Source organism: Vigna umbellata, chromosome 5 (assembly GCF_029865625.1).
Source record: "Vigna umbellata cultivar VRB3 chromosome 5, Vumbellata_1.0, whole genome shotgun sequence".
NCBI lineage: Eukaryota > Viridiplantae > Streptophyta > Magnoliopsida > Fabales > Fabaceae > Vigna > Vigna umbellata.
The window spans coordinates 3,229,993-3,302,081 of NC_142169.1; the positions used below are offsets into that span (position 1 = coordinate 3,229,993).

The 72,089-nt window shown below is 34.5% G+C and overlaps 2 protein-coding genes and 1 long non-coding RNA gene across 3 annotated transcripts; 1 reads left to right on the forward strand and 2 right to left on the reverse strand.

The window, feature by feature from the left end:
* Nucleotides 1-15,188: 15,188 nt before the first annotated feature.
* LOC148197533 (uncharacterized) lies at nucleotides 15,189-20,139 on the forward strand. The gene is made up of 3 exons (XR_015786695.1): nucleotides 15,189-15,512; nucleotides 17,082-17,156; nucleotides 19,906-20,139. It is a non-coding gene; the product is annotated as an uncharacterized LOC148197533 (long non-coding RNA).
* Nucleotides 20,140-36,652: 16,513 nt separating this feature from the next.
* LOC148197534 (uncharacterized) lies at nucleotides 36,653-50,217 on the reverse strand. The gene is made up of 3 exons (XM_088114981.1): nucleotides 46,471-50,217; nucleotides 37,952-39,036; nucleotides 36,653-37,180 (listed from the first exon to the last, which is right to left on the reverse strand). Exons 1-3 carry the CDS (start codon nucleotides 47,009-47,011, stop codon nucleotides 36,653-36,655), a joined length of 2,154 nt encoding a protein of 717 aa, XP_087971107.1. The 5' UTR covers nucleotides 47,012-50,217.
* Nucleotides 50,218-67,738: 17,521 nt separating this feature from the next.
* Nucleotides 67,739-70,143, reverse strand: LOC124835231 (uncharacterized protein At5g01610-like). Its single transcript, XM_047310133.2, has 2 exons — nucleotides 69,489-70,143; nucleotides 67,739-68,234 (listed from the first exon to the last, which is right to left on the reverse strand). Exons 1-2 carry the CDS (start codon nucleotides 69,954-69,956, stop codon nucleotides 68,166-68,168), a joined length of 537 nt encoding a protein of 178 aa, XP_047166089.1. The 5' UTR covers nucleotides 69,957-70,143; the 3' UTR covers nucleotides 67,739-68,165.
* Between the last annotated feature and the right edge of the window lie 1,946 nt (nucleotides 70,144-72,089).

Consider the following 72,089-nt stretch of genomic DNA (forward strand, 5'->3'; position numbering starts at 1 on the left):
AAGCCAAAAGAGATTGAAATGATGAAGCTGAATAAGGTTATGTTGAGACTGAACAATGAAGATGCAGATGAGACTGAACAATGAAGATGCAGATGAGACTGAACAATGAAGATGCAGATGAGACTGAACGGTGATGACGCAGATGAGACCGAACGACAAAGACGCTTGTAAGACCGATCGTTAAGACTAAAAGGCAACAGGTTGAGACTGGAAGAGGTCAGTACTAAGGGTTGAGGCCAATTGATCAAGTTGTTGAAGCCAAAAGAGGCTGAGATGATGAAGTCGAATGAGGTTATGTTAAGGCCAAATGACCAAGTTGTCAAGACAAAGATGAGACTGATCGGTCGAGCTATCGACTAAAATGTTGACAGTTTGAGGTTGAAAGAGGCCAAGATGCATATGAGGCTGATCTATCGAGATGTGAAGACTGAAAAGTTGAAAAGTTGACTAGTTGAGGTCGAAAGAGGTCAAGACGAACGGTTGAGGTCCAACGACCAAACTATTGAAGTCTATAGGGGCTTAGATAATGATGTCGACTGAGACAGTACGGTAAAGGCTGAATAAAGGCAAGAGGTTGAGGCTGAAAGATGTCGTGCGATTGAGTCTGAATAGCCAAAAGGTTTAGGTCGAAGAAGGTCGTATGGTTAAGGTTGAACAACCAAGAGGTTGAGGTTGAACAACCAAGAGGTTGAGGTTGAACAACCAAGAGGTTGAGGTTGAACAACCAAGAGGTTGAGGCTAAACAACCAAGAGATTGAGGCCGAAGATATGCGGTTGAGGCTGAACAACCAAAAGGTTGAGGCCGAAGAAGGCCATGTGGTTGAGGCTTAGAGGTTATGGTCAAACGATCGGGCGGTTGAATGCTTCCACTATATTGCTCATCTAGTTCCCTATGGTTACAATGGGAGTAAGAGACACATACACTCAACGTCACGGGTGGTGCCAAAATGTTTTGTGATGTATATGTCGGGCTTGTGGTAGGTCTCCAACGCCAAGTACTGTCAATTCTCGAATTTCTTGTCCATGTCATTCAGGTGCTCATGTCGCATTTTGTAGACGAATGGTTGTTGGGTCTAGTCTTCTCATCCAATCGGATGATACTTGCAGAAGGCACTCCGATGCTAAAGTTAGTAGATGATCGATCAATATAATATTAGTGGAGTCATGCATGTATATGAAAGTCATACCTCAAGACTATATTTATAGTAATTGTTATGTGCTTTTACCTTTTTGTCGACCTAATCATAGTCCAAAAATACCTTAATTGACATTAACAAGTTGATTCGTTATTATTACTTTTAATATGACCATTATGCAACCAGTCAACCATGTCTTTCAGTTAGAATTGTCGACAATGAGTGGTATGTCAAAGATGTTAGCTTAGAGAACTCGGTCTAAAAGAACTTAACCTAAAAGAGCTTGAACTAAAGGAGCTTGACCTAGAAAAATCGGATTTAAGAAATACAATCCTAAGTAGTTGGTGAAGAGAAATTCGACTCAAAGTAGTTAACCAAAGATGTCACTTGTTTTGTAGTTTAGAGCCTATGACTTATGGTTAATCATACATATATGTGTACACACACATATATGTGTATATATATATATATATATATATACATATATAGATATATACATAAGTATATATACATATATAGATATATACATATGTATGTATGTATATATATATATATATATATATATATATATATATATATATATATATATATATATATATATATATATATATATATATATATATATATATATATATATATATATATATATATATATATATATATAAACTCTTTTTTCACTTGATACATTTTAGCAAAGTGTACCAGATTTTACTACAAAAAAATACTCTCATATATTATGGATTCTAAGTTTTAAGGTCAAGGGTATTTGAATATTTTTCGTTCTCAAAACTAAAAAAAAAAACAAGAAACCATCAAACCCTTACTCACTTGTCTCTCATCCCTCATTCCTCTAAACCATTTTTCTCTTTCATCTTTCTCACTCCAACCTTCTCTTTGTCATCCCTACAGTAGTCTGATGAGTGCATATTTATGCTCACATTTATGCTTTAAAATTCAAATTTTTGATGGGATAATTGTGCTTAAATGGTTGATTTTAAGTGAATTTGTGATGATTGGAATTGTTGGGTTTGGGAAATAAAGAGACGTAAAAAGTGAGTTTTAGCGCATAAATTATTCTTGGATGTTCTAATGTTTATTTGTGCAGTTGAGAATATAAGTTTTATTGGTCCAAATGGCAATTCAAGGCCCAAAATCATATTTTATTTGGAAAATTCAGAAAGGGCTAAAGTGCAGATAGAAGAAATTTCAGGGTATTTGTGCAATTTTGGAAAGTCAGAAAATCTAAAAGATAAAATTCAGTTGTTGAATTTAATTTGGGAATATCAACAGAAAATATCTTCCAAATAATTTTATCATTATCTAAATCTTTTAGTTATTTAGAAGATTTAGGATATAAGATAATTGAGTTAATATCTATCAAATATTCTTTAAAACTGATTTCATCTAATGAATATTTGGAAGATATAATATATCAACAGAAAATATCTTATCAACAAATTATTCAGAGTCCAAGCCCAATCAAGCCTATATAAAGAGACCCAAGGGAGGCAGAAAAAGGGGACTTCACTTCAATTCATTCTCTCATACTCCTCTCACTTTTCTTTCATCTTGTATTCAACTCCATTCATGGAGATCTAAGCATCTAGGGCTATTCTACTGTAATTCCATGACGGATTCTGAGGTTACGTTCAGTTAATGCAATTGTTTACTTTGATTATTGATTTATGTTGTTCTCTCTATGTCTTTCATCTCTCTATCTTGTTAAAAGTAAAGATTTTTGCATCATAATGTGTTTGAATCTACATGCATATTGATTATATGAGTTCTGGGGTTTCTAGGTTTAACTGAGAATTTACTTTGATTTAATTTAGGAACTTTCATATGATTAAATGGTTTTTACTATCAATTGAGAATGTACTTTGGTTGATTAGTAATAATTTCAACTATAATCAATTGAGAATTTACTTTGGTTGATTAACTTTTAACTTGGTTAGGAGATTTAAGAATAGACATGATTAAACACAATAGAATTTGATTGAGAATGTACTTTGGTAGAATTTATTGTGAATAATTGATGAGAGGGTCGCACCTCACACAAAAGTTGTTTGCAAAATTAATGCAGTATATTACTAGGAAGTGACTCCTAGGTCGTCTCTCAAGGACCAAATGTGGTTCAGGTAATAGGTCGAACACTTTGTGGGGGGTTGGTGAAAAGTTTGTGAATGCAAATGAACTACATTAAAACACGAATATAAACACAAATGTAAATACATAATTAAAACGATTGGTCACTAAAGTTAACATTACAACTAAATTAAATGAAAACACCAAAATAAAACATTCAATGTAAAAGTACGTGAACTAAGTGCAATGCAATAAATAAATAAGAAAATTCATCTACTTAAATTAAAACACAATGCATTAACACTAGAAACCCAATGCAGCGGAAATAAAATAAAAACAATGCTGAATGCAACTTAATATATAGAATAAAAAAAAACTAGGTATCTTAGTTCAAGCAAGAAGAAGAAAGAAAATCAGGGAATCTTCTGGAACAAACCGTGTGCACCTTCTCCTAAATTGAATAAGCATTTCCTAAATGAAAGAAAATAAAATGAAATGACTTCCTAAGGAGTAGCAGCTGCACTCCCCAATAACGAAGCACCGCTACTGCTCACAACGTGTTTCACGCTCAATTCCCGTGCACCACAAAAATACCAAACTCCTAAAAGCATTCACCGCAATTGCAAGTCACCGTGTGCTTCTCTCCATGCCGTGACAACACTTCTTTCTTTTCTCCCTCGCTACATTGCTTTTCCCAAATAAAAATCCCACACCTCTGCACCGTTTTCATTCAATGATTAACTCAAAAAAAATAAATAAAACTTTCTAGCCTTGACCGTGTTCCATCACCGTGTACACCCTTCCACCCTAATTGATTTCTCCTTTCTCAAATAAATAAAAGACTTGCATTGCTATGCTGCTCCCAAACGTCCCATCATCTAGACTTTATTCTCCAAGCATTAATCACGATGCTTTCTCCGTTCCAGTAAAGAAGCAATAAAAAGCTTTAATAAAAAGTTGGAATGTGCGCATCCTCCCAAGCCGTGACAGCGTTTTCTCCACTCCCTCTTGCTTCCAACCGTGATGTGGTGTGTGCTTCCAGCTACCATTCTCCCAAGCAAGCCATCATATCATCTCAACTCATTCCAGCAAAATCAAAAAGTTTGTGTGCTTCCAAACGAAAAATAGGATATGTGCTCTTCATTCAAAACCGTGTTTCCAGTCCAAAGAAGCAATGAAAGACTTCAATCAAAGTGCATAGAAAATAAACAAAATAAAAAGGTAAGAGTGTTCTTCTTTCATTCTACAAATCATAACAGCGTGAATACACTCCCCAGTTCTTACATTCCCAAAAACGTTCAAAGCAAAAGCCAAAAAACCAAAACCGAGAGATTGGAAGTGAGTGGCCAGTGGCGGTTCTTCCTCACATGAGCGTGCTTTCCTTAAAAATCCAGATGATCCCCTAAAATCAAAGATAAAAAAAAACCACACCCTCCTTCCACGTGTTGCTGCCCTAATGAATGAAGAAGTGAATCCCCTCTTCTGCTGCTGGGCCGTGGAGGCTGCTAATTAAACACAATTCCATGGTTTATTTAAGTGCAATAAACTAAATACAATTCAAGAAATAATGACTCATCAATAATCTAGAAAGGTTTTGCATTTGATTAAGAATTTACTTTGGTTAAATGCACGATCACCCTCAAATTAATTAAGAATGTACTTTAATTAATTTGAAACTTAAACGATAATTAATTGAACAATTATTCGTGGATAACCAATGATGAATCTATCTTGGAAAAGCAGTGGAATTAGCCTATTTAATCATAACCGTTTTTAAGTTTCTTATTTATTCTTTAAACATTCTTCAACCATTACTTTTATTCATAAGCATTGCATAACATTCATAAGAGTCAGATATTCGAAAGCAATTCTGTGTTCGTAGGGAGACGACTCAGGGTTACTGTAGCCCTATCTACTTTCTAGAATACTACTTGGCAATACTGAAGTTGCCTTGAAAAGTAGTATTAATTTGATAGCTTCAATGACAACGTATCAAATTTGGCGTCGTTGCTGGGGAATACGGTTACTATTTTGAATATTTTGATTCTTACTTTTATTTTTATTTTTTTTATTTTTATTTTTATTTTTATTTTTATCTTTATTTTTATTTAACGCACATACATTTAATGTAATTTGAGTTATTTTGTAGCCTTTAGTCATTCTTGTTTTAGCAAAAATCTTTGTTCTTGTTTTTATTAAGAATTTCTCTTGAGAAATACTTGAGGCTAGTTTGAATACATTCTGGCTAGGAAAGACTTGGTACTTAAGTTGTCCATTGTGACGCACCTCTCGTTCCTGGGAGTGCAACAAGTCTCTCTTATATCTTATTTGAAATCTTTATCTAAAGCAAGAACAAAAGAAAGAAAAAAGAAGTAATAGAGAAACAACTTCAAGCAGATTTCGTAGTGCATGACCAGAGCTAACCCCAGAGAATCTTATCAAATTAACCCGGAAGTTGAAAGGAATTTGCGTAAGTTGCGGAGAAGATTGAAATTTGGGTGTTCTACTGAGGGAACACTTCCTACATATGGCACAAAGAACCATACCACCTTCATTATCTCCAGTCACAAACATACCATCCAATCATTTACCTGATCCTAACCCAAACAATATGGCACAAAGAACCATAAGACAGTTAGCCACCTCCCACAATACAGTTATCTGAAGTAACATTGAATACCCTAATGAGGAGTGGGAGTTGAGACCTGACCTGTTAAATGTCTTACCAAAGTTCAATGGGTTATCAAGGGAGAATCCACACAAGCACTTGAGGCAATTTCACATGTTGTGTGAAAATTTTAGATCTCCCAGGATCACAATAGAGAGCCTTAAAATGAGAGCTTTTCCATTTACTCTTCAAGGAGCAGCTCAAGATTGGTGGTATTATCTCTCTGCACGTATTACAAATTGGGAAACTATTGAAAGACTCTTTCTTGAGAAGTATTTTCCTGCATCTATATTATCAGCTATCCGCATAGAAATTCAAGATATAAGACAAAGAGATAGAGAGAATCTTAGTGAATATGGGGAAAGATTCAAGAAACTATGTTCTTCATGCCCTCAACTCCAAATGGAAGATTTTATTCTAAGCTTTTATGAAGGCTTGAGTCCTACTGATAGGTCATGGGCAGATGCTGCAAGCGGAGGATCTTTCTTAGACAGGTCACCAAAAGATGGTATAGATCTAATAGAACGGAAGGCAATAGACAATCAACAGTATGGAACAAGAGAAAATTCAGTGACTTTGTTGAAGGGAGTGCATGAAATTAATAATGGTACAGTTGATGGAAAGAGGATAGATGAAAGACTGAATAAGCTAGAAAGCAAACTTGACGAGATTGCAAGTTTGTTTAAAACCTCAATTCCACAAATTGCTAAGAAGTGTGGAATTTGCATTTCAACTAACCATTATACTGATGAATGTCCTAGCTTGGTGGAAACCACTATGGAAAACCCATCTCAAGCTTTTGCTGCAAACATGATTGAAGGAAATAGACCATACCAGAATTATCATGATTCGTCCTCTAATAGATATCAGCCAAACAGACAACCTTATGTTCCACCTCAACGAAGATAGCAATCTGAGCCTGAAATGTCAATGCAAGATTTCATGAAGACAATACTTGAGAAAAATTCAGAAATCAAGAAATCAATTGTAGAGTTGACTCAGAGGGTCGAAAAATTACAGGCTAAGGAGTCAAATAAACTACCTGCACAAATAGTGATCAACCTACAAAATGTAAGTGCTATTACTTTGAGAACGGATAAGCAAGTAGAAGGCCCTGAAGGAGCCCAAGAGGATGAAGATAAGGAGAAAGAAGGAGCGCAAATTGATGACAATAGAGGATCAAGTGAACCATCACCTGAGACTACCACTGATAAATCCAGGTTAGTACCCTCTGACTCTTCTTCTAAAACTTCTTCTTCTTCTTATTCTCCACCTCCTCCATATCCAAATCGGTTGAAGCCGAGAAACAAAAAAATGGAGGAATTAGACCAAGAGATTTTAAATATTTTCTAAAAGGTGGAGATCAATATTCCTTTGCTAGATGTTGTTAAGCAAATTCCAAAATATGCCAAGTTTTTGAAAGAAATTTGCACAAATAGAAGGCGTTTTAGGGATAATGAGGTTGTGAATTTGGGAAGAAATGTGTCAAGTTTGATTAAGAAGCATACCATGAAAATGCAAGGATCTAGGTATGTTTTTTGTTCCATGTGTTATTGGAAATTCAAAGTTTGACAATGCCATGCTAGATTTAGGGGCTTCCATAAATGTAATGCCTTTATCAGTGTTTACTTCTCTATCTTTGGGACCTCTTAAGACTACTGGTGTGGTCATTCAACTGGCCAACCGTAGCACAGTTAACCCTGCAGGTGTGCTTGATGACGTCCTTGTCCGAGTAGACAAGTTAACTTTTCCTGCAGATTTCTATATCTTGGACATGAAGGATGATGAAGGAATCAGTCCAACAACTATTATCTTGGGAAGACCTTTCATGAAGACAACACGAACCAAGATAGATGTGCATGCAGGATCATTGACAATGGAGATAGGAGACGAGAAGGTGCAGTTCAACGTGTTGGAAGCTGGGAAGCACCAGATTAAAGATCATTCTTTGTTTTGTATTGATTTATCAAGTGATGTTGTAAACAATTTTTCTTTTTCAAATATGTCGTGCCTAATTTTGGACGAAAAAGGAATCTGTAAAGCAGGTAATATTGAGGACGCGGTATTAATAGATGATACCTCTGTGGCATCCGAGTGTGATGTTGAGGTGGCTGAGATTACCTTAGGCAGTAAAAGTTTGCCATCTGTGGTGCAGCCACCCATTTTGGAGTTGAAACTTTTACCGTCCCATTTGAAATATGCTTATCTTAAGAGGGATGGGAAACTCCCTTTTATTATATCTGCATTGCTTACTGATGAGCAGGAAAAACAGCTATTACAGGTTAGAGACCACAAGAGAGCAATAGGCTGGACTTTAGCAGATATTCCTGGTATTAGCCCTTCTTTTTGCATGCATAGAATACTTTTGGAGGAGGATGCTAAACCAGTGAGACAATCTCAAGGAAGACTGAATCCTCAACTGATGGGGGTTGTAAAGAAAAAGGACATAAAGTTGCTACAAACAGGTCTTATATATTCAAATTCTGACAGCACTTGGGTGGGCCCTATACATGTGGTTCCCGAGAAATATGGAATCACAATTGTCAAGAACGAGAAGGACAAGTTGACTCTTATTCAAGACAGAAGTGGGTCACATAATTTAGTAGTTGACCATCTTAGTAGGATTGAAAAGGGAAAAGATAACATTCCTATCCAGGATGACTTTTCCAATGAAGTCCTACTAGCATTCCTTCCACCATGAAGGAGGTAAGTTCCCTCATACTTTTTCTTGCATTTTATATATAAGGCATACATTGAGGACAATGCATAGTTTAAGTGTGGGGGTGTGGGGAAACAATTAATTTTGTTCCCTATTTTGTTTGTCTATTTTGTTTGTCTATTTTGTTTGTCTATTTTGTTTGTTTTTAATAAATATTTGCATTGGATTTGAGAGTTTGAATCAGTAACTAGAATGATCATGAATTCAAGAAGAAGAAAAAAATGAGTCATGTTGATATGAGTGGATTGCTTTTATGATTTGCTGATTGAGTTGACTTGAGAATTTCCTAATTAAATCTTTTGTGAAAGAAATTTGAAACCATGTGAGTTTTGGGCTTAATGTTAAGGATGGACCACCATGTGCCATACCTATTTTTTTTGTGTGATTTGCCCATGTTTTGTTGACACTCTAATAGTTAGCTTGATTATGTGTTGTGCAACTAAGGAGAATATGCATGATTTGATATGATTGAGGCATTTCTTGTTGTAGCTACTTGGCCAAATAAACTTGTCCTAACATTAATCCATTGGAACCCCCTTTGAGCCTTAAGCCTATTTTTCTTGTTTCCAGTCATTGTCAAATGAGAAAAGAAGAAAAATCATATGTTCCTTACCTTAGGAAAGAAGAAGGAGCAATGGATTCTGTTAAAAGTAAAGTGATGAATAAGTGTGTGGGTGAGTACCTCACCCACAAAACAATAAAAAGGGTAAAAAGGAAGATGAAAAGTTGAAGTTTTAAAAGAAAAGAAAAAAAAATCTTCCTTAAAAGAGCAAGAAATAGAGTTGTTTTTGAAATCAAGTGTCATTACTCTTTCTATATCAATTTCAAAAGCTCAGAAATTCCAAGAAAATTTCCTACCTTTTCCTTGGCCTCAATATAACCTTTAAAAAGCCCTCATGGTCAATAATTGCATGTTTTATGAAGTATGTGAATGATAGAGTCTTGTTAATATCAAGGGTGTCTACTTACATGTGTATTTTGAGTGTAAACACAAGCCAAAAACACTTGAGAGAGTTGGAGAGGAATAAATACATATTGACTTGAGTGTTATCTTTCATATTTTATTTTCTTGGGAATTCAAAAAGGTCAACTTATGTGTGAAGAATAGAGTGATTTCATTTGCATGTTCATGACAAAGTAATGTCAATAAATGCACGATCGCCCTCAAATTAATTAAGAATGTACTTTAATTAATTTGAAACGTAAACGATAATTAATTGAACAATTATTCGTGAATAACCGATGATGAATCTATCTTGGAAAAGCAGTGGAATTAGCCTATTTAATCATAACCGTTTTTAAGTTTCTTATTTATTCTTTAAACATTTTTCAACCATTACTTTTATTCATAAGCATTGCAGAACATTCATAAGAGTCAGATATTCGAAAGCAATTCTGTGTTCGTAGGGAGACGACTCGGGGTTACTTTAGCCCTATCTACTTTCTAGAATACTATTTGGCAATACTAAAGTTGCCTTGAAATGTTGTATTAATTTGATAGCTTCAACGACAGCGTATCATAGCCCTAACTGAAAAAAAAAATCAGAAATATCCACCTAACCCTAATCCACCTTCCTCACTTATCCAATTTGTTTCTCTCTTATCTCCATCATCTCTCACCCACACACAACAACCCGCGGCATCGCAATTTGTTGCTCTTGCTCTGTTTGTTCATTTGTTTTCCACTTTAATAACAAAATAATTGATGATGTTGATGTTGATTTTGGATTGGAGGGCTTTGTTATATTTTTCCCTTCTTATTGTTGTTAAATTTGTAAAAAACTAAAGTCTACAATAATTTCAAAACTAAAAAAAACAAGAAACCCCCACAAAAAGACGTTAAATTTATTAAGTTTAAATTCCAATTTGAAATTCAGTGCGTTTTGTTTTTCTTAATTTCTCTTTGCGAAAAATGATAAATTAGAAGGACAACATCATGTTTATATTGACCAAACAAGTTGGAGATGTTAATTGTTTAAAATAAACTTACATGATGTGATTTGCTTTGGAAAGTAATTTTCTGGTCCAACAGAGAGCTAACAGGTTCATTATGACTAGTTTACTAATTTCTGGTTGATTTTTAATTAGTTGGTATATCAATGCAGTTCTTCTTGGAAACTACTCAATATTCTGCAATCTGTTCAAATCTAGAAGATGTGTAATTTGTTAGAATATTTTTATTGTTTTTACAAAAATGAAATGAAAATATGCTTATCAATATGAAACATTTGAAAGGGAACGAGCAGTAGTCTCTTTTCTGAATAAGGAGACAAAGTCAATAATAACAATTTTCTCTGTTCATAACTCTCTTAAATAATTTGTTTCTGTTAAATCATTTAGTACGATCTGCAAGAGCTTCATTTTTTATTGTGTTTTGACGTTGGTTATATGCGTGAAAAGTATATTCTAAAATATTGTTTTTAAACGAAAATTATGTTTTTAGAATTATTTTTAAGAGCTGACTTCAGAAAAATCCATTTTCTGGACAATGAATTACCCCTTCCGGATCCCTTCTCTACATAACAGTTTTTTTTTCTTTTGGAAAATATATTCGAACAACTTAATAGTCAAAATATCAAATCTCCCTAAAGATAAACTACTAATTCTAAAATTTAAAAACAAAAATTAATAACAATCAGAACAAAAAGATATAACACAACCCTCCAATCAAAAATCAACATCAACATAATCAATTATTTTGTTATTAAAGTGGAAAACAGATGAACGGACAGAGCAATAACAACAAATTGTGGTGTCGCGGGTTAATGTGTGTGGGTGAGAGAGAGGATGAAGATGAGAGAGAAACAAATTGGATAAGTGAGGATGGTGGATTAGGCTTAGGTAAGTGTTTATGATTTTTTCAGTTGAAGCTACTGTAAGGATGACAGAAAGAATGTTAGAGTGAGAGAGATGAAAGAGAAATGGTTGAGAGAAATGTGAAATGAGAGAGGGGTGGTAAGGGTTTGGGGGGTTTCTTGTTTTTTTTTCTTAGTTTTGAGAGTGAAAATTATTCAAATACCCTTAACCTTAAAACTTAGAATCCATAATATATGAAAGTATTTTTGTCTACTAAAATCCAATACACTTTGTTAAAATGTACCAACTAAAAAAAGAACTAACTTAGGTTAGCAAATTCATATATGTATATATATATATATATATATATATATATATATATATATATATATATATATATATATATATATATATATATATATATATATATATATATATGGGTTTGCTAATGTGCGTACGCTTGTTTTTCAGTTTGTACATTTTAGCAATGTGTACCGGGTTTTAGTAGACAAAAATACCCTTATGTATCATGGATTATAAGTTTTAAGGTTAAGGGTATTTTAATAATTTTCATTCTCAAAACTAGAAAGAAAAAAAGAAACCCCCAAACCCTTACTCACCTCTTTCATTCCTCTCAACCCTTTCTCTTTCATCTCTCTCACTTCAACCTCTCCAACCTTTTCTCTGTCATCCCAACTATAGCCCCAATTGAAAAAAATCAGAAACACTTGTCGTTAAACAATTTACCTTTGTAAAGAGTTGAGTCATTGACATATTCACCTTCAAGCAAAGGTTCATTCAAGATCTCTTCAATTTCACCATCTTCACTAACCTCTCTAATTTCATCATTTGCATATGTTGAATCATCATCTCTAAAAAAAACCCTTCAGGTCAATTACCAATTCCTTCGGATGTCATTATGCTTATGAAAATTAGATAAAATTATATGCGACAAAAATTATAAAATGAAAACTCATTATAAAAGCATTTTTTTTGTAAGAAATTGTTTAACAACGAGTGTTTCTGATTTTTTCCAAGCCAATTACCACCAATTCCTTTGATGTCATTATGCTTGTGAAAATTAGATAAAATTATATAAGACAAATTATAAAATAAAAACTCATGATAAAATTATTTTTTGTAAGAAATTGTTTAACAGTGAATATTTCTGATTTTTTCTAGGTCAATTACCAATTCCTTTATGCTTGTGAAAATTGGATAAAATTAGATAAGACAAAAATTATAAAATGAAAACTCATTATAAAATCATTTTTTGTAAGATTGTTTAAGAGCCCGTGTTTCTAATTTTTTTCAGTTGGGACTACCATAGGATGACAGAGAAAATGTTGCAGTGAGAGAGATGAAAGAGAAAAAGTTGAGAGGGATGAGAGAGGTGAGCACGAGTTTGGGGGTTTCTTTTTTTTTTTTTTTTGTTTTAAGAATGAAAATTATTAAAATACCCTCAACCTTAAAACTTAGAATCAATTATATATAAGGATATTTTTGTCTACTAAAACCCGGTATACATTGTACCAACTGAAAAAACTGGTATACGTGCGTTAGCAAACCCATATATATATATATATATATATATATATATATATATATATATATATATATATATATATATATATATATATATATATATCAAGTATATAAACATATTTAAAGAAAAAAATTAAAAATGATTATTTTTTTACATAGTTAACTAAAACTATTTCCTGTGTATTTTTTATGGACATGAAATATTAGGGCATGAGTTAGTTACAAGAAAACTGAAAATACCAAAGATATTATATATACAATAATGGTGACAAAAGACAAAGATCGTGGGACATCCCATTACTTGAAAGTTCTAGAAGTAGATGGTTACATCACGGCATCTATATGTCAAGAAAAAGACACCTACAATTTACTCTTATATTCCTTTTATTTTTCTGACACATCAATATTGTTGTACTATGGTAGCCTTTAATAATTTCACAATAAAAAAACTGCTATTTAGGTCAAACACTTGACCCACAAAGAATTCTAATATAGTATGATAACAATAAAAGTTAATAAACTTTCATATTAAAATGAAAAAAATTCCAAACCACATATGTCAAATATTTTTAATAATATTTTTTAGTGAGCACCACAGAAGAAAAGAAAAAAAATCCACCTTTAAACTTCAGAGAAGAATACTGACCTAGTTCAACTACTCCCCTGTGATTATTGATAATTCCGAAAAATAATTGTTACAAAGTTTCAAGACGAGAAAAATATAATTTTCTAAAATTCCTTATGAATTATTTTGTCAAGGTCATTATGCTCACAAGAAAATATAATTTTTTTAAATTCATAACTAATTCTACATCATTTGTTTCTAGTCCATTCCAAACCTAAAATTTAAAATTTTAAGATAAAAATATTAATAAAGTTCAATATAATTCGATAAGTCTATACCACCAATTAGTGGCACTCAATAATGACAGCTATAATTTTCTAAAATTCTTGTCTATTTCTATAAAACCAGTTTCTATCCATTCTGAATCGTAATTGCCTCTAAATCACATCCAATTTTTAGAAAATAATAATAATATGTAAGCACAATCACACATCAATGATTATGTACAAATTAAATAAGTTTAATATTTTAATCTGCTTATTATCTTTCGGTGGCAGCAGCCACTAAGATGAAAAAAAATCACTATAATTTCTACAAATATTACCAAGTTATTACATTTTAAAAGCATAAAATTTTAGAATAGTTTTCTAAGACTAAGTCAATGTTCAAACCAACAATACTCTTAAGTAATGACCCTCAAATTTTAAAAAATCATAATTAATTTTTTGAAAATTGGTATACATAATTCCAACTCATAAGTATTACTAATTAAACCTAATTTAAGTTAAAACTAATAACTACTAATCATTTTTATGGATAATTATAGTTAAATTTTAAAAGTGTCTTCTCTAAATTCTTTTGTTTAAGCACTACCAACAGTAACCTTTGCAAGTAGAATCTTTGTAAGTAAAATCCCAAATCCTAAATCCTAAACTAAAAACCTAGATCCTAAATCCTAGATCCTAAATCCTAAACTCTAAATCCTAAACCCAAAGTCCTATCATCCATGATTGCTACCACGTAGTTATTTATCATCCATGATTGCTACCACGTAGTTATTTATCATCTATGATTGTTGCCACGTGTATTAGTAGTTATTATTTTTTCTAAAATAAAAAATTAAAAGGTAGTTATTAAGTCAAGGATTGTAAATAACTAACTTTTATTTTTTTTATTTTAAATTAAATATTAAAATTATTAAAATATCCTTGGGTTTAAAGTAAGTTTTTCTTTGAATGAGGATTTTTTTTTCCATTAAAACTTGTACATTTTACTAAAATGTACCAACTAAAATAGACATTAGGTAAATTAGCAAACCCTTATATATATATATATATATATATATATATATATATATATAATTTTTGCTTCATTAATACCGACTTAAAAGCATATTAAAATTTCGTATAAAATAATCATCTTAATTAATTCTCAAATGATAATTACTATTTAATTAAAATGTTTCCTTTTATTTGTAGCCTTAAATTCGAGTAACAACGACAACCTCAAAAAAACATAATTAATGTATAAAAGAAAAAGGTTCACTACAAAAATAATTAATTTTAGGAGAGGTTTTTTCCGGCGGCTCTAGAAACCCCGAATAATTCCCGGCGGTTTATGGAAAACCGCCCCTAAAATATATTTTTTTTTAATTTTATAATACTTACGCACCCATATCCCCTTCCCCGCGCCTTTGGTCATTCGTTTCAGTAACATCTGTTCTAGTTTCAGATATTTTGAACCCTAAAACCTTCTCGTGTTCATCAAAATTTCCCCCAAACCCTACCCCGTACCACAATCTTCTCCTTCTTGGCTTCTTCTTTGGCTTGGCTTCATGTTCGTCTTCTCTTCTTGCTTGGCTTCGTGTTCGTCTTCTTCTGCGAGGTGGAGCGTCGAGGTGGAGACGTCGAGGTTGAGGCATCGAGGTGGAGGCGTCGAGGCATTTGTGGGTTGAGCGAGTTCGAGGTGCTCTGGTGGGCTCCCGCACTGACCGTCAAGGTAAGACTGTGTTTGATCTTGGCTGTCCGGTTTTGGCTCTCTCGTTCTTTGTTTGTTCGATCGACTGATGTTCGATCTTTTTGTGGTAACTCAAAACATTTTGTCTCTGGTTTGGTCTAACACTTTAATAACAATTTTTGAAACATTGAACTCCACAATCTAATCTTGCCATGCCAAAATCTGATATCTTTGGATGCATCTCGGCATCTAAAAGAATGTTAGCTTACCTTCAATCTGTTTCCGTGACTTCCTCGTTCTTAAACAGATGCACATAAGAATTACTAGTGTGACAAAGGCTATTGCTATTACAGTTAGAGAAGTGTTGCTCTTTCCTGCCAAAACAGAAACTTCAATAATTAATATATTTATAGGATTGAGGATAATAAATTAGTTCTCAACAAGTCTAATCACTTTCATGGAAAATAATTTTATCAAAAAGTGTTTCAATTTTGTAGGTTGAGAAACGGTAAAATGCACTAACTAATTTCTTAGAATTTATTAAAATCATCAAATTTTGAGTTTCAACATTTCAAGAAGGAGTTGACGTTTACCTTATATAGACAAGGTATCTATCGGAGGAAGAGGAAGAGCAGACACATTTGGTGCTGGTGCTGCTGGTATTTCAACATTGGTAGGATCATAGAAGTTGTATGTCTCATATCTGAAGTTACAACTAGGCTTTACAATTCGACCACCTTTCTTCAAACATTGAACTCCACTGTTGGAACAGAACTTGTAAGAGTTGCTTATAAGTGATGTGGCATGATGATACCCATTAAAAGTAAAATAAGACTTCATGAGAGTTTATTATAAGATCCTGGCATGGTAGTTGTTGTAATGCAATCTTTATAAAAGCCAACATATTGATGTTCAAAGTTGTTCTTTAACAATTTAGATGAGGCAAGGTAGTATCACTCTTGGTTAGGTGTGTTTGTTCATTATTCTAGCACTAATGCATTGGATCTTGTTAGAATTCTGGGTGTTTTGACGCGGTAGCATATCTTGTTCATCCTTGTTGAGTTCTTCTCTTCTTGGGAGAAAACCAACCTGTTTGCTTATTTATTTTATGCAGTGGGTTTTTCCTGGTTTCCTCTATCTAGGAACCTAACAGTCAGTCATCATGCTATTCTATTAGGATCGATAACTATGAATTTAATTGACGCTAAAAGTGTGTTCTATAAGAATAATGTGACTTTCTATGGAGTTGTTACCAGAGCTAGTTTTTGTATTTCTGTATCTGTAATGTGACACTGAAAACAACCTATTTTTTTCATCATGAAACAACACCATTCACTATCTGCTTTATCTGAAATGTTAATTGATTGTCAAATATTGATTTATTCAAGATAGTCCTGCTTAATAATTCTGAATCTGTGGCTGGCAGTAAGTCTTGGATTCTTTGATGATATTTATGTCCCTGCACATCGTATGCCCTACCCAAACCACTTTGTTGAGGAATACTTTTGTTATTAAACTTACTTATAATTTAAGCATTTTCAGAAGATATCTTGTGTTGTTTCTAGTTCTACTTGCCATTTCTTATTTGTGAGTTTGGTTTTTCCCATATAGGCAGCAGAGTTCAATGTTCAAGCAGCTCAACAAGGGATTGTTTACATTGATGAAGTGGACAAGATAACTAAGAAGGTTCTTTTCTAATTTTAATGGCTAAGTTCATAAATGCAATATATAACCAAAAACTGTATATTCTTTTTTCTTGTTGAGAACTTAGTTTTTAGATTCAAAGTACTGTTTATGGGGACTATTCATTTAGAGGATGCTGACTTTTTTTTATTAAGGGAAACTTGTACTGGAGAGATTTAAGATCGACAATGTTGTAATGATACTGAATGTTGAGTGTAAAAGGGCAACAAGAGAATATAATGTAGTGGATATCATCTATAAATAACAGAGGTTGAGAGAGAGATCTGTTTGTCATTTTAATAAATGATTATACTTTCAGAAAATAGAGACCAGTAGGGAACATGGTCTCTTGAATACCCTAAATATTATTAAAGTTAATTTCTTTTATACTCAGTGTCTGTTAGTGAAAAAAAGAAAATGTGGCTAGCTAGGTTGAGAACCTAGCTAATAGTTTAGTTAATGACTGAACATTTTGGTGCAGCTACCTTTTCCAATTATTATTTTCCTTTAACTTCCTCCTTTGTGTCCTTTCAAATTAAATTAAACTTTGACCAACAGTCGAGTAATTTTGAGGTTCAAAGTAAGATGCCATCTATGCACTAGCCTAGTACCTGCTTGCACTAAAAAAAAAACATTATTCACAGTAACATTACACCATATATATAGGTCTGGTTTACCACCCTTAGATATTAGGTCAGTAAGTAACACACTTGCTATTATTATTACATCTTCATTAAAAAAAAGTCTTATTCTTTATAAAGCATCTTTCTATAATATTTCGACATTAATATAAACACAAAAGCTTCTTTTCTCAATTTTGTTTTAGTCAAATCGATTAAGCTTTGTCATTAATATCCATTAAGGGAATAACAAGTTGGTGAAGTAAAGAGCAGTTCAAGAAAACAATAACCTAATGGAGATTGATACCTTTAAACACTTGATTGGTTATGTGTAAAAATACAGATCTTTGTAGTATGTGTAATATTTGTTTTTCTCTTAGCTTATAGAAATATTCTTCATTTATTTATGCGGATAATATGGTGGGATTTAGATAGAATCCAATGCCCCAGTATGATTATAAGATATGATTCCTGGCATCTCAACCAACACCAAAGACAAGGGGTTATTAAAACAAGACACAACCGTAATAAAAAAACATTATTCTAAGACATAAGTTATTATCATCGTCTCTAACTCAAAATTTTAAAACAATATTAATTTTCTTCTTTATATTATACTATTTTTATTTTTTCTTAAGTTAACTTCATGCTTAAATTCCTAGCAAGAAGAATATTTTTGGTACGCAGCTCCTTGGACTAATATGTGAAGAGAGGAGGATGTGGTTGTGAGAGAGAGAGTTGAAAAGAGGAGAATGAAATAAGTTGTGGGAATGGTGGTGGGGCATGAGATAGGAGTGTTTCTTTAAATCAATCATAGGAGGTGACCCTTGAAAGTGAAACCAGCACTGCCCACTCTGCATGTAGCAGAATTCTCCAAAGTTTTCAACTCTCCTCCAAATTAAAAATAGCCAGATGAAGTTACTAATAACCATATAACTAAAAGTACAAATGTTTTCACTAATGAAATAATTAGGAGACAGGAAAACAGAATTCAGGCATCAGAAGCACAAATGGTATATTATGTAGATGATGAGTTTGATAAAAATTGGTGCATCCCTGTACATATAAAGCCTAGAGACTTGTACAACATGAGTGAAGATGATGTTGACAAAGTTCATGAATGTGAACCGTTTCAACAACAAAACTTAGAAACATTATTTCCCGATGATGAAAGAAATATACCATTAACAAAGTTTTAATTTTAATTTTAATTTAGAAACATTATTCCCCTGCTTCCTCTCTGTGATGAACCAGTTCAATAATCCCATCTTCTCAACTACAATTCAATAGTATAACTTATCTCTAGATGGTCATGTGTATAATTGAAGTTGCTTTCTATTTGAATTAGTTTTGCACTTTATGTCTTTCTTCAAAGTATAAGTGAGGGGTGGATTTAAATAATGGTGGCTAGCACAAACAATGCTGAGTTATAGCCAAAAACATCCTTCATTAGCCTGGAATCTAGGCTAGCATTAAGATGTTGCTATTGGGGGACATAAGGGCAAGGTTCTTTCAAATTGATATAGTTTATGATTAAGTGAGTGAATAATGGAAACCATGAGGTGTTGTGGTGACAGTGGATTTAGTGATATTAGGAGACAGAGGGGGCAATCAACAGTGATGTTTCTTCTACCTTGGAAATTGATTTCTTAGCATAATGAAAACATTACAACATATAAGTTCTGGTGCTTCTGTTGGGTTGGTGGCTTGTATTAGGAGTAGAGAAGAGAAAAGGGTTCTTAAGGAGTTTATTAAGGAGTAAGGGGAGCAGTATTAGAATCACATGTTAATTGTATGGCTGGGAAGGTGATTCTTCTTGTCTCCTGTGTTTTTTTTTTCTGCATGCATCTGCACCTTAAACAACATTTCGTTTCAAGAACAATGTACCTAGCAAACATATTTTCCCATAGACAGCATAACAGAGGCTAGAAATACTTAATGCACAAATAATATTGTCATTTTGGAGTGATTTTTCTCGATAACTTAACAAGAGAGATAAAAAGATAACATCAAGAATTATGAGGTAAGATGAAAGTATCTAGTTTTATGTCTACAAACTCTCTGTTTTAGTCTATACTTTTATGATTTTTTTATTAAATATATTATCGACTAATTATTATGTTATATTGTAGGTATCTGATCAAGGGAGTGGGCCAAACAATGGATGTAATGAAGAAAAAAAATTAGATATTGTTATTGAATACTTTTATGAGTCATACTTTTAGTATTGAACATCTATATTGAACATATGTAATGAACCTCTTTCTTTTTAATTTTTATGTATGAACAATTAGTTGTATGAATGATATTAGGTTGAACAATGTAGTTTATTTTATACAATATTATTAAATTTTAGTTCATATTAATTTATTGTTTGTTTTGTCAATAAAATCATTTTTATTATAATCTAATTTTATTACAATAAAAAAAATGAACTATACAAATTCCCGGCGGTTTTAAAATCCCGGTAAACTAAACCATCAAAAGTAGGGGCAGTTTTGAGATAACCCCTGCTAGTTCCGGCGGTTTTTGAGTAGTCCTGCTATTCCCGACGGTTTTCATAAAGCCCCAACTAATTCCGGCGGTTTCTAAAAAACTCCTGGAAATTCCGACGGTTTCTACAAAACCCCTGGAAATTCCGGCGGTTTCTGGGAACCCCCGCTAATACTGGCGGTTTTTTCAGAACCGCCGGTACTTGCTTGGCGACGGACGTTTTCCCACCGGTTTTTCCAACCGCGGGAAATATGATTTGCGGGGGTTAAAACCGCCGGTAACATTTTAAAAAACCCCCGGTAAAAATACAGAATTTTGTAGTGGGTGTTGCTCCCTCCACCACCACAGCCTTCTCCCTCCACCTCCCCTTTACTATTTTGCCCCTCAGTAAAATTTTATTTTTAGAATTATTGTTTTTTAATTTTACTCATTTATAACATATTTCACTGATAACCTACGTAGTTCCTTGTATGAGTAAAATATTTTTCTGCAAAGCTCATTGATCGTGAAAAGAATTATCAAGCAATCTTCCTCTTGCTTTCGGTGCAGTACGTGGTGCAGTGCGTTTGTGGTGTAATGTGCTTGTCGTGGTTCCTCTCCAGGTACGTAGTCATAATCCTTCCAATAATCCTAAACCCTAAACCCTAAACCCTAAACCCTTCCAATAATCTTTCCAATAATCCTTTAACCCTAAAACGTAAAATGAAAACGAAGCCTAAACGGATGACATCCTTCAACGGATGTCAACATCCGTTTAAGGCAAAATGGATGTCGACATCCGTTTCGCCTTAAACGGATGTTGACATCCGTTGAAGGATGTCATCCGTTTAAGCTTTGTTTTAACTTTATGTTTCTGTTATTATTTTATTAGATATTTTAATATTTTGATTTATTATTTTTGAATATCTTTTTAATGTATTTTAATAATGTATATTTATATTAGTTTATATTTAAATATTAAAATAATAAAATAATAAAATAATAAAAATAAAAAATTTTAACTTTAAGGATATAATTGGAATTAAAGATAATTGGGGAGGTGGAGGGAGCAACACCCAAAGAAAAATTGTCAAAACAGGTAACCCAGCTCGATCCGGCCTAACTCATCACAGGTTCGTCATTGGGTGTTGCTCCCTCCACCACCACCTCTTGCTCCCTCCACCGCCTCATTCTTGTTTTATCCCTTCCTCCACCTTCTTATTCATGTTTTACCCTTTAGTATAATTTTATTTTTGGGATTAATATTTTTTAACTTATACCCATTCCAATCCCTTGTATGAATGCAATGGTCTAGTTTATGCTTAACCAATAAACATTTGTTATTGACAATTATGCTGTTTCTTTCTCTCTTCAATCTCATCACCCAAACAACAATCATTTTAATGGTGGACACATGTTTTTATGTTTCATTTTCTTTTTTCTCTCTCTGTTTTTTTATGCTTCTTTCCATTTTTGTATCTTTTGAACTTTCTGATTGTGTATCTTACCTACACCAATTTACGAAGAGTTAAGCAATCTCAGATAAAAAAATGTTGATACATGAGGAAGAAATATATGTCGCAATGTGTCAGAAAAAATATTGTGGGGGATAGTTAATTTTATAAAAAGGTTGAAACATTTTATATAATCATTTAAATAAAAAATTAAAATATTGAAATTTTAAAACTTTAAGAGAGGAATTTGATCATTATTGATAGTCATAAAATATTCATTATCGTTTGGAACCTGCACCGTCGAATGACCACCGCAAACACCCCGCATCGTCACACCACGAAAAGGTACACCATCGCACCACGAAACTAAACGGATATGGAGACAAGAATATGAAGAAGAACTAAACGGATATGGAGAAGAGAAGTAAGAGTTGGGAGATGAGAACAAACGAATCCGGTGAGAGTTGGAGGGGGTGTGAATCTGGAAAGAGAAAAAGTGAGACTTGGGAGAGTTGGGGGGTGGAGCTGCGAGTGAAAATGAGTGAGTAAAAATAGGTAGAAATTTAGGGTTTCAGAATAAAGTAAATAAATAGGGTTAAAAGTAAAAAATGTTACTTTTGTAATTAATTTTTTTTTATAGAGGGTTGGGGAGGTGGAGGGAGCTAGGGGTGGTGGTGGTGGGAGCAACACCCTTCGTCATTTAGTGAGCCAACTCAACCCGGCTCACTTATTAAAGAGCTGAAAAAATTTGAATTCAGCCCGACCCACCATAGGTTGGTGGGTTAAACGGGTTGGCTACTGACTCATTTAATTATAAGTTTTTTTAAAATAAAAAAATTACAATTTCTTTTAATTCAAATCTAAATAAAAGTTACACTAAAATGATGTTAAACTCCATAAACAATTCAAAATAAATAAAAAAAATATCATACAATATTCCAATCGTAATCCAAAAAAATGTACAAAAGACAAACAAATAAATTTTTAATATTGATAATTTTTTTAACATTTTTTCATTTATAATATTAGAGTCTTAAATAAATAAATTTATAATATTCTTCTCTTTTGAAACATATTCTTTTTTATCATCATCTACAATATAATAAAAAAAATGCTAACTAATAATGTTGAAATACAAAATAATAAATAATTAAATTAAATTTGGTGGGTTGTGAGCCAATCCGACTCACCACAAGTTCAACCCGGTGAGCCTGTAACGTCCCAGATTATATAGAACTATATAATCTAGTAATCCGCATTTTAACATAATAGAATAGTTAGGAGAAGACTTGTAGATAAAGTCTTAAGGTTACAGTCATCCCAAAACGGCTATAATTTAAAACTTTTAACACAGAAGAGTATTTCCAAATACACAAAACGCCTATGGATCCTAACTAGGCTAAGTAGCGGTGTCATCTCCCTCCAAGGCTTGCTCCAGAAGCACATCATCTAGCTTTGCTCACATCCAAATGGATGATCATTGCAACAGAAAACACAACACAAACAAAAGACAAACACAAGCAGAAGGGTGAGCTAGATACACAACATGCAATTTAATTCACATATACATATTAATACAACTTGTTACACTTTTAAACTTGACTCATCCGGACTTAGAATGATTACCGAGCTATGGCGGGTCGTGCACTCGTGGTGACTTCTACTGCTTTGCAAAGCCATTGCCAATGAGTTTCACCCTACCACACTCACGAGGTTAGTGCGTTATCACTCACCTTGGACCATATTGGAAGCACCCAAGACTAGGACCTCCTGTTACTCCTCACGACATAGATCAATCCTCTCTACTTGAGAATGAAAGACCATTGGAGTTTCAGGATAACCCCCAAGTGATGGAAACCCATTTAGGGCATTCCATTTAAAGGAGTACGAACTTAATCTAAGGCTAAGAAAGGGAAGTTCGAGAAGGACTTTTAGAAGCTCTTTCTTGATTTTTCTTCTCTAAGTCTTAGTAGGATTCTCTTTAATATGTTTATATGTGCTTTGTAGGGTACGCTGTCGTTGAAGCTATCAAATTAATACTACTTTTCAAGGCAACTTCAGTATTGCCAAGTAGTATTCAAGAAAGTAGATAGGGTTGAAGTAAGCCTGAGTCGTCCCCCAACGAACACGGAATTGCTTTCGAATATTTGACTCTTATGAATGTTATGCAATGCTTATGAATAAAAGTAATGGTTGAAGAATGTTTAAAGAATAAATAAGAAACTTAAAAATAGTTATGATTAAATAGGCTAATTCCACTGCTTTTCCAAGATAGATTCATCATCGGTTATTCACAAATAATTGTTCAATTAATAATTAATTATTGTTTAAGTTTCAAATTAATTAAAGTACATTCTTAATTAATTTTAGGGCGACCCTGCATTTAACCAAAGTAAATTATCAATCAAATGCAAAACCTTTCTAGATTATTCACAATAAATTCAACCAAAGTACATTCTCAATCAAATTCTATTGTGTTTAATCATGTCTATTCTTAAATCTCCTAACCAAGTTAAAAGTTAATCAATCAAAGTAAATTCTCAATTGATTATAGTTGAAATTATTACTACCAACCAAAGTACATTCTCAATTGATAGTAAAAACCATTTAATCATATGAAAGTTCCTAAATTAAATCAAAATAAATTCTCAATTAAACCTAGAAACCCTAGAACTCATATAATCAATATGCATGTAGATTCAAACACATTATGATGCAACAATCTTTACTTTTAACAAGATAGAGAGATGAAAGACATAGAGAGAACAACTTAAATCAATAATCAAAGTAAACAATTGCATTAACTGAACGTAACCTCAGAATCCATCATGGAATTACAGCAGAATAGCCCTAGATGCTTAGCTCTCTGATGACAAATTTATGAACACCGAAAAACGGCGCCAAAAACTTGTTTAACCCTCGGCAAGTGTGACCGAATCGTATCAAGTAATAAACTCGGTAAGACCAAGTATCGTTCTCCCAAAGGACTCACGGCCTAGTTAGTTATATGATTTCTTGATTATTTAAGACTTGTGAACAAATTGTTATAAGTTTCAAATGCAAAAGACAAAAAGTAAACGTGTATGCATGTGATGATCAATGGGAAAGAAGAAACAAAACACTGAATGAATTATATGGATGAGTATGTTGTTGGGGTAATTAATTTCATCTTATCCACTCTCATATACTTTAGGAATTCATCATTCTTTTCATCAATGTTAATGCCACTCTCTAAATCACCTTGCAAGAAAGCCTATCCTTAATTACAAGTTCATACAATTCCTAGCATCCCTAATAATTAATTCTGAAGCACAAAAGCTTAAAGGCAACCAACCCTCATATCTCTATGTCTAGGCAATATGCTATTGGGAGAATTTCTCCGGATCTAGATTTCCCCGTATGTTCCCATATCGACAAAATCAATAATCATGACATCGAATGAGTTAAACAATGCATGCTTTGAGCAAAGAGGAAAAACCCTAACTAATGATGAAAGAAAGCATATATCATAAATATGATGTTTAAACACAAATTCCATATATGAGAGCTTCAAAAGATTACATTAATTCCCCAACAACAAGAAGAGTTTAGTTCACCATATTCATGGTGAAACTAGATGAAATACAATGAAAGAATGAAAGATAGAAAAACCCTAGAAAGAGAAGAGGAGAGCCGTCACCATCTCCCAATCTACCCCCAAGGGGTGAAAAGTGTGTTTCTGCTTCCTCCCAGCCAAAGATACGAACTCTAGGAAGTCCTAAAGCTTATATACTATTCGAAATATTACAGAAAAGTGGGCCTAAGCCCAAAATAATGTCGTTCAGCGGTAAACTACCGCTCAGCAGTAAGTGCATGTGTTGATTCTTCCCCTCAGCTGCACTTTCACCCCTCAGCGGTGCCAACGAGTGTTCATTAGTGTCGCTCAGCGCTAGTTTACCGCTGAGCGGTACTTGTGGCTTCTCTTCTTTTGCACTTTTTGAGTTCTTTTCTGATTCCATCTCTATCCTTCTTCACTTCTTTCATCAAATTCACCTTAAAACCTGCATAAAACAATGAAATCAAGCATAAACCTGTCCAACTCTCTTATTTCTAAAAATATAAACAAAAGCATGATTTCAAGTTAGTTTCTAAGTGTTAAAGATTGCTTTTAGTATCAATTTTAAGCATGAAAATAACAATTTTTCAACTGTTATCACACTTCATGAATGGAGTTGAATAAAAGATGAATGAAAAGTAAGAGGAGTATGAGAGAATGAATGAATTGAAGTTCCCCCTGGGTCTCTTTATATAAGGCTTGATTGGGCTTGGACTCTGATTATTCAGTGGATAAAATCTTTTATCTTATATCTTCCAAATAACTAAAAGATTATAACATTATTTGGAAGATATTTTCTGTTGATATTCCCAAATTACATTAACTTAACAACTGAATTTTATCTATTAGCTTTTCTGACTTTCCAAAAGTGCACAAATACCCTGAAATTTCCTCTATCTGCACTTTAGCCCCTTCTGAGTTTCTGAAATTGCAAGAAAGCCCCTCAGTTGACCAGCTTTGACCAGAAGAGGACGCACCAAGAGGTACTGACACGTGTCAGCCCCTTTCCCACCCAAAATTAGGGTTTCAGATTGGGGAAGGCTCCTATGCCGCCGTGAGAACGCGTTCTTCTATACGCTTTCGCCTTCGCGGTGGTGATGATGCTTTTGTCTCTGGGTTTTCTAAATGCAGGTGCGTGTTGATGATGGGGAGCGGCGGTTTCACAGTTTCAGATTTGGTGATGGCGGATGGAGGTTGGCGTTGATGGAGATGCGATTGGGTTCCGCGATTTCTGTGGAGATGCGAAGACGAACTCGCAATTCTGGTAGAGCGAGGAAGATGGTGATGTGCGTTGTCGCGACGAGGATGAGGATGGTGGCCTCTCGCGGACGGTGGCTTTGCGATGAAGAAGGAGATGACGGTGAGGGAGAAACTGCCATGGTTGAGGCGCTGTGGTGTGGAGGCACCAGATGGAAGTAGCGCGGCTAGGTCTCGCAATTGACGAAGGTGGATCCGCGTCGATGGTGGGGTTTCACGGCGGTGGCTCGAAGGTTGACAGCGGCCTGGGTTTGGTCAGATCTAGGGTTTATAGCGGCGGCGCGACATTGGGGTTTGCGGCGGAGGCGCTGGCGAAGAGGTGGCTTCATGGTGGCGGCCTGACTAGTATCCGCGGCGGCTATCTGGATCTTGCGAGAAAGAAAAAGAAGTTGGCCGGCGGTGAGGGTGGTACGGATCTGCGGCGTTGTGATGGCGGGAGTGGTGGACCGTTGATGCGCCGGCGAGAAAGGAGGAGATGAATGGTGGCCGTGGAGGTTGTAGCAACGGCGGACGGTTTCACGGTGGCGGCTAGGGTTTCAGTGGGTGGAAGATGATGCTCGTGTGTTAGGGCTGATGTGGCGTGTTTTGAGGGGTTCACCAGTGAGTGCAAGGATCAGTGATGTGGCATCATCTGAGTGGTTCAATTTATTAGTGGTGGACTGCCACGTGGCATGATCTGGTGAAGTTTGGCTTAGGAGGGGTATGGGTAGGAAAATTTAGGAGGTGTATTTAGAATAGCGTTACTATTTGGCTTAGTATTGGGCCCGTTTCAGAAATAGGATTGTATGTAGGGATTTTAGGGAGTGCAAGGGTAAAGTCTGCCTGTTTGGCCCATCTGTACATTATTTCCAAATAAAACCTGATTTTGGGCCTTGAATTGCCAATTAGACCAATAGAACTTATAATTTCAGCTGCACAAATAAACGTAAGAATTTCTAAGAATAATTTATGCAATTAAAATTACTTTTTAAGTCCCTTTTAATTCCAAACACAATATATCAAATCATCACAAATCCTCTTTAAATCAATCATTCAAGAACATCAAAAACTTAATTTTAAAGCATAAATGTGGGCATAAATATGCACTCATCAGTCTATTCCTATGAGGTTCATGGAATTATGTCCATAACATAGGGCACCACCATGTAACCTACTTTAAGATCCATGGAATTACGTCCATAACATAGGGCACCACCATGTAACCTCCCTTTGAGATCCATGGAATTACGTCCATCAACCATACTTTGTTACATTCAACCACCAAACATGTCTCATACATTCACATACTTTCAATGTAATAACATTACCACCATCATACTATGCATTCCAATCATTCCACAAACTTAATTCAACCAAAGCAAGAGCAAAAGAGAAATCTGAACTTAGAAGATTCGTAGAGCGCATCCCACGCGCAAGGCGAGACAGGAGAGTCTCGTACAACGCACCCCAATTCGCTATGCAAATTAACTCGCTGAGGCTACAAGCTCAAGTCTCTCGCATAGTGCACCTAGGTCGCTATGCGAGAGCTCAAACAGAGAGCACACACCCAAACCTTATCGCTTTGTGCCCAACTCGCCTTTCTAATTAAAATGGTAGTGGCTCCAGGCCACAACCAGTCGCATAGCTACAGGATTCGCTATGCGAATCACAAGGCAAAGAGCAGCACCCTCTGGTCATTCGCACAGCACACCAGCTCACACAGCGAATGACCCAAACAGTGAGCACTCTCTACAGGGACTCGCTATGCGAGACAATTCACATAGCGACTCTGCATCATCTGCAGAACGCAAATTCTACATAATTATTCACTCACACCCCCTTACCATTTCGAGGTCTTTTCTCTAATTTCTACTACCTCTAATTCCTGTTTTACACTTGATTAAACTTGTCTAGATGTTCCTAAACTTTCCTACTACAATTCTAAAGTGATTCCAACCCAACTTTTACGCATCAACAACAATTTCCACAACTTGAGGAACCCGAACCCAGCTCTGATACTTTACACTTATTTGGACCACTTTGGTGACACAAACAAGTCACAATACACTAGTTGAAACTGCCCTAATAGCCCAAATGCACTCTGGACATCCAAAGCTCAAAATCACTATCTCACTTCCTCTCAACAGTTTTAAAACACTAGTATTTCACTATGCTTCTGCCAAAACCAGTTTATAACAATCTTCTACTCAAAATACTTCTAACATGAACAATTCCAACAGTCAAACGCATCCAATACAGTTTATTAACATCACCTCACAGATTCATAGATTCAACACTTCAGCACATGGAAATTAAGCTACCATAAACGGAATTATTTCTCAAACAACATATCAATTCAGATTTCAACATGCATACACATCATACAATAAATTCAAAAGAATATCTAGCTCCCCTTACCTTGTGATGGTTTGCTATTAACTGTGATTGTGTGATAAGTAATACTGAATGATGCTTATGATTAATTGATGTTGAGATGATGTGCACATTAAAATGCTTATACAGGTGATTCACAAGCTTTGTGAACAAATGCATGATATCATGATTGTGATTGTGAAATTAAGCAGGATGTGTATGTTAAATGTGAATGAGCTTATGTGTGAGATTTTGAGCTTCAGAGTTGTTATTGTTGAATGCTATTACTTTGAAAGCATGAATGGTTTTGCCCAGGTTTTCTATGATTGAATCAATTGCTTGTTTTGCATCATGTGATCAAGGCAATTTGTTGAAAACCTTTTCATTGGCCAAATTCATAAAATCAGCCCATTAAAAGAGAACACTGTGTGTTCTATCTTTTGAACCCTTAGCCTTGAATATACACTGAAAACCCTTAGTTGAAAATCTTTACCTTGAGTTAAGTAGAAGATCTTGTGTGGTATTGTTAAATATTCAAGTTTGGGGTTGTTGGGAAAAACATGAAAAGCATTGAGCTAAGAGTTAAAAAAAGTAAGAATATGCAAAGAAAAAGAAAAGAAAAGAAAAAGAAGCAAAGCTCAATGCAAAGGCAAAAGAAAGTTGGGAATGAATAAGATGATTGTGTTGTTATGATTCTATTAACTCAAGGATTTTGTGATCCAGAAAAACCAATTTTCTTGTTAGCCCAGCCACATTATAAGCCATAGAAAAGTCCTTGTGATGATGCATGCTTGTGAATGTTTTTGATTGTGGTAAAATGAAAGGTAAAGTTAATTCATGTAACATTGTGATAGTAGAGTGAATGAGTGATCATCTCTTATACACTTGAGTGTGAGTGAAACACTTGACTGAGTGAGGAAATATCACATGAACACATGAACATCCATGTTTAATTGATTGATCATTCATGAAAATAGCATTTGTTGGAATTTAAATGACTTTGTGAATACTAAAGCATGTGCACATCTTGATCGAACTCTTGGTCATAAGTTTGAGTGAAGTTTTTGCTTATCTTGAAAAGAAGATTTTTGAATGAAGTGAATCATCATATGAATTGGTTTAAAGATAGAGTTACATCTTATTTGCTTGAGGACAAGCAAAGTTTTAAGTTTGGGGTTGTGATAACAGTTGAAAAACTGTTATTTTCATGATTAAAATTGACACTAAAAGCAACCTTTACACTTAGAAACTAGCTTGAAATCATGCTTTTCTGTATATTTTTGGAAATAAGAGAGCTGGACAGGTTTATGCTTGATTTCAATGTTTTTGTGCAGGTTTTAAGGTGAATTTGGTAAAAGAAGTGAAGAAGGAGAGAGATGAAATCAGAAAAGACAATAAAAAGTGCAAAAGGAGAAGCCGAAGTCACCGCTCAGCGGCAGTTTACCGCTGAGCGGCACTCAGGAGTTTGCGGGAGGTCCGCTGAGGGGCAAAATGGCCGCTGAGGGAGAAAACAAGTCACGCACTCACCGCTGAGCGGTATTTTACCGCTGAGCGGTACTTTAATGGGCTTGGACTTGACTTTTTGTAATTTACGAATGATACATAAGCTTTAGGGTTTCCTAGGGTTAGGTATCTCTGGCTGAAACGAAGCAAATACTCTCTCTTCCACCCCTTGGGGTAGATTGGGAGATGGTGACAGCTCTCCTCTTCTCTTTTTAGGGTTTATTCTTTCATTCTTTCATTGTAATTCATCTAGGTTCACCATGAATATGGTGAACTAACCTCTTTATGTTTGTTGGGGAATCAATGTAGTCTTGTGAAACTCTCATATATGGAATATGTTTTTACATCTTTTAATTAAGACTTATGCTTTCTTTCATCATTAGTTAGGGTTTTTCCTCTTTGTTTAATGCTTGCATGGTTTAACTCATTCGATGCATGATTATTGGTTTTGTCGATACGGGAACGTACGGGGAAGTCTAGATCCGGGGAATTTCTCCCAATTTTATATTGGTTGTCGTTAAGCTCCTGTACTTATGAACTAATCATTAGGAATGCTAGGAATTGTATGAACTCGTGATTAGGGAGAAGCCTTCTGGAAAGGTACATTAGAGAGTGGCATTAACAATGGTGATTTGATCGTTGAATTCCTAAAATATATGAGAGTGGATAAGATGAAATTGAACCCCAACAACATATCCATACATAAATTTCATTGAAAGTGTTTATCTTTTGCTTTTTGCCATTGATCACAATTCATGCATACATGTTTATTTTCTGTCTTGCATTTTAAACCCCAATTAATTCGTTTGTAAGTCTTAGTTAATTAAGAAATCACATAACTAAACTAGGTCGTGAGTCCTTTGGGAAGAACGATACTTGGTCTTACCAAGTTTTATTACTTGAACGATTCGGTCATACTTGCCGATTGAAAACAAGTTTGTGACATCATAATTTGGTGTTCATAAATTTGTCCATCACTCTACTCGGTGAAGAACCTAAACAGTGCCCTATAACCACCGAAATGGTGATGGAAACAGCTCTTAGAGCTCAAAATTTAGCGGAGAACAGAAAAGGGAAAGCACAAGACGCATGCAACAAGCAAAGGTTGCATGTCCTAGTTTAAGAACAAAGAAGAGCTGGATAGAGCCACTTACCCGACTAGGACCCGAAACTGATCGGTTGGTTTTGAAGGTTTCTACGTTGTGGATGCTTGGGCACCACCTGATCAGAAATCAAATGGTTCAGAGAAGAGATTTGGTAGAGAGAAGGCAGAGAACTTGGAAGAACTGAGTTCTAGAGAGATAGTAGGGTTTGGCTAATGAACCAGGATGTTTTGAAATGTGTTTTTAAGAAAAAAAAATCCTGGTTTCATTAACTTAATACGCTATCAACTTTCTAATTCAAATTTTTCAGGTTCGCACAAACTGGATTGAGAACTAACCCGCATAAAAAAATTACATCTTTTTCAAACCTATCCCTACTCAAACCCGTGGTGAGTCAAATTGGCTTACAACTCATTTTAACATCACTAAGAAAAATATTATATATTGTCATGATTCCAATCTTTTCTACTCTTAAATAATCATATTTTTAAAAGAAAAATAATATTTTAGTCATAACCTTTCCGGAAAAATTTAAACAAATAAAAACTATACGTTTTAAGTCACTCGAAATCTTTTTTACAATACAAAACTGTAAAATGTAAAAGTTCATAATTATTTCTAGAAATAACATTTTTCAACTTTTTACTTCTCATAATAAAACATTATATTTCTTGTAATAGCAAAAACAAACTATCCATTATATCATTAGTAAAACAAAAAAAAAATTCTTTATTACAATATATGTATCAATATTTAATATGTAGCTCAAGTAATGGTTCACACATAATTCGAGAGGTATAACCCCAAATTCATATAAATTTCATCAATCTTATTAGTATAACTCATTTAAACAAGCCACAATTTAATTGTTAATAAATTACAATTAATTTTCTATTACACTAAAATAATATTCAAATACAATATATTCATCAAATATAACACTATGGTGAATAATAAACAAATTTTAGCATTTTGAAACATTTGACATGTTTTCTTTAGTTTATAAAAAAAAATCTCTCACTTGGCCGACATGTCTCACCCAACGAATTAAGCATTGTTCTAGTTTAAGGCATCAACACACCCAATGTATATTATTTGCCCAACGACAATTTATCTTGCTCAATGACTACACCATTAAGATTTTTTATAAAACCAATTTGTTAGACAAGAATTTACTCGCCTAACGACCAAAAGTCTTGGGTTTTCAATTAATTTAATTTAACTTTGCCCAATGAAAATTGGCTCACCTAGTTACCATTAGGAGATTTTTATCTAAATAACTCACTTAATGAATTTGGCTTACCTAGTGACCAAAGCTCCTAGGTTTTCAATTAATTCAATTTCACCAATGATAATTTTGTGTTCGTCTAATGATTCTACATAATTTAAAAAACCAACAAAATATGATAGAAGTTCAATTGGTTCAAATTGATATTTTTCTTCATTTCTTATGCCTAATATATATTTTTTTTTAAATAACAACTTTTCACTACTCAACATACAACAAACATCTCATTTTGAATTCATTCATTTTAATAAAATATTTTCATCTCAAATTTTTATATTCAAACAACATAGTATCTTGCATAAAATTATTGTGACCACATCACCTTTACATCCAAATCATCTATTCAAAAGTTATATAGAAAAACAAAAATAACTTTTCTTATCTACAATTCCTTATTCCAAGAAAGTTCCAACTTAAACACAAACTTGCCCAAAATTAAAGTACATAAAGTAAAATACCTAAACATAACTAAATTTAAATATATTCTTTTCTCAAATGATTGATGATTGTAAAGACCTAGAAAATAACATTTTAAAAATGGTAGTGGTTTAAAATTGTGAGACTCGATTATTTTAATATTAAATGTTTTAATATAAATATTTTTGTTATAAACGAGTTTCATAATTTTAAAACATACTATCTCTCTAGAAATCATTTTTCTAGAGTTCTCGCTCTCTATTCATCTATTTAAAGATTGGAGACCATCTCGGTGATCATCATGATGAGATTTTCAAGTCTACCTGGTTGGTTTCTCAAATAGAGTAAGTTGGTTTTTTGCTATTTCCTTTGGTCAGTTTCTTTTTCCTTGCATGCTAGCTCTCTTTGTTTTGCATGTGACGTTTGAGTTTTTTTATAAGACTCTCTGTTAATTAATAGTCATAACGGTGTACCCTAATCGTGTTTTTGTGGTTTATAGGAGTATATATGACTTCCTGTGTGTTTAGAGTTGTTTTAGGCTTCTTAGAGCAATTTAGCCTTCTGTTAGGTAAGGGGAGTTAAATACCTCTTTTCTATTGTTTTAGTGCTTTGATAATCTGAGTTGGTATGCTTGACTTTGATTTAAAGATTAAGCTTGTTTGAGATTTTGTAGTTGTGTGGTATAATTGCTTGAACTTGATCTAAATGTGTGTTGTCTGATATTAGAAGAGACTTGTTATAATTGATTACTGAATTATGCTTAATTCTTGATGATTTGTGGATAATAGGCTGTTAATTTCGTTGAGCAATTAGTTGTTGAACTTTAATTTGAGAACAGGTTAGAGAAATGACTGGTTTTTGGTCTAAAATTTTGGGTTTTAACCGGTGAAGTTTTAGAGGAGTTGTTTTAGGAGGAACCTGATGTTTAGAGTTTGTTTTTGTGTGAATTAGGACTTTGTTATCCATTTATTTCATTAAAATCTAATATCAAATATGTGAAATTTGCTATATGAGTTATGGGTTTGGTTTTGAATTAGATAATAAGGGATTTTGAATCAATTGAGCGATTTGGTGTTCAATTTGACATCAAAACCTATTTTAGAACTCTTCATTGAGTCAAAAATACTAGTTTGGTCATCTGAACAACTTCTTGTGATAGGCGCTACTCCAGAATGTGCAGAAGAAGCTCCACAACTCAGAGAATTGGCAGCGGATGAAAGGAAACAGTGGAGGTTCGGAGCGCACTCAAGGTGTTTGTGAAATTGTCTGGCGGTATTTGAATGGATGTTTTGGTAGATCTCTAACTCAGTAGGCTTTCCAAAGGGGAAAGAAGCTAGAGGAGGTGCTAGATAACAAAGCACAGAGGTGAACTTGAGAGTAATAGCTGGAAATTGGCAGCATTTCTTTACTTCAATTCAAGTTACCTTTACAAGTGATGAAGCTCTCTATTTATAGAAGAAGGAGAGCTTCTAAAACATATTGTGAAGTTATTTAAATGTGCACATGCTGTAAAACAGATAGAGGAAGCTTGGGCAGCAAGCTATAAGTGCCAACTCAGCAAAGCAATTGAAGAAGATGGAGTTGTTGTCTTTGGTGTTGAACGAAATGCAAAAGCCATGGGCACCAACCATCCATTTGTGCTTCTTTGCTTTACTTACGTGGCAGCCCTTTTAAGTTGCATAGACATGGTTCCTCCCTTTTATTAATATTCTACAAAAGCAATGTAAAAGTATTTAGCAAAGAGAAAGAGAACTTAGTAAGTAATACTCCATAAGAGTAAGGTAGTGAATGCTCCCTCTTCCTCTTGGATTCTCTTGGACATGGCTCTTGTTAAAGGTCCTATGTGAGATGGTCCTCCATCAGTCCCTCCCTCTTGAAAAAGATCTGTCCTCAGATCTTGGGAATCCTGTTGGGCATCTCCTGTGAAAGGAATTAAATCACAAATGTTAAAAGTAGGACTGACGCCATAACTTTCAGGAAGGTCTAATTGATATGCATTATCATTTATTTTCTTGACCACTTTGAAAGGACCATCACCTCTTGGGCTTAATTTGGATTTACGTTGAGAAGGAAATCTTTCCTTTCTCAAGTGAAGCCAAACTAAGTCTCCCTCTTTAAAGATTACTTGTTTTCTCCCTTTGTTGTTGTAGTCAGAATATTTTTGAGTTTGTTTTTCAATATGGGTTTTAACCTTTTCATGTAACTTTTTGATAAACTCCGCTTTAGAAATACCTTCTTTATGAAGAAAAGAAGATGAATCTGGAAGAGGAAGTAAATCAAGCGGTGTGATAGGGTTAAAACCATAAACAACCTCAAAAGGAGAAAGTTTAGTAGTCTTGTGAACTACTCTATTATAAGCAAACTCTATATGAGGTAGATGATCATCCCAATTTTTAATATTGCCCTTTAACATTACCCTTAATAGAATTGATAGAGATCTATTTACTACTTCTGTTTGCCCATCAGTTTGTGGGTGACATGTAGTAGAAAATAGTAGTTTAGTTCCTAGCTTGGCCCAAAGTGTTTTCCAAAAGTAGCTAAGGAACTTAACATCTCTATCAGAAACTATAGTTTTAGGTAAGCCATGTAATTTGACTACTTCTTTGAAGAAAAGTCTTGCTATATAGCTAGCATCATCTACTTTGTGGCAAGGTATGAAATGAGCCATTTTACTAAATCTATCAACTACCACAAAGATTGAATCAAACCCCTTTTGAGTTCTCGGTAGACCTAGGACAAAATCCATACTAATGTCCTCCCAAGGGGTGCTAGCTATTGGAAGAGGAAGATAGAGTCCATGGGGCATGACTTTAGATTTAGCTTGTAAACAAGCTATGCAACTAGAACAATGCTTTTGGACATCTATTCTCATGTGTGGCCAATAAAATTTGCTTTTTAAAGTATGAAGAGTTTTATCAACTCCATGATGGCCCATGAGTCCTCCTCCATGACTTTCCTTGATAAGAAGCTTTCGAATGGATCCTTGGGGTATGCATAATTTTCCTTTATTAAAAAGATACCCCTCAGAAATATAGAATCCGTCGAATGGCTTCTTAAGACAAGATGCATATGTGGATGCAAATGTAGGATCAGTTTCATAAAGTTGCTTAATGTCATCAAAACCTAGTATTTGTGATCCTAAAGTAACTAACAATGCATGACGTCTAGATAGAGCATCCACAACAACATTAGTACTTCCCTTTTTATGTTTGATGACATATTGAAACTGCTCGAGATATTCTATCCACTTGGCATGTCTTTTGTTCAGCTTTCCTTGCCCTTTAATATACTTGAGAGATTCATGGTCAGTATTGATAATAAATTCTCTAGACACCAAGTAATGCTCCCAAGTTTGCAATGCTCGAATAAGGGCATATAGTTCTTTGTCATAGGTAGGATAATTCAATGTAGGTCCCCTGAGTTTTTCACTAAAATAAGCTATGGGTGACCTTCTTGTATAAGGACAGCTCCTATTCCTACCCCAGATGCATCACATTCGACTTGAAAAGCTTTAGAAAAATCAGGTAAATGTAGAATGGGTGCATGTGTTAACTTATGCTTCAAGGTCTCAAAGGCTAGACTTTGCTTTTCATCCCATTTGAATGACACATCTTTCTTTAAAAGTTCATTGAGGGGAGCAGCAATAGTAGAGAAATTTTCTACAAATCGTCTATAGAAACCTGCTAGACCTAGAAAACTTCTTACTTCTCCCACTGTTTTCAAGACAGGCCACTCTTGGATAGCATTGATTTTGCTAGGATCAACATGTACACCTTCTTTCCCAACTTTGAATCCCAGAAAAATGACACTGTCTTGACAAAAGGTACATTTGTCAAAGTTGGCAAATAAGTGATGTTGTCTAAGTAAAATCAAAACTTTCCTCACATGGTGAAGATGTTCTTTAAGACCTTTGCTATAGATTAGAATGTCATCAAAGTAGACTACAACAAAGCTGCCGATGTATTCCTGAAGGACATGATTCATTAGTCGCATGAATGTACTAGGAGCATTGGTTAAGCCAAAAGGCATGACTAACCATTCATAGAGGCCAAATTTGGTCTTAAAAGCGGTTTTCCATTCATCTCCGTCTTTGATTCTTATTTGATGATATCCACTTTTAAGATCAATCTTGGTGAACATGTTTGCTCCATGTAACTCATCTAACATATCGTCCAACCGAGGAATAGGGTGCCTATACTTGACTGTAATGTTGTTGATAGCCCTACAATCTGTACACATTCGCCAAGAACCATCTTCCTTTGGGACTAACAACACTGGCGCGGCACAAGGGCTAAGACTTTTTTGTATCCACCCTTTTTCCAATAAATCATGGACTTGCCTCTCTATCTCTTTGGTTTCTGTAGGGTTAGTCCTATAAGCTGGTCTATTGGGAAGACTAGCTCCAGGGATCAAATCAATCTGATGTTCAATTCCTCTAAGAGGTGGTAAACCACTTGGAACCTCTTTAGGAAATAAATCATTAAATTCTTTCAAAAGCTTTTGTAACCCTTTGGGAAGAGAATCAAGTGGATGATTTATGCAAACAAGTGCCTCTTTGCAATAGAGTAGAAAGTGAGGTTGTCCAAGAAAAAGATTTTTAGATTGTTTTGTTGGGACAACTACATTGGTTGAGGCACTTTCTAACAAACTCAAATTCTTCTCTTTTGAAACTGTTTTATTTTTGAGCTTTTTCTCACCATCCAATTTTTTTTTAAGTATTATTTGATCCTCTCGTACTTGTGATGGTGTAAGAGGGCTCAAGATAATCTTTTTGCCTTTGTGTTGGATGGTGATCTTGTTGGTGACCCCATCATGCAAAGCTTGTTTGTCATATTGCCAAGGTCGCCCAAGTAAGATGTGACCTGCTTCCATTGGAACAATATCACAAATGATTTGATCTTCATACTTGCCTATGGAAATTGGTACACTTACTTGTTCCTTAACAACTATTCCTTCATCCTCTTTTATCCATTGAAGTTTGTAAGGGTTAGGATGAGGAGTAGGAGTTAAGCCTAGCTTTTCCACCATTTTAAAGCTACAACAATTACAACAAGAACCACTATCCACAATCATAGAACAAGTTTTATCAAAAACTTTGCAGCGTGTGTGGAATAGGTTTTCGCGTTGAGATTGTTCTAACTCCACATGCTTTGCTTCAAGGAGTCTCCTAACCATAAGAAGATCTCCATCACAAGGTGGAGCTTCATGTTCCTCTTCAGATGAGGACAACTCAGACGCACTGGAGGTTGATACCTCACTATGATTTTCATGCTCAAGGATATAGGTTGACTTTTTGAAGTGACACTCAGTTGAATAGTGTCCTCTAGCCCCACATTTAAAACATCTAGTCTCCCTACCCTTGGAATCTCTAGTTTGCTCTCTTGGAGACCGTTGTTCCTTTCCTTTAGAGTTCTCTTTTTCTTTTCTTAGCTCTCTATCCTTGCTTTTGATCTTATCTTTCTCTCGTTCACGCTCTCTCTCTTTTGATTCTTCATATCTTGGAAAACTACCCTCCCTCTTAAAATCTTTCCTATATGAAGAGGAGGTAGCATAAGGTCTCTTTGTGGAAGCTTTTCTTCTATTTTGTTCTTCCACTCTCACACATAGCTGGACAAAGTCATTGAGATCTAAGTAAGGTAAGAGTTCTACCTTATCTCTAATCTCATAGTTCAATCCACTCTGGAATCTAGCTATGGTGAATCTCTCTTCCTCTTTAGTCCCAGCTCTTAACATGAGTAATTCTAATTTCTGCCGATATTCCTCAACACTCATGTTTCTTTGTTGAAGTCTATGGAGCTTGTCCATGACTTCTCTAGCATAATTGATGGACAAATTTATGAACACCAAATTATGATGTCACAAACTTGTTTTCAATCGGCAAGTATGACCGAATCGTTCAAGTAATAAACTTGGTTAGACCAAGTATCGTTCTTCCCAAAGGACTCACGGCCTAGTTTAGTTATGTGGTTTCTTAATTAACTAAGACTTACAAACGAAATAATTGGGGTTTAAAATGCAAGACAGAAAATAAATATGTATGCATGAATTTTGATCAATGGCAAAAAGCAAAAGATAAACACTTTCAATGAAATTTATGTATGGATATGTTGTTGGGGGTCAATTTCATCTTATCCACTCTCATATATTTTAGGAATTCCACATTCAAATCATCATTGTTAATGCCACTCTCTAAAGTACCTTTCTAGAAGGCTTCTCCCTAATCACGAGTTCATACAATTCCTAGCATTCCTAATGATCAGTTCATAAGTGCAGGAGCTTAACGACAACCAATATCATATTGGGAGAAATTCCCCGGATCTAGACTTCCCCGTACGTGCCCGTATCGACAAAACCAATAATCATGCATCGAATGAGTTAAACAATGCAAGCATTAAGCAAAGAGGAAAAACCCTAACTAATGATGAAAGAAAGCATAAGTCTTAATTAAAAGATGTAAAAACAGATTCCATATATGAGAGCTTCAAAAGATTACATTGATTCCCCAACAAACATACAGAGTTTAGTTCACCATATTCATGGTGAACCTAGATGAATTACAATGAAAGAATGAAAGAATAAACCCTAAAAAGGTGAAGAGGAAGCCTCAGCATCCAAGATCCTCCTTCAAAGGGGTGGAAGAGAGAGTGTTTGCTTCGTTCCAGCCAGAGATGCCTAACCCTAGGAAACCCTAAAGCTTATATATCATTCGTAAATTACAAAAAGTCAAATCCAAGCCCATTAAATTGCCGCTCAGCGGTAAAATACCGCTCAGCGGTGAGTGCGTGACTTGTTTTCTCCCCTCAGCGGCCATTTTGCCCCTCAGCGGACCTCCCGCAAGCTCCTGAGTGCCGCTCAGCGGTAAACTGCCGCTGAGCGGTGACTTCGGCTTCTCCTTTTTGCACTTTTTGTTGTCTTTTCTGATTTCAATTCTCTCCTTCTTCACTTCTTTCACCAAATTCACCTTAAAACCTGCACAAAAACACTGAAATCAAGTATAAACCTGTCCAGCTCTCTTATTTCCAAAAATATAAAGAAAAGCATGATTTCAAGCTAGTTTCTAAGTGTAAAGGTTGCTTTTAGTGTCAATTTTAATCATAAAAATAACAGTTTTTCAACTGTTATCACAACCCCAAACTTAAAACTTTGCTTGTCCTCAAGCAAATAAGATGTAACTCAATCTTCAACCAATTCATATGATGGTTCACTCATTCAAAAATCCTCTTTTTCAAGATAAGTAACAACTTCACTCAAACTTATGACCAAGAATTTAATCAAGATGTGCACATGTTTTAGTGTTCACAAAGTCATTTAAATTCCAACAAATGGTATTCTCATGAATGATCAATCAATTAAGCATGGATGTTCATGTGTTCATGTAATATTTCCTCACTAAGTCAAGTGTTTCACTCACACTCAAGTGTATAAGAGATGATCACTCATTCACTCTACTATCACAATGTCACATGAATCAAATTTGCCTTTCATTTTACCACAATCAAAAACATTCACAAGCATGCATCATCACAAGGACTTTTCTATGGCTTATAATGTGGCTGGACTAACAAGAAAATTGGTTTTTCTGGATCACAAAATCCTTGAGTTAATAGAATCATAACAACACAATCATCTTATTCATACCCAACTCTCTTTTTGCCTTTGCATTGAGCTTTGCTTCTTTTTCTTTTCTTTTCTTTTTCTTTGCATATTCTTACTTTTTAGCTCTTAGCTCAATGCTTTTCATGTTTTCCCAACAACCCCAAACTTGAACATTTAACAATACCACACAAGATTTTCTACTTAACTCAAGGTAAAGATTTTTCAATCAAAGGTTTCAGTGTATATTCAAGGCTAAGGGTTCAAAGGATAGAACACAAAGTGTTCTTTTTTTTTAGTGGGCTAATTTTTATAAATTTGGCCAATAAAAAGGTTTCCAACAAACGGCCTTGATCATATGATGCAAAACAAGCAATTGATTCAATCATAGAAAACCTGGGCAAAATCATTCATGCTTTCAAAGTAATAACATTCAACAATAACAACTCTGGAGCTCAAAATCTCACATATAAGCTCATTCACATTTGACATACACATCCTGCTTAATTTCACAATCACAATCATGATATCATGCATTTGTTCACAAAGCTTGTGAATCACCTATATAAGCATTTTAATGTGCACATCATCTCAACATCAATCAATCATAAGCATCATTCAGCATTACTTATCACACAATCACAGTTAATAGCAAACCATCACAAGAAACCAGGTTTCAAATAGAGTACATCAAACCCTAATCTAAAAACAAAACAAATAAGTTCAGAAAACTTAAACCACAAAAGCATAATCATATGATAGCATTTATCAGTAAATGCTATCTCAACTCCTCATCAGTCTGAGCTGTCCTCTGTATCTTCTTCTTCTTCCTCATCTTCAGCATCTTCAAATGCATCATCATCATCAGCTTCATCTTCTTCCATCTCTCTAGCCGAAGCTTCAGCTGCTCCAGCTCCTCCTCCATGCACTGGCTCCTTTGGCCAAGCTACCACATTATGGAATTCATCCATAGTCCACCTGTGGGCTGGAGGTGTATCATACATCCCCACAATCATCTCAGTAGTGGCCACCTGCCCTCTGTGAATGGACTGCAACTGAGCACCTATAAGAGACATGTACATGTCCCTCATCTGGAATGGTTCTGCTTCATGTGTATCAGCAGATGTCTGGCTCTGTGCTGGCCCTCTCTCTCTATGAGCACGGCGTGGTGGAACTGGCTGAGCTGCATCATCACCTCCACAGTACTGTCTATAGTAGGCCTCATCAATAGCTTTTCTTGGCCTCTCAAAAGGTGGAGCAGAAGTGTCCACCCCAGCTATCTTACAAAGGTGCGTGATCAAAGAAGGATGTCCTAGTGGTGCTTTGTTGTTTGAAGTATTAGCGCACACACTAATCTCATCAGCTATCACCTGCCCAATATTAACATTCAAGTTTCTGATAGCACAGTAGATGAAGAATGCCCTGCTGAGAGTAATATCTGACACATGTGAACATGGCTGAATGTTGGCATGAGAAAACGCCATCCAATACTTTGCACGAGGAGTCAAATCTGTCCTCCTAATGTTAACCACTGAGCCAGATCGATTCCTTTGGAAGTGTCCTCCAGGTATACACAATACTCTCTCCACATCCTCATAATCAGCACCCTCCTCCATGCAAAGAGCAAACTGGCACTGCTCACCAGCCCATACAGTGTCCAGAAAGTTATTAATTGAATCAGGATCATACCTGATAGCATGGCCTCTGACATAGCCCAAATAATTCTCAGCTGGATAATCACCAATCTTCTTTGCATTGGTGTAAAATTCCTTAACCACAGCTATGTTGGCAGGTGCAGGATAAGTGGCTAGCTTTCCCCAGTCATTCCCTAAAACTTGCTCTCCAAATTGAGGAGCAAGGTTAGGTATCTTTCCAACCTTTCTCTCCATCAAAAGTCTTCTGTCCTGAACCACCCTAAAGTGCTTCTCATGTTTCCTAGAGAGGAACTTGCTAGAGTGAGGTTGCTCTGATTCCTTTTCCTTTCTCTTAGTTGCCATGGTTTTCAATCTTTTTCCTGATGAGGATGTCATTCCTACATTCAAAACACAAACAAAACTACAGAACATGATGTTAATCATTAGTAAAACATAGAACATAACTCCTTTCGAAGCTAAACCACCGCTGAGGGCCAGAATTCCCCCTCAGCGCCACCAGTACCACATTCCAGATCACATAAAACCAGAAAAATCAAATCTGGCAGAGTGCCGCTCAGCGGCAGTTTACCCCTCAGCGGTAACTCTGCAGATTTTTGAAAAACCTGTTTTAAAGCTTTCCTAGCTCCACCCAAATGCAATTTTTAGTTTTCCAGTTCATAATCATGCAGTTTAATCGGTTCAAACATCAAATATATCATCAAATCATGCCAAGAAATCAAAACCCCTAAATCTTCATGCTTTGACAATCATATTCAAAATCAAAACCCTAGAATGAACAAAATGCATTTTACTTACTTGGGTGGAGATACTAGATGCAATGAGAATGCTTCCAAGCTAGAGTGCTCTCTTCCAACCCCAAATTTTGATGGCACACTAGTGAAAAAGTGAGTGGAAGAGAAATTTTCTTAAGAGGGAAGAGTGAAAAGATGTGGAAAACCTTGGAGAAGGTATGTGGGAGTGTTTGTGCAAAGAAAAGTCTGAAAGTGTGAAAGAATGCGCAGCTTAGGGTTTAAAAATACCTTAATGGGCTCGGGTCCCGCTAAGGGGAACTAAAACCCTATTCTGCGAGAGTACCGCTCAGCTGTAAAGTACCGCTCAGCGGCACTTTCGTGATGTGTTCTTCTCCTTCTTTTCTTAACCTACGTGCCTCCTAGACATGCCCCTCACTGGCTCCCTGCAATTCAATGTTCAAAATGCTTATGCAAACCCTAACTAAAACAAATCAACAAAAATATTCAATCAACTGGGTTGCCTCCCAGGTAGCGCTTGTTTAACGTCACGAGCCTGACCCAAAATCCACCAACACCCTTCAGTAGGTGCAAAATTTTCTTACCAACACCCATCAGTAGGTGTTACAGTCATTGTATCCTTCAGTAGATACTTAACCACCTAACATCCTTCAGTAGATGCTATATCCAACCAACTAAATACAAAAATAAGGTTCACAAATTAAAAATTACAAAACCAAAATAAAATCAAAAGTTCTTAAATCACTGGGTTGCCTCCCAGCAAGCGCTCTTTTAACGTCATTAGCTTGACCCAAGCTCAAGTTCCTTCTTCTTTTTCTTCTTTCTACTGAACTTCTTCAGAAATTTGATCAAACCAGGAACCTGTTGCAATGTCTCAATCATAGGAACTTTAATCTCCAATTTCTTGAAGATTTCCATAAAGCACTTGAATTTCTTTTCCTTCCTATGATTCTTCTTTAGATGAGTATGGGATTTTTCATATGATTCCTTCTTCTTTCCTCTCATCTTCTTTTTCTTCCTTTTTCTCTCCCTAAATTTTCTCTTTTTCTTTTCTTTTATTTTTTTCTTCCCTTTTCTTTTTCTCCTCAACTTCTTTATTTTCACACAAATTTTCTTTCTCTCTTCTCTCTCAACCACTTCTTTTTCTTTTTCTTCATCTTTATCTTTCTCACTCAACTCTTCTTTCTCTTTTCTCTCTACCCTTTCCTCATCTCCCTTTAATTTTTGCTCATCAAGAATCTTGTCACTTTCAGTGATAATGACTTGCCCTTCCTCCTTAAGGTTAACTTCAGTATTAACATCATCATTCAATCTCTGATTGATGTAACGAAGTTGCATCTCCATTCTTTTACATGATTCTTCAATGCTTTTCTGAGTAGAGTCGGAATTTTTCAAAAATCGTTGAAGGGTGTCCTCCAACCTATCCAAACTTCCTGATAGAAAGGGTTGTTGCTGCCATTGTTGTTGTGGTTGGTTCTCAAATTGTCCAGCAGCTTGCCAAAATTGGCTTTGATCCATGCTTGAGTGAGGTTCCCACCAGTGGTTGAGATTACTTTGGTGGAATTGAGTGCCCATATAGTTAAATTCTTGACCAAATTGCATTCTGCAGACATTAGGCACAAAACCCTAAAAACAATTGTTAGCACAAAAAGATAGAGAAAGAAAAAAAAATCAAAGGATATAATTGAAAAGATAAGAAGATAGGAAATAAAAACAAAAAAATAAAAATCGAAAAATAAAAAAACAGAAAACAGAAAACAGAAAAACAGAAAACAGAAAAATAAAATAAAATCAAATAAAATACAAACTGAAAAATATAAACAGAAAAATAAAATAAAATAAAATAAATTCGAAATTTAAATTAAAAATAAAAAAAAATAAGTCAAAGATAATCAATAATCACACAAATTAACCAGTTAAACCACGAGTCCCCGGCAACGGCGCCAAAAACTTGATGGACAAATTTATGAACACCAAATTATGATGTCACAAACTTGTTTTCAATCGGCAAGTATGACCGAATCGTTCAAGTAATAAACTTGGTTAGACCAAGTATCGTTCTTCCCAAAGGACTCACGGCCTAGTTTAGTTATGTGGTTTCTTAATTAACTAAGACTTACAAACGAAATAATTGGGGTTTAAAATGCAAGACAGAAAATAAATATGTATGCATGAATTTTGATCAATGGCAAAAAGCAAAAGATAAACACTTTCAATGAAATTTATGTATGGATATGTTGTTGGGGGTCAATTTCATCTTATCCACTCTCATATATTTTAGGAATTCCACATTCAAATCATCATTGTTAATGCCACTCTCTAAAGTACCTTTCTAGAAGGCTTCTCCCTAATCACGAGTTCATACAATTCCTAGCATTCCTAATGATCAGTTCATAAGTGCAGGAGCTTAACGACAACCAATATCATATTGGGAGAAATTCCCCGGATCTAGACTTCCCCGTACGTGCCCGTATCGACAAAACTAATAATCATGCATCGAATGAGTTAAACAATGCAAGCATTAAGCAAAGAGGAAAAACCCTAACTAATGATGAAAGAAAGCATAAGTCTTAATTAAAAGATGTAAAAACAAATTCCATATATGAGAGCTTCAAAAGATTACATTGATTCCCCAACAAACATACAGAGTTTAGTTCACCATATTCATGGTGAACCTAGATGAATTACAATGAAAGAATGAAAGAATAAACCCTAAAAAGGTGAAGAGGAAGCCTCAGCATCCAAGATCCTCCTTCAAAGGGGTGGAAGAGAGAGTGTTTGCTTCGTTCCAGCCAGAGATGCCTAACCCTAGGAAACCCTAAAGCTTATATATCATTCGTAAATTACAAAAAGTCAAATCCAAGCCCATTAAATTGCCGCTCAGCGGTAAAATACCGCTCAGCGGTGAGTGCGTGACTTGTTTTCTCCCCTCAGCGGCCATTTTGCCCCTCAGCGGACCTCCCGCAAGCTCCTGAGTGCCGCTCAGCGGTAAACTGCCGCTGAGCGGTGACTTCGGCTTCTCCTTTTTGCACTTTTTGTTGTCTTTTCTGATTTCAATTCTCTCCTTCTTCACTTCTTTCACCAAATTCACCTTAAAACCTGCACAAAAACACTGAAATCAAGCATAAACCTGTCCAGCTCTCTTATTTCCAAAAATATAAAGAAAAGCATGATTTCAAGCTAGTTTCTAAGTGTAAAGGTTGCTTTTAGTGTCAATTTTAATCATAAAAATAACAGTTTTTCAACTGTTATCAATAATATGCTGGTACATGCCTTCTGTGTAAGGCTGCTTTTAACTCATTCCAGTATTGAATGGTATAGTCGCCACTCATCTTTTGATCTCTTATGATTGAGGTCCACCAATAAAGGGCTGCACCTTGAAAAGTCATGGTAGCTAAGGTCACTCGCCTCCTATCATCTATGTGGTAGCACTCAAAAATCTGTTCAACCTTCATCTCCCACTCAAAGTATTCTTCTACATTGTCTCGTCCAAAGAAGGGTGGAAGGTCGAGTTTAGGTTCCACATGATGGTCTCTATGGTTATGATTACGCCTAGGAGGTCGTTGATAGTGATCATAAGGGTGATAACTATGGTGATCACTATGTTGGGAATGATCATCATGATCATGGTTTTGCCTATGAGAGTGATTCCCTTGTGAATGCCCTCTTTGAATGAGAGTAAGATTGGCGACCATTTGCCTTAGTTCATGTAACTCAGCCTTGGTTCTATTGAGCTCTTCTCTCAACTCTATGTTGTCCTGATCATGATTGGTGTTACCTTGAACACTAGAGTGACTCATGCTTGTGAAGTAGAGAAAGTGTTTTCACAAATATTTGACAGCCTTGCACAAGTATGAATCAAAACTTTTGGAAAAGAGGATTTGCTTGTTTTTGGTGAATGACTTCTACAGAGATTCTAAAGGTGAAGAAACCGAATAGCTCCCAGGAAGGAGAGGTGAGTCACAATGGACAAGCTTAGAAACCTTGTCCTTCCTTAGCCAGAGTGTCTCCTGACGTTTCTTACCAAAGTTTCTAGATAGAAGTCGTTCAAAACCTTTTTGGAATGCAACGATGTTATGCCCCTAATAAACCAAACGAAGGTTTGTCTATATGGTAGCACACCTAGCTATCACGGAGACGTAGAAACAAATATTCAACAAACAAAAGAAAGGAAGTATGAAATGAATGGAAAAAGAAAAACGGCCCTAAGTGAAAGTGCAAATGACACTGGGAGCCACTTGACACACTTCCACACTAAGATGCGCAACTAGACTATTACAATGTTTAATGGAGTACTTGGAATTGCTTGATAAGCATTTTCCCAAGTAACTCAAGTTTCAAAAGCAAAGAAGAATTAACTACAAAGGTTCCGTGATAGAATGTCACTTATACAATGAAGTGTAAGACAATGTAAACAAAGCCAAGTGTGGCAGCAACAGCTAAATAAAGGAGCTGAAATGTAACTTTAAAGTGGTGTTTTTCTGCTGCAAAGAAGTGCTGGACAGCCAATGGAAATTGCTCCTGAAGTCCACTTGAAGCAAGGTTAGCAAGACCTCCACTCCTTAAGATGCTACCCCTTTGATAAGGCCTAGCTGGATGTTAAAACTCCACCAAAATATGATGTTGCAGCAGACAAAAGTCACAAAACCCGTGAGTGATAAAAAAAAAATGCTGCAGCAAAGTTTAATGCAGAAATAACGTGACAGCAATATAGGGAAGCAAATAAAAGTGATTTCCAAACACTTTGGGGCTGGAAGAAAGGCTAGCACACAAAAGGAACTTAAGATAGGGTCTAGAACAGATTAGAAAAGCAAGAAAAACTCAAAACAAAGAGCAAATTCAAGTGCAGTGAAAGTGTGTGATGAAAATGCCAAACTGTTTGACAAAATGCCACTAAGAACAGTACATTTTGGTGTTTTCTGGTTTTGGATGCATGAACACTGGATTGCAGGGGTTATTTGCTTTTTGATGCTTTGAATTCACTTGTATAATGATTCAAAAATGGTTGGAATAGAATCCCCTAGCTTTTGCCAATCCAAATTTCAAATGGAAACTTTGAAAGTATAGAAAACAACAAAGAAATGCATACTGCACCAAAAATGTGGCTGGAAAATTGGAACAACAGTGTGCAAAACAAATGGCAGTGTATCAAAGGCTCCAATGATATGTCAAACAAGTTTATCTCATCAATTTTGATGTGTACAAACACTTAGACAGCAAAGAATCACACTGCAGCAGCAAATCAGTAGTCCACTTCCAAACTTAAGCAATTTCAATGGTCTGAAAACTGATTTTGCACTTTTGGTGAAAACTGACCAAATGAACAGTAGGCACTAGTTTTAATTGACCAAATACACTTGCTGAACCATTGAAAATGCACAGGCAGTCACAAAATCTCAAAAACAGTGTATGAGTTGCCAAATTATGCAGAAAAAGTGACAAAACTGCACCAAAATTTAAAATGCAATAGAGTCAAAGCTGGATGGATCAACAATCATGCAAGAAAGGTCCTAAACAACTAGATCTAACTGTAGAGTATCAGCTAGAAGATTTAAAGTGACCTAAAACCACACAAAGACAGCAAGCAGGGTGCAAAATCTGATAAAAAAACTGTGACAGCATTGTTTAGTGAATTTTGAAACAACTCAACAACTCATTTTGCAAATATGTGATTGATTGGAGTTACTATCACTTGAAACATGCTTAAAATCATAAAAGAAACTTGTCTCAAGTTTTAGATACAACAAAACTGGCAGAAACAGTATGCACCAAATCAATGTAGAAATGAATTCTGATGCAGAATTTGAAACCAGATTTTATGAACTCAACCACACATTTTGCTTTTCTGAGTTTAATATGAGTTTGTACACTTGTAGCAATGCTTAACAACACCAAGGAAACTTGCACAAAGCTTTAGAAGCAAGAAATCTGGTCTGAAACAGATTAAAGTACAGATACCAGATTTGAAAAGATTGTGCAGAATTTTGTGAAAATTGACGCAAATGTTGGATGCTTTAGCTCATATAATCCAGGCTAGACATTGTCTCTTTGCCTTTGTGGATTGATTCATTGCTAAACGTGCATCTAATACACAGTTTGAAAATGAAAATTGAAAGCTAGAACAGAATCAAACATTTGAAACAGAAACAACACTGCACATAAGGCACATGACTGAGACAAAACTGGAAAAGATGAATAAAGCTAGATTTGAACTCAAACAAACAAAGTGCACCGATTAAAATGATGACGAAACACTAAGGAACAACTGAATGAACACAAATAGCAATCTCAAGTACGAATTAAGCCAAACAGAATTTAAAAAAAAATTGATAAAACAGTGACAGAGTTGACAGCACATGACAGAAACAAAAATGAAGAAAAGAGCAACTTAGCTCGTTGAAGCACAGCGTGGACGTGCTGGCTCTTGATGCCAAATGATAGGCGCTACTCCAGAATGTGCAGAAGAAGCTCCACAACTCAGAGAATTGGCAGCGGATGAAAGGAAACAGTGGAGGTTCGGAGCGCACTCAAGGTGTTTGTGAAATTGTCTGGCGGTATTTGAATGGATGTTTTGGTAGATCTCTAACTCAGTAGGCTTTCCAAAGGGGAAAGAAGCTAGAGGAGGTGCTAGATAACAAAGCACAGAGGTGAACTTGAGAGTAATAGCTGGAAATTGGCAGCATTTCTTTACTTCAATTCAAGTTACCTTTACAAGTGATGAAGCTCTCTATTTATAGAAGAAGGAGAGCTTCTAAAACATATTGTGAAGTTATTTAAATGTGCACATGCTGTAAAACAGATAGAGGAAGCTTGGGCAGCAAGCTATAAGTGCCAACTCAGCAAAGCAATTGAAGAAGATGGAGTTGTTGTCTTTGGTGTTGAACGAAATGCAAAAGCCATGGGCACCAACCATCCATTTGTGCTTCTTTGCTTTACTTACGTGGCAGCCCTTTTAAGTTGCATAGACATGGTTCCTCCCTTTTATTAATATTCTACAAAAGCAATGTAAAAGTATTTAGCAAAGAGAAAGAGAACTTAGTAAGTAATACTCCATAAGAGTAAGGTAGTGAATGCTCCCTCTTCCTCTTGGATTCTCTTGGACATGGCTCTTGTTAAAGGTCCTATGTGAAGCTTAGATGGTCCTCCATCATCTTGGTTCCCTAATTTGCAGAAATGAAGTTGTTGGTTTCTGGTATAGCGTTGAGGAGCTTTGGTATGGCACTGAGCGCCAAAACCCAGTTAGCCTTTGATTCTTCGACACTAAGCAATGCTTTTGGGCGTTGACCGACACTTTTGGGTGTTGAGCATTACCCAAGTCAATGAGCCACTGGTTTTTGGGCGTTGAGCGGGATTCTTGGGCGCTAAGTGCCAACTTTTTTTACAAGTTTTGACCTTTTTTTCCCTATAATTCATTGGGTGAGATGTCTCACTCGTTAGGCGAGGGCTTGAGCGTTGGGCGCTCCTTGTTTCGTAGTAGTGTTTATTTTTTATGATTTTGTGATTCTTGATCTGACTTAGACTAATGTAAGTGGATTCATTGCATGTTTATTTTGTAGTTGGAATGAATACTAATACTCATGTATGTTTTATATGTATGATGATGTTCAAATGAAATGGATAGTGGGAATAAATATGTTGTGAAAGAGATTCCACAGAAAAATCCTTATTGTTGTTTTGTAGTGTGATGCATTGAAGTATGGACTTTGGGATTAGGGGATGATTCTAACACTCTTAATAATTTCCAATCTCAAATAAAGAAGGATGAGTATGTCGTGAAGAGTAGTAGGAGGTCCTTAGTCTGATGGTCATGTACTAACCATAGATGTTTGACAGATTAACCTTGGTGTGTGGTAGTTTGATGTGGGCGAGTTGTTTCACCATAGGGTAGGTCTCCCATGCGTCCAACATCAATACATGTATCCGGATGGTCGAAGTTTAAAATTGATATATTTATTTTTGTATTGTTTGATTTAAACAATTATTGAGATATTAATGATTTAAATTGTATGAATCTTATTTTTTTATATTTTAACTTATCCTTATGTCCTTGTATGTGTATGTGTGTTATTTTCTCTTTGTCAATTATCACCTTAATGATGTGAACAAAGAAGAATAACCTTAATGTGTTAAAGAGAAAGATTACTTTTATAAAATAAATTTCTAATTTTATTGTAAAAGATAGAACAATAAAACATTTAATACTCTTAAATATCATAATATAAAAACTTTGATCATTCTCTTAAAGTAAAAATTCATAATTTAATAAAGAAGAATTATCATTCCATTTGTGATTTACTCCTTTTTTTAAATATATTTTAATTAGAAAATACTTTTTTTTTGTTAAATTAAAAACCACGCATTAAAATAGAGGAAAAAAATAGGGAATAAGAAGCACTAAACTTCAAAATTATATCATTAACTTTTAATTTTTTTTATTTTAGTCAATATTTTCTTAAAAGCTACAAGTTTCAACTAAAAAAAGTATTTCCTTACCATGTTAAGTCAATTTAGGACTTTCGTTCTGGATATATTGTGTAATCTTGAAATATTCATTTTTATACAATCCAAAAATTAAACAACAATATTTTTATATTTTAAAATATGCATTTAAAATATAAAAGTTGTATTTCAAAATATATAATTTTATACAATTCAAAATATAAAAAAAATTCAGAAATTAATTTTACAAAAAAAAAATATACAAAAAAATCGAATAAGAATTTTTTATATTTATAGGAGACAATCCGGAAATGATAAAATAAGAATGTTTACATTTACGGGAGTGAAAGACAAAAATATGGAGGTACATAAAGAATTAGTCCTTTCTTAAAGGTTTACAATGTTCTTCCCATGATGCTTCCATATGTGGTCTAAATTCTTATAGATATGTTCTTATAAAGTTAAGCCGATGTCACAACCTAGGCAACCTTTCTTCTTACACATCCATAATGTTTTCCTACACCTTCATATTCTTAAAATTTCTAATTTTATCTTATTTTCATTTTGAGCTATAAAATATATAATTCCCAAAAACATAATCTAAAACACAAAAAAATTGGAATTTGAATTATGTATTTTATAATAAAAAATAAAAATTGATTCTAAATTATGTAATTTTAAATATAAAATAAAAAATACATTTCAAAATTTATAATCTAAAATATAAAATTTACGTTTTAAAATATACAATTCAAAATAAAAAATATATTTACAAATATACAGTTCAAAATATAAATAAAATTTATATTTCCCAATCGACAGTCTTTGTAATGTAAGAAAAGATTACACTTTAATCCGTGTGCAATTTCAAATATTAGATTGTATTATGCACTGGCTGAAAGATAATAGTACTTAAGGAGGGTAAGAAATAGTTGTGTGAAGGTATATGCAAATAAAATTTATTGTTTGGTACAAGTATTTATTATCAGTGGACAATGAATATTTTAATATTTTTTATAAATGGATCGGTATCATATTATCTATATTGAGTATTTATTATCCACCAAAAATTAAAATTAAAATTTATATTTTATTAAGTTAAAATTAATTAAAATAAAATTAATTTATATTTTATTAGGTTAAATTTAATTAAAATTAAAATTTAATTTATATTTTATTAAACTAAATTTAATTAAAATTAGAATTAATTTATATTTTATTAAGTTAAATTAAAATTAAAATTTAATTTATATTTAATTTAATTATATTATACTTTATTTATTTTTATAATTTTATTTTAAAAATTTATAAAATATATATTTTTAAATATTTGTAAGTATCTACGGCTACTTATCGACTTTAAAGTATTCGCGGATATTTTTTAAATGAGTATCTAACATGTAATGGGATGATAACAAATAATTTTTTTTATTGCATATCAATTAGTGGATAAACATTATTCATATTGGTCTCGATCTATTGTCATCTGTGCTTGTATTGTTGCGATTGTTTGAAATCTAACTCAATAGTTGAAAATATATAATAAATATCTAAAAACTGACATAAAGTTCGTAAATATAAAAATTAGGCTTAAATTTGTCTTATATTTAATTTAAATTTTATTAACAAAAAGAATCTAATATGTAACTATTATCTTTATATTTTTTTTTATTTTTTGTAACTGAAATTTTCTTTTATTTTCTAAAAATAAAAACAATTTGTAACTATTTTACTTATAAATAAAGTGTTAACTCTAGTTATCATGAAACTATTAGTGTTATTTATTTTGAATTAAGAGAATTGTAAATATCTTCTGTTTTGAGTTGAAGGACTACAACTTCTTACCGGAAAAATACTATTATTTATTTTGTACGAAGAAAAAATTGAATTTAGTTGGTTCTTCATTTATTGTGAAAATTGTGATAGGAAAAAAAAATGTTGAGCGGGATGGGGTGGATGGCGCGTGCAGCAGCTGGGAAGGAAATTGATGAAGGGGAAAAGACGGAAATACTTTGACTTATATTAATTTTTATTAAGGGTAAATTGGACAATTCATCATCCACATGGTGGTGCAGGAAGAATTGGCCCACAACCTAAGTCTCATTACATTTTTGTTTAATGTAGTGCTTTAGAAGCATATAAAGTACAAGGATGGAAACTTAAAAAAAATGGACAACATAAGAATGAGAGGGTCCTCTAATGAAATTTTCTCACCAGGTTTGACTTTGAGAATACAACATCCAATTTCACTCTAGTTTAATCTTGACTAATTAGGTTTAATCTCTTAATTAAGTGGTTTATGTAGTGTTTAATAAATTGTTTTTATTAGATAAAGTGTTTGAAAAATTTTAGACTCCAATTGGTTCGTCAATTTAGATATAGCTCTTAATTTCTCTGATTCTAGTCAATAGTTAAATAGTTGACCAAAAGTCAACTTTAAAAAAATTGAAGATGGATTTCATGTGTTTTTGATGATTCTATGTTGCTTTTCACTAATTACGGTTTATTAAAAGTGTATAAGTAAAGGTTAAGACTCTTAATCTCTTCCTATTAATTATCTCAAAAAAATCCACCAAGTTAAAAAGTCGTTAGCTTTTTGTTGATATTTTCCTAATAAAAAATTAATATGTACTCTATAAATATTAGTCCTTAATTTAAGTCTCAAAAACTTAGGATGTTATAGAATTTGCAATGGATATCAAATAATTATCTTACCCGTCAATAATATATAATGAATACGAATATTTTAATTACTTATTTGTTAATGATGAGAATATGAATATCGTGGTATCCATTTTAGAAATAGGAGGTCCTAATTCCTAAAATTATCTGCTACTCAATATTAATGATTTTTATTTAAATAAATTTTGAGAATCAAGTTACTAAAATAAATGTATTAGTGAGAGAAACATAAAATTATTTATAATTTAGATTTTATAGAACTATGTTTTTCATATAAACTCACGAAATTAAAGTTGAATTTTAAATAGAATAATTTTATTTAAAGTTATACCTTCCAATACGGTTCATTTAATTCTTTTTTATTAAAAAGACTAATTATGTTTATGATAAAATGTTGCTGGAATTATCAAACTTTTACTCGAGTTTATATTTTTAAATAATTTGATTGAACAAAATTAAAAAATATATTTAGAAGTATTCGTATAAAGATATCCATAAGTAACAAGTTGTGCTCAAACGAGTTGTCATCCCTGGGAAAAGGGATTCTGACTTTGTTTTGACAAGAACTCTATGTTTAAAAGATAAAATTATGTTACTAGCAGGACCCATCAAATTTTTTAAGAGATCCAAGTTATTGAAAATGTTTTTATTTCTCTAATATTTTGTTTATATAACACTATTTCAACTAGAAGGGGAAATTGCAGCAAAAATGTTATCTTTTTGGCTACTAATCATGGTGAAGTTTGATAATATTGGTGTTGGGAGTTTGAACTGTAGCAGAAAATGATGTGAAACTCATCCTTGTTGAATCAGATTCCCAAACAGCCATCAAATTGATTAAGGAGATGCTCGCTTTTTCATGCTAGTGGATTCAAGTTTCTTCTTCGAGTCATATATAACAAACAAATAATACTTTTTAAGAAATTTGAAAATTCTTTTAAAGTTATCAATCAAGGTGAGACATGTATATATAATAATAAATGATATCACTATGTTGTGTTTGTTTGAGGTGATTAACTATTTATAAATATTGGTAAAAACGGATTTGCAAGTGAAATTATGTTTGTATTCATGTATTTGAAAGTGTGAATTTACGAGATGGAGTGATTTTCGAATCTTTCCTTAACTATGCTGATTTAAGCATATTTATGCATGAAAATACATTTTTACTCTTAATATTTTTTTTCATGTGCATTAACTCTTTCGGCCAACCAAAGAATCCACAAAGCCACGAGATATATAGTGAGATTCCCATGAATGACCAAATAGTTTTTTTCTGAATTTTTTAAACTAGATTGTGTTCTACGAGCCATTAAATATGACCAAGCTAGTTGGAATAGGTGGTTGATGAGTGTATAAATTTTTAGAGAAACTAAGTTCATTTTCTTTCCTTGTAGTGGAGAGAGTGGTGTTTGAGTTGTTTCAAACGAGTTATCTGTGTTTGTGTGTGGTTCATGGGTTCATAGTTTCGTGTTCACTGATAGGCGGTGTGCTATTGATAACAGTTGAAAAACAATTATTTTTATACTTAATTTTGATATCAAAAACAACCTTTATGACTTAGAAACTAGCTTGAAATCATGCTTTTGTTTATGTTTTGGAAATAAGAGAGTTGGATGGGTTTTATGCTTGGTTTTCCTTGCTTTTGCAGGTTTTAAGATGAATTGAATGGAAGAAGTGAAGTAGCCAGAAGTTGAATTCAGAAAAGGAAGAAAAAGTGCATAAAAGAAGAGTCGCAAGTATCGCTCAACACCACTTTTACCGCCGAGCGGCACTTTGAAGTCCCGCAGTCACCGTTGAGGGGCAAAACTGCAGCTGAGCGTCAAATAGAAGAACCGCACTTACCGCTGAGCGCCATTTTAATGGGCCTTGGGCCACTTTTCTGTAATCTCTAGGAAGCTATATAAGGGTTTAGTCGACCTAGGGTTAGTATCTTTGGACAGAATGAAGCAAAATCACACTTTCTTCACCCCTTGGAGGAGGATTTTGGATGCTCAAGCTCCACTATTCAAATTCTAGGGTTCTATCTTTCATTCTTTCATTGTTTTTCATATAGTTTCACCATGATTATGGTGAACTAAACCTTCATTGTTGTTGGGGAACCGATGTAATCCTTTGAAACTCTCATGTATTGAATTAGTTCTTTAATCTATATGCTTTCTTTCAATAATTGTTAGGGTTTTTCTTCTATAATCTATGCATGCTTTGTTTAACTCATTCAATTGCATGATCATTGATGTTATTTGTATGGACACATATAAGTAAATCTAGAACTGAAGAAATTCTCCCAAGAGTAATATTGCCTAGACATATGGATAGGAGGATTGATTGCCTTTAAGCTTCTGTGCAAATGTAATGCATGAATAATTGTTAGGGATACAAGACATTGTAAACTAGTGATTAGGAGTAGGCTTTCTTCATCGAGACATCGGGTTTAAGGTAAATTAGAAAGTGACATTAACATTAATGAAGAAAGATGAATTCTTGAATACATGAGAGTGGATAGGATGAATCGGAAACCCCAACAACATCATTCCATAATTTACATCAATCACTTTTGCTTCTTTTGATCCAATTGATCAACACATGCATTCATATTTAATTTTTAGTATTTGCATTTAATCCTACAAGAATTCATTCACAAGTCTAATTTAATCACCAAATCACATAATTGTTTAGGCCGTGAGTCCTTTGGGAAACAATACTTGATCTTACCATTTTATTATTACTTGATACGATTCGGTTACACGTGCCGAGGGTTAACAAGTTTTTGACACCACTGCGAGGGACTCGTGGTTTAACTATTCTATTTGTGTAATTATTGATTAGTTTTGACTTTAGTTTTGAATTTTTATCTTTTTATCTTTTTTTATATTTTTTGTTTTTATCTTCTATCTTTTTGTTTTTATCTTTTTATCTTTTTATTTATTTTTTTTATCTTTATCTCTATCTTTCTAGTTTTGATCTTCTTATCTTTTTATTTTTTTATCTTTTTCGTTTTTCGTTTATCTTCTATCTTTCTATCTTCTTTATTTATATCTTCCTATCTTTCTATCTTTTTAATTTTTCTTTTTATCTTATTAGTTTATCTTCTCTATCTTTTTGTGCTAACAAATGTTTTTTAGGGTTTTGTACCTAATGCTTGTAGGATGTAATTCGGCCAAGAATTTAACTATATGGGCACTCAATTCTACCAAGGTAATCTCAATCATTGGAGGGAATCTCACTCAAGCATGGATCAAAGTCAATTTTGGCAAGCTGTCGGACAATTTAAGAACCAACCACAACAACAATGGCAATAACAAAGCTCTCTGGATGACGTCTTTCAACAATTTATGCAAGAGTCCATCTCCACTCAGAAAAACATTGAAGAATAATGTAAAAGGATGGAGATGCATTTTGGTTACTTAATTGAGAGATTGAAAGATGTTGAGGTTAATACTAAAGTTAACCCTAGGGAGGTAGGTCAAGTCATTGTCACTAAAAGTGACAAGATTTTTGATGAGGAAGAGATAGAGAGAGATGAGGAAAAGATAGAGGAAAAAGAAATAGAAAGGTTGAGTGAGAAAGATAAAGATGAAGAGAAAGAAAAAGAAGTGGTTGAGAGACAAGAAAGAAAGAGAATGTGTGTGAAAATAAAGAAGTTGAGTGGAAAAAGAGAAGGAAAAAAAGAAAGTGAGAGAAAAGAAAATTTGTGTGAAGATGAAGAAAGTGAGTGGAAAAAGAGAAAGGAAAAAGAAAGTGAGAGAAAAGAAAAAGAGGACAATAGAAAAAAAGAAAGAATCATATGAAAAACCTCTTCCTCATCCAAAGAAGTATCATAGGAAGAAGAAGGAATTTGAGCACTTTATGGAAATCTCCAAGAAGTTGGAGATTAAAGTTCCTATGATTGAGACATTGAAACATGTTCCTGGTTTTATCAAATTCCTGAAGAAGTTCAGTAAAAAGAAGAAAAAAAGAAGATGGAACTTGAGCTTTATTGGGTCAAGCTAGTGATGTTAAAAGAGCGCTTGCTAGGAGGCAACCCATTGATTTAAGAACTTTTATTTTTGGTTTGAACTTTTGGTATTTTTTGTTTTGGTTATAAACTTATTACAGTGTTTACATCTACTGAAGGATGTTAGGTGGTAGAGTATCTACTGAAGGATACTATGTTCGTTTATGATAACGGTTGAAAAACCGTTATTTTTATGCTTAAAATTGATACCAAAAGCAACCTTTAAGACTTAGAAACTAGCTTGAACTCATATTTTTGCTTTAGTTTTGTGAATAAGAGAGTTAAAGGTGAATTTAATGGTTTTGTACAAGATTCCCTTGATTTTGTAGGCTAATTGAATGATTTGAAAGAAGAAATGAAGTACCGAATGATTGGAATGCTGAAAAGTCAACCAGAAACCAGAAAAGTCAACCAGTCAACCAGTCAACCAAAAAAGTCAACTAGTCAACCAGAATGCTGAAAAGTCAACCAGAATACAGAAAAAGTTTCGCTGAGCGACACTTTTCAGGTGCCAAAATCACCGCTGAGGGGCAAAAACAGTAGCCGGGGGCAAAATGGATCATGCGCTATTATCGCTCAGCGGTAAAATACTGCTGAGCGCCATTCTAAGTGGGCTTGGACCAGTTTTCTTTTGTTTTTATGGTCTTGGACTTGTTTTATGTTATTTTTATGCCCTATTTAAGGACTTGCACGTCCTAGGGTTTGTATCTTTGGCTAGGAGGCAACAAAAACACATTTTTCATCCCTTGGGGGTAGATTGGGAGATGGTGACGGCTCTCCTCTTCTCTTTCTAGGCTTTTTCTATCTCTTCCATTATTTCATTGTTCATCTAGTTTCACCATGAATATGGTGAACTAAACCTTGTATGGTTGTTGGGGAATCAATGTAGTCTTGTGAAACTCTCATATATGGAATTTGTGTTTTAACATCTTATTTTAAGATACATGCTTTCTTTCATCATTAGTTAGGGTTTTTCCTCTTTGCTTAAAGCTTACATTGTTTAACTCATTCAATGCCATGATTATTGATTTTGTCAATATGGGAACGTACGTGGAAATCTAGATTCGGTGAATTTCTCCCAATAGCATATTGCCTAGACATAGGAATATGAGGGTTGGTTGCCGTTAAGCTTCTACACTTCAGAATTAATTATTAAGGATGCTAGGAATTGTATGAACTCGTAATTAAGGATAGGCCTTCTTGCAAGGTGATTTAGAGAGTGGCACTAGCAATTGATGAAAAGAATGATGAATTCCTAAAAGTATATGAGAGTGGATAAGATGAAATTGATAACCCCAACAACATACTCATCCATCTAATTCATTAAAGTGTTTGTATTCCTCTTTTCCATTGATCAAATTCATGCATACATGTTTAATTACTATCTTTTGCATTTAAACCTAGAATCAATTGTTCACAAGTCTTGAATAATCAACAAATCATATAACTAACTAGGTCGTGAGTCCTTTGGAAGAACGATACTTGGTCTTACCGAGTTTTATTACTTGATACGATTCGGTCATACTTGCCGAGGGTTAAACAAGTTTTTGGCGCCATTTATCGGTGTTCATAAATTTGTCATCAGTTTACACCTACTAATGGGTGTTGGTAAGAAAAGATTTGCACCTACTAATGGGTGCTGGAGGATTTTGGGTCAGGCTCGTGACGTTAAATAAGCGCTACCTGGGAGGTAACCCAGTTGATTGAATTTATCTTTGTTTGTTTGTTTGGATTTTGCTCTAGTTTTAGGGATTGAATGTTTGAGTGATGTGAGAAACTAAATGCATTGGAGGTAGTGAGAGGCATTGGTAAAGGACACCTAGGGCAAGCTATGAAGAAGAAGAGTTGGTGCCACAAATGTCGCTCGGCGGTAATTACCGCTGAGCGCGACCGCTGCAGATTGGGCTGACTGGTTTTTTTTATTTGGGCTCATCAGGATGTGGCCCATTAGGTCTCTTTTATACCCTAGGGCGTGTCTTGGCCGCCACTTTCAGATCTCCCTATTTCCACACACTCTCAAGCACTCTCCAAAGATATCTTTACACTTTTTTCCTCCTTCCCCCTTCACAAAACTTCTCTTTCAACCATTTTCGCATCAAGTTTCCATCCAAGTTTGGGGTTTGGTGAGAGCATTGCTATTAGGGGATGATGTCTTCATATTCCTAGAGCATTCTAAGATAAGGAGTGCTTTAGGGAGTTGTTTGTGGTTTACTAATGCTTAACAATATGTCTTGTGGTTTTGTAAATTGTGTTTGATGCAGGGATGACCTCCTCATCGGGTAAAAGAATCAAGACTATAGGATCCAAGAAGAAGGAAAGGAGGAAGATTCGGATGATACAGGGGTTGATGAGGAGCTGAGATAACATCTACTGATGGATGCTATCACCTCTAGAGTAGGATATTTTTTCTTTTGTTTTGTACTGTTGAACTTATTTGCTTATGTGTTTAGAATATGTTTGATGTACTCAGTATGAAACTTTATCTACTATGATGGTTTGCTTTTGATTTATGCATGATAAGTATTGCTTGATGATGCTTGGATATTGATTGATGTTGAGATTGTGCACTATATGCTGATATACAAGCGGTTGTTCACAAGCTATGTGAACAGATGCATGATATTCTGATTGTGATTATGATGCTAAGCAGGATGCGTGTGGAATGATTGGACGAGCCTATATGTGAGGTTTTGAACTCCAGAGTTTTTGTGAATGAATGCTATTACATTGAAAGCATGAATGACTTTGCCCAGATTTCTATGATTGAATCACTTGCTTGTATGTGTCATATGATCAAAGCCATCTATTGTTACCCTTTATTAGCCAAATCATTTCACCCAATAAAAGAGAGCATAAAGTGTTCTATCCTTTGAACCCTTAGCTTTGAACATGATAGAAAACCCTTTTTGAAAAGCTTTACCTTGAGTTGAGTTGAAGATATCTTGTGGTATTGATAAATGTTCAAGTTTGGAGTTGTTGGGTGTTTTAAAAAGGGGAATATGAAAAGCATTGATCTAGGTGATGAGTGCATATTTATGCCCACATTTATACTTTAAAATTAAATTTTTGATGAAATTCATGTGCTTGAATGATTGATTTAAAGAGGATTTGTGATGATTTGATATATTGTGTTTGGAATTAAAAAGGACTTAAAAAGTGATTTTAATTGCATAAATTATTTTTGGAAATTCTTACGTTTATTTGTGCAACCGAAATTATAAGTTCTATTGGTCGAAATGGCAATTCAAGGCCCAAAATCAGGTTTTATTTGCAAAATAATGTACAAATGGGCCAAATAGGTGAACTTTACCATTGCACCTCCTAAAATTCCTACATACACTCCTATTTCTGAAACAGGCCAACAACCAAGCCCATACACTAAACCTTTTTCTCCTACACCCCCTAAGTTTCCTGTTCCTACCCCTCCTAAGCCAAACTCCACCAGATTCTTCCACGTGTCCAAATTCTCTACCTACACATCTGACCATCAAGAAGTTGCCATGTCATTAATCCTCTGCACACCAAATTAACCAATCAGTTGTTGCCACGTCACCACCCTTGACACATCATCATCTTCTTCAAACAAAAACCCTACTTCCATCATCCTAACCTAACCCTAGCCGCCAATGTCGTGCTGCCGTCATCACGCACAACCGTCGTTGCACATCAACCACCGTCACCAATATAGAGTTCGTTTGCGCCGTCCGCACATGTATCGCCACTACCGTTTCGGCAACGTTCAACACCTCCTCCATTTGAAGCCGACAACGCTGCCGTGCCGCCAGCTTCTTCCACGGCCACCGTCATCTTCCTCGCGGGTTCGCCAATCTCGAACCATCCATCATCTTCACTACAGCACCACCGCAAAACCCAGTAACTTGCCGCAAGCTTCTCGGAACCTAATCTCACCTCCATCAACGCCAATCTCCATCCACCATCACCGTAGCACCATGGGAACCTGCATCAAAGCCAGACCTGCAAGAAAAGAAACCAAACAATCCAGTAGGCCGAAGCCTCCATGGTCTCGCGCAGAGAAGAATGCATTCTCTCTTTCGCGGCAACGACAAGCCCTTTCCCCCAATCTGTAAAACCCTAATTTTGGGTGGGAAAGGGGTTGACACATGGCGAGCTCCCATTGGCCACGACCATATCAGTCAAAGCTGGTCAACAAGCCTTCTCTAGTCAAAGTCTGGTCAAACAGGGACTTCTGGTGCAATTTTGGGAAATTCAGAAGGGGCTAAAGTGCAGATAGAAGAAATTTCAGGGCATTTGTGCAATTTTGAAAAGTCAGAAAAGCTAAAAAATAAAATTCAGTTGTTGAATTAATTTAATTTGGGAATATCAACAGAAAATATCTTCCAAATAATGTTATAATTATCTAAATCTTTTAGTTATTTGGAAGATATAAGATACAAGATTTTGTCAACTGAATATTCAGAGTCCAAACCCAATCGAGCCCTATATAAAGAGACCCAAAGGGACTTGACTTCATTCATTCATTCACCACTTCTCTCTCTCTCTCTCTTATTTCATCTTGTATTCAACTTCGTTCATGGAGAGCTAAGCATCTAGGGCTATTCTACTGTAATTCCATTATGGATTCTGAGGTTAGGTTGAGTTAATGCAATTGTTTATTTTGATTATTGATTTAAGCTGTTCTCTCTCTATGTCTTTCATCTCTCTATCAAATTAAAAGCAAAATTTTTTGCATCATAATGTGTTTGAATCTACATGCATATTGATTATATGAGTTCTAGGGTTTCTAGGTTTAATTGAGAATCTACTTAGATTTAATTTAGGAACTTTCATATGATTAAATGGTTTTTACTATCAATTGAGAATGTACTTTGGTTGATAGTAATAATTTCAACTATAATCAATTGAAAATTTACTTTGATTGATTAACTTTTAACTTGGTTAGGATATTTAAGAATAAACATGATTAAACACAATAGAATTTGATTGAGAATGTACTTTGGTTGAATTTATTGTGAATAATCTAGAAAGGTTTTGCATTTGATTGAGAATTTACTTTGGTTAAATGCATGATCGCCCTCAAATTAATTAATAATGTACTTTAATTAATTTGAAACTTAAACAATTATCCATGAATAACCGATGATGAATCTATCTTGGAAAAGCAGTGGAATTAGCCTATTTTAATCATAACTGTTTTTAAGTTTCTTATTTGTTCTTTAAACATTCTCCAAACATCACTTTTATTAGCATTGCATTCATAAGATTCAAATATTCAATGGCAATTCCGTTTTCGTTGGAAGACGACTTAGGGTTACTTTAACCCTATCTACTTTGTTGAATACTACTTGGCAATACTGAAGTTGCCTTGAAAAGTAGTATTAATTTGATAGCTTCAACGACAGCTTATCACTAGGCATATGAAAAACAAAATGAAAAGGAAAGAAAAGAAAGAAAGAGAAAGCCTCAATGCAAAAGAAAGTTGGGAAGAAGGAAGAACGACTTTTAAATGTGAGGATAGAAGAAGCTCGAATGGGAACAGGGTTGACAACCGCTAGACGACCCAAGTGTATAGTAATATTGCTTATAATCTTTAATGGCGTCATCATCATCACAAAGAAGTCGTAAAATTCAAAAGAGAAAAGATTCGACCATTGACAAAGACACTCCTGCACCCAATAAGCCATACGTTGAAGATGTTTTAGATCAATGACATTTCTTTAGCGATTATCATAAGATGAAACATTATGAAAATTTATTTTCTATAAGAAGAATTGTGGAACCAAAACTTATGAATTTTGATTCATTCGCTACATCTGGTCTTTATTTTCATTATCAACTAGTATTTTAAGGGATAATTGACTTTGTAGCATTGGACCATCCATGTTATCCAAATTTGATAAAAGTGTTCTATTCAAATCTAAAGATATATGATGATTGATTAAACTAAAACTAAATGATTGATTTAATATTCCCCATGTCAAGTACCAACGTCAAAAATCGTCCTTTGTAGATTTACCAAAAGACCTCCCCTTCAACTAAGACATGGTATTGACTTTTATGGTGAGACTAAACATAAAGGGTCAACGTGTGAAAATTGTTGGTTGTCTTAACATAAATGACAAACTTCTTCATTATGTGGTGGTGCCTCTACGTGGTGGTAATTTTGCAAAACTGATGCAAGAAGATATTTTTATGATATGGGTGCTGAAAAATAACATATCCATTAAATTGTCTCATCATATCATGCGACATTTGCTTAAATGAAAGGCTAATGATATGTCTCTTTCATATGGTATATTGATCACTCAAATTATGTAATATAATGGAGTAAAACTTTTTGCTGACACAAGCACAACTATTGGATTGAGACAACATTTTTCCACAAATTCTTTGAAGAAGCTTAACATTGTTAAGGTCAACGGGCTAGGACAACCATTATATTAATGATGATGAAGGACAACCAAAAGAACAAAGTCTAGGGCATGACGAGCCTGTTATAGGAACACACTAATATGGTGGTCATTTTCAACATCCTTCATCCACTCAAATTCTGAAATGCTAAGTCAAACGTGAAAGGAGTGCAAGACTTACAAAATAGAATGCAATGAATGAAAATATGCAAGGATGTGCTCAACGAATTGGAGATAATTTATCAAACATAATTTTGGATATAAACCGACACATGGGAAAAAGGGAATTTCAGTGTCAACTCAATTCTCCACAAATTATATTTTAGTAACTTTAATTATATTTTAATATATATTCTTAACGTTTTTTATTGTCATTTTAACTTATTGGTCTTCAAATCAAATGGATTCTAGAATAAGTGACACACTCGAAGAAACAAATGTTCAAAGAAGAAGAATCTCTGTCATTGTTGACTGACAACTTGTAACTATTGAATGTCAAAATGCGCTCCTTATTGACAAAAATAACCTAATTAGTGAAACCCCTTCATGTCAATATATCGGAGAGTAAATTTTTGTCTTATTAACAAGAATGAACATTCAAAATGACAACTTATTCATATAGTGCTTTGACTTTCTCTTCACACCCATCCCATACACAACGTATAATGGGGATGCTGACACATGAATAAAAAATGTTTATTATGAATTATAATAAGTCGTATTATGAATTATCATCTACAAAACAAAAATTAATACCAAGTGTCACTAAATGAATATATAAAAAAATTATTATAGAAAAAATATGAGTGTGTTATCAAAATATATTGTATTATTTTTTTATTAATTTTTTTTAAAATTTTAGTATTTCAAATAATTTTTACAAAATATATGTAACTCATAAATATCATTTTATATTACTATTATCATTAAGGACAATTTGATAATCTTCACTTCCAAATCTCTTAAAAAAACAACACACTCCTTATTCTCTTTCAAATCTATCTTAAATACACCTTAATCTTAGGTTGAAAGCATAAACTAATTGTAACGAGTTTCAAAAGAATAAAGCAAAGGTAGATCAATTGTAAGAAAAAAGAGAGGTTTTTTTCTCTCTCTGATTTCAACATATCCCCTCTAGAATGAATGCATTTGCATAATGATCAAAGATTGGTAATGAAAAAGCATGCCTATCGTCTAGAATGCATTTACATAATTATAAAAGTTTGGTGGAGGAAAAGGATACCGAAATAATTCCAATGATGTAGACCCAACACATCTTTATGCAACTTCGTCAACCTCCTCCAATGTATTCGGCTTGACCTAAGCAACTTTTGCATCACGTGTTGTATAATCTCATTCAACTTCAACTCAAATAACCAAATTGTCGGATAAAATGTCCTGTTAATAAAACGTAAAGTGTGAAAGAAACAAAAGAAAGAACGTGCAAAAAAGATATGGAACATTGCTAAAGTTCAAACATCTTTTCGTCAGAATATGGAAAAGTAGAAGAGATCTGATATTAATAAACCAAACCCATTAATCTCTTTATATCACATAACAACAGCAATTAAAATTAAATTTCAACTTTAAACTAACAGTTCTGTCATAACCCTAGGTGTAGCATTAAAGTGACATAATAGTACTCAACCAACAACATAAAGTCTTTTTGTAATTTACCCTTTTGGTCCTCTTTTACCACCTAAATCTAGGGCACATGTAGTGGCCACCAGCCATGAAAATTTTATATTATTATCTTAAGGTGTTCATCTTTCTGTCCACATAAAACAAAGCAATCACTACTGTAGGAACATCTTTATCCTTTAACTAGAGAAGAGTAGGTGTAATTTTTTCATAATATTCACACATACGGAGGGGAGAATTTCGTTTTCTGATATGCAACAATTATACAAGTTAGTAACTCTTTTTATGCAATTTTCTCTTTCAGACCATCAGCTGTATCAATACAACTCAGCACCAACAGTTGAAACTGCCTTAGGAAGATAAACTAGCAAATTTTGCGCACAACCTTATATAAGTACTTTTTTCTTTCCATTACCGTCTCTTATATTATCCTTTAGTTCTTCTCTTCTTATCTCTTCTAAATTATAATTTTGCCATTTTCCCCTTCTCCACGTTGCAAAGTCAAAATTCAGCCAAAATTCAGCCAAAATTCAGCCGAACAGAAAAACTGAGATTCCCTCATATTCATTTTGGCATATGACAGAGTTGAAAGAGCTGTCAATATTACTCCAAATAAGCCCTTATGTGACTTTCACTATGTTACCAATAATGTTAAAAAGTTAGTAACAAGTTAGCAAGCTAGCCTTTGTCAAAAATGGAAAAACCAATAAATCATTGTCCTCAACAGTGTAGATTACCCCTTCTCCATATACTAGCAGAGAATCAAGTTAAAGAACATTAACCTTCATTAATAATCAATACCAAACTGAGTACAGACTATAAAAATTTGCATTGACTGAATGTCTACTGTATCTAAGGTTCACAGTAGCATAATTGTAGGACTAGAGGAGCAAGCAACATGAATACACCTGCAGGGTATATATGCCACTACCTAATAGTCTTGTCCTATATCATTGTTTCAGTATAAAGGAAGACCAGAATAGGCCTGAAATCATTATTATTTTTCTCAAACATGTCAGCCCTATGCAGCCCCCTTCCCCCACATCAGAAAAATACATGTTACTCAAAACCTCTGTTTGGAATAAAGTTTTCCATGAGAAAATGAAGATAAAAGATAAGTCCTTTGAGGCTAGAAGTAACACAAAACGTACTAAATTTGCATCTCCAATAATAGTTTTAAAAAATCCAATCATTTATGGTATTACACTGCACAGAGTTACGTGTGGACGGCAAACATGTTGAATAGTTCATGCTTATGAATTGTAACACCAAGACAGAGGGCAATGATAGTAGCATACATGATCTACAGGTAACGGATAAATTTTTATCAACAAAGGCGATATTAAGCAAATACTAATCATAAATTTGCATATCAAAAGTGTATAAGAATCTATCAGTTTTGAATTAATATCATAAATTTGATTCAACTAAAAACCCCCAGTATTATATTCTTATGATACAATAACATTTGACATGATACAAAATCTTCGCAAAGTTTTCACCTGAACCCATATCAACCAACAATGCTAGCATCACCGCTATGTTCTCAACGAGAAATGGATTCAGGATATTTATCTCAATTGCTTTCCTCTTTATAAGAACCCATGAATCAATAAATTACGAAGATACGGATTGCTTCTACAACACTAACTCTGCACTATATGAGAAGATAACACAAATAACACAACAGGTCCAAATCAGTGGACCTATTAATTTATACTCTCCGAAGGCATACAATCTGATTGGAGAACCCATGATCATCGTGCTACAGAAAAATTCCATTCACCCTTTTTTGCACGGTCCATACTATAAAACATTTCTTCCAGAGGTCTCCTGATCAAGCTTAAACTCAAGCCTTCCAGATTGACTATGCCCCTGCATATGAAAGACAAACCAAACCGTAGAGATTTTAGCCCAATGCCTCAAAATAGAACATCAAGATTTTCACAGCATGCTCACAATCTGTATGCAACTATATACATGCAATATGAACCATAGGGATACAAAGAGAACAAGCACAAAAGAGATGCCACAGAATACGTCTAACTGGTAAAAGAACTTCATCATAATCAGCTCGTTCTTAACAGAAAAACAAACAGCATCCAAATTAAAACCTTAGGACGTGTTCGATTTCCTTCTCACTCTTTAATTTTAAAAAGTGTTTCTGTAAAAACAATTCCATGTTACATAACAATCAATTTCTCATCCAAAACATACCCAGTCTTGAAAATTGTTTCGAAAACAAAAGCTTTTAAAAAAAACAATAAACAGCCGGGAAATGTCTTCCCATCCTCTTCTGTTTTTGTGGTCCTAGCTCAATAGTGTGGGTCATATCGAGTGACACTGCATGTGATGAGGCATGAGCTTGGTGTCGATATCTGTCCTCTTTATTTAAAAAAGAAACAAAAAATAATATTTTACAATATAAATCACACTCGAGTTACAGAAACCAGTCTGCATAATCATGGCCACAACATTATGCTTTGACTCTCTGTAACAGCCACTGCAGCCGCATCAAACACATTTGTCTCCTAACACCAAGATCGCCACAAAACCCACAACTCCACCAATAGTAAAAAGACGACACAAATGAAAGATCAAAACCATTCAACACATCATCCCATCCTCCACGTGCACCCACTTAATCACCAGAAAGAAACGGTTCCCAGGATTAACAGCATCAATACATACACAAAACTAAACCATAATAACGGAATTCAGACAATAACACCATCTTGCTTTTCATCCATTCCTCCCTCCAACAACCCCCCCCCCCCCCCCAAAAAAAAAAAAAAAAAAACTAGATTTGAATTAATCCACCACAACTTCGTCACAATCCTCACAGAAAATTCCAGACAAATGCAACTCCCACTTCTGAAGTTGCATTTTTTCTAGAACCTCCACTCCAAACACACAAAAAGGTTTATCCCCAAGTCAACTCCACGTTCTAAATTAGACATTGGTGGAAAACCTGATAATGACTGAATAGTCAATGGTCTAATAAACCCAATAACAATCACAAACACTATATGTAAGAATTTGGATTTAGGTCTAACTGGATCCTTTAAAACTGACTCACGATGTGAGGCAAGGATTGAAACAAGAGAAAAGGAGAAGAGAGAGTGGAACCTGGGAAGGAGCGTGGTGTTGTTTGGAGCGCACGGCGACGCATTCCGGGGGCGTTTCGAAGAGCGAGAGAGGGAAGCGCTTGTAGGCGGCGCCGACGTCGAAGTAGATGACGCCGGTGGTGGGGACATCGACGCGGATGCTCATGACCTCGAGCCAGAGGAAGAGCTCCTGGGCCTGGAGGCCCGTGAGGGCGTCGATCATGCCGCAGCTGAGGTGGCCCGAGACGTTGCGTTCGTAATGCAGCTCGTTCTCGAACTTGGCGTTGCAGGCCTCGTCGAGGTGGACCCAGAAGCTGCCGTCATGGGCCAGGCCGAAGTCCCTGACGCCCTTGGGGAATAGGCCCATGGGTAGGCCGTAGTCGCTTAGGACCTCGTAGATGGTGGTGGCATTGGTCTGGCGGCTGAGCGAGGCCGTGGGAGAAACGAGAGCGAGAAGAAGAAGGAAGAAAGGGTGCGCGAAGAAAAGCATAACTGGGTTGAGGGTTTTGGGTGCGTGGATTGTGAAGGTTTTAAGGTTGTGGGAACATTGTTTGTTCGTTGGTTTGCAGAAGAAGAGATCAGTGAAATGGGTTTTGGGATTGGCGAAGAGAGAGAGAGAGAGAGAGAGAGAGAGAGAGAAACAGAAGAAAGGGTGACAGCTTGTATACAGAAGGGATTAGGAGAAGAATGATCAATTATTGGTATTCGGTGGTGACTGCTCTCAGTGCTATGTGCTGTGTGGGCCTTTTTTTCCTCTTTCTTTTCTTTTCTTTTCTTAGTTTCTTTCCTCCATTTTCTTACAATTTTTTCTTTTAAAAGTTATCTTTAATCTTAATTAATCTATATTTAACTTCTTACAACAGTCGTGTATAGATGATAATTATAATTTTAAAAATATTTTGACAATTATTTAAATCAAAATGTGTGTGTATGTGTATAGAATTTTTTCTTATTCTTAATGTAAAAGGAATTTTGAATGATAATTACAAAGACAATAAAGTTTGTATATTTTTGTAATTGCAATCTACATCGTAGACAATATATTGGAGGTGTGACAACGATCGTAATTTTGTCTTGTTTGAATCATAGACCATTATTTTGTGTAATGAATTTAGATAATCATGTTTTGCAATTATTAATGGTAACTGTTATTTTTGTTGAACAACTTGCTCAGTCACCATAATTGTTGACTTTATCAAGTAACAGATGGCGTATGCGCTACCTTTTCGTTAGATTGAATTCACTCCAAGTCAATTTATTAATTAAGAATAGTGTTGACTCTAATCTAAGATTAAGGCAGGCTTATTTTTTTTAGTTTATTTTTAAGATAAACATTGAAATTATAAACAGTCACAAAAAGTGTTTCCGGTAAAAGACGTATCATACAAACTAATCTTTTAATATTTTAGAAATCAACTTGTTTTCTTTTCTTATTTAAATATACTTTTAACAAAATAACCTTTCAAAACCCTCGACTATTATTTAGTGATATAATATTAAATAATATATATAATTAAAGCCGCAAATATAAAAAAAAACAAACTCTTTTAATGATTATATATACTGTATATTAGAATAACTACACTATGTAACTAATATACAAAACAAAAACCAAAAAAAAAAAAAGACTCCATCTTTACTAAACACTTGTAAAAAATATCTATATAGTATATAACTGTAACTAACACAATAGGCAAAGATTTTCTTCTAACGCCAATACCTAATAATTGAAACCCTAAACTTGTAAATGGCTTCCTACTCTCATGACAAATAATAATAAAAAAACATCATCCACGATACCCAACCACTGTTATGCACCCACAAAAATTTTTCAGTCGATTCATATAAAGAAAAATAACGCATTAAAATGCCCAACCCGAATACCACATCTTTTAACTTTTGTACCTCAGATTAAGTCAAACCCATAACCACAATTACCTAGAACAAAATAACAAAGGTGTAATTGCCAAACTTTGATATATGTTATATTTTTAACCAAACAACATCCACCGTGATGCAAATAATTGTTTTTAACACCATCTTATAAATAATTAGCTTCAATTTTATTTAGATAGAAATTGATAAAGGTGGGAACATTAGGCTCAAAAGAACAACCCGAAGGTTTATAGGATGGTTTAATTTTATCCATTCTTAAAATGGTTCATTTTCTTACCTTAGAGTATTCTAGAAGGAGTTTGTTATAATTGTTATGTTTTTTTTAGGCCTGAGTGCCACGTAACAAAAAAGAATCTTCTCTCCGTCTTTCCTTTAATTATATTATTTTGCATTCAATGAAGAGGAGGAAATCAATATTCTCATCTTCCTAATTGTCTTTTCTTAGGAGGCAACACTGACCTCGAATCGAGTGCTTATTCACTCACTCTTAACATTTGGTGCTTTCATTGCCCTTTTCCATGGCTGATGGTACGTTTGAAAAATCTCTCTGACAAACTTGATGATGTGCTCACACAAATGTCCCTTTTCTCCACCCACATGACAGACATCCATACTTGTATATCTCACCTTCTCACCCCTCCTTCTTCACCGCACCGTATCCATTCCAGTGACACCTCCTCCTCACAACGTCATTTTCTGAAGCTTGATGTGCCCTGTTTTGACGGCA

Excerpts from the sequence above, each read along its gene's own strand:
- LOC148197534 (XM_088114981.1), bottom strand. The coding sequence starts at position 47,011 with ATGAGTCACTCTAGTGTTCAAGGTAACACCAATCATGATCAGGACAAC. Across the intron at positions 39,037-46,470 it reads CAGAAGGCATGTACCAGCAT|ATTATGCTAGAGAAGTCATG; the intron begins ATTATTGATAAC and ends ATTTGTCCATCA. Across the intron at positions 37,181-37,951 it reads GCCCTCTTACACCATCACAA|GAATACATCGGCAGCTTTGT; the intron begins GTACGAGAGGAT and ends CATGTCCTTCAG.
- LOC124835231 (XM_047310133.2), bottom strand. The coding sequence starts at position 69,956 with ATGCTTTTCTTCGCGCACCCTTTCTTCCTTCTTCTTCTCGCTCTCGTT. Across the intron at positions 68,235-69,488 it reads AACACCACGCTCCTTCCCAG|GGGCATAGTCAATCTGGAAG; the intron begins GTTCCACTCTCT and ends TTTCATATGCAG.